At 39.3% G+C, this 72,089-nt stretch overlaps 1 long non-coding RNA gene across 2 annotated transcripts; it reads left to right on the forward strand.

Annotated features, from left to right (window-relative positions):
• The first annotated feature begins 38,708 nt into the window (after window positions 1–38,708).
• On the forward strand, window positions 38,709–44,913 carry LOC110361873 (uncharacterized). Of its 2 annotated transcripts, none has more exons than XR_010468821.1 (4): window positions 38,709–39,224; window positions 42,715–42,913; window positions 43,702–43,895; window positions 44,191–44,913. It is a non-coding gene; the product is annotated as an uncharacterized LOC110361873 (long non-coding RNA). The 2 variants fall into 2 exon arrangements; XR_010468822.1 differs by lacking the exon at window positions 38,709–39,224 and adding an exon at window positions 41,593–42,563.
• Window positions 44,914–72,089: the final 27,176 nt, after the last annotated feature.

Below are 72,089 nucleotides of genomic sequence, written 5' to 3' on the forward strand. Positions count from 1 at the left end.
CCTATTTACATTTTGCAATTGAAAAAATGTACTGACATGGTTGATAAACCATGTTTACTATCCTTATTGATTTGACATTTGTGCCTAACCTTTATGCTTTAATTATCTAATAGCATTTCTCGAACCTTTCTCTGCTACAGAAAGTATTTGATTTCCAAGCAATTAGACATATCTGACAATTAGCAGACAGTAAGAGTGTTCCCTTCAACAAATTAATCAGTTTGGGAAAGCAATGGTTCATCCCTGTACTGAATTTGCTGAAAAAGTTGTTTTATTGAATCTCATTTCAACCTGCTTCAATACCTTAGTGTAATCGGAGTGCAGTTCAACTCTGCTCATATTTCACTCACAGAATAGATTGCCTTTAGGGAGCTTTCTTTCCTGTATAATAATTCTGAAACCTAATGCAACAGAAAAGAATTTAAACTTAAGGTTAACAGCTGGCTGCATTGGTGGGGATCAGCAGAAGAAATGAGATAAAATATTTTCTAATACAGATAGAGTCAAGGAAAAGAAGAAAGCTGGTCACTGCAATATAAATTCATCTTGTATTTTGAATCTTTGATAAAGGAGATAGATTTTTTACTTCCTCTATTTCTGCCAAAAGTCTTCACATTGCAACATTAAAAGCCACTGTAGTCAACTTATGGAAAACACACTTGTTTCTTTAGTTTGGAGACATTTCTTCGTAAAGAAAATTTACCAGTGAAAATTTAGTAATTAAATTCTTGGCATGATTCACATTTATGAAAAAATGTAGAGCAATTCTGTTTTACCTGTGACATGAGATGGGTGATCTGAGATCAAATCTTGAAGCTCATATTTGTGTAATGTATCGTCTCGTCTTTTCATGTCCAAAGGACCGCATCATTGTGAAGGGGGCCTATGACACTATATTCAGCTGAGAGAAGTTTCTTCCAGAGAGGGTGTGGTGTGGAAGATCTGTACCTTCACAATCCCTCACCTGCCTTAATGCAAGAAGCAACATATGCTGGAGGAAGAAGCCATGTTTTGCTCTAGACTGCAGTCCAAACACTTTGAATTCCTGTTCATCATTGATAACCTTCAGTTAAGTGGACACCTGTCATAATTTAAATGGCTTCTCCCCTTCCCAACATTAGCCAACATCACTACAAAGAAAGGGTGTAACTCATGCTTCAGAAAGGGGTAGGAACAAGATGACAGAAATTCAGTGCAAAGCTTCTGCTTCACTTCGAATTTTACACTGTAAATCTAGACAGGGCAACCCAAATCTTCCAGTGCTACAAGGTTATACCATGCAGACCTAAAGACTTATACCATGTAAAAAATTTGTGCTTCTTAGGCATGCCCAAAATAAGATAATACAATTTAGGCAGTGTAAGAGTAGTCACACACTTCAAATGGTGTTATTGGCAGTAGTTTAGGTAGAGATTTTGTTACAAATAATTTATAAGCTAGAGCAGAAAAGAGAATTATTTCTCTCAGATGGAAGGGAAAGCCTAATCTATTTCCCTTCTTCACTTTTTTTGACATTGTGCAAGCAAGAAACAAAGGAAAACAAAACAGCAACCAACCAACCAATCAAATAAACCACCAGTCTTTTGATATAGTAAGCTGACCAAGAATCTAGAGCTAATATGTCAGAAATTAGTAACTGTTTTCTGAAAGTAGTCAAGGAGTGTGCCTGTTTTGTTTTGTTATTTCTCACTGAAATAGTACTTAGCCATCAATTCTCATCCAGAGAGCTATTGTTAAGCAGAATATATTTATTTCATCCAATAACATGATGCCCTTCTTTCAGCCTCAGCTTTTACTTTTTTATCACATCTTGCCTCACCTTTAAACTCTCTCACTCCTAAGGGAACTTTGTATTATATCAGGGCATGGGAGTCTGGACTCAATCCCACAGTCTATCTCTGGGCAAAATTCTCTTTGCCTATCAAACAATTTCATAAATTTCTATGATATTTTTTCATGAGCATACAATTACAAAGAATGGCACATATGCATATGTCCATCTTTAATTTTTTCACAGAATATTTTTTTTCTACATAGCATACAATATTGTGTGAAAAAAAAACATGTTCTTGGACAAGTTAGAAACAAACAAACAAACAAAGATGTTTTCTTCTCAGCTAACTCTTAAATGGAAGAATCTGAATATCCCTCTCTGACTTAGTGAAGTGATTCAAGCAGTGGAATACATTGCAGTGGGGCAGATCTTAGCTGCATTGCTCGATATTTATGCCGTCTTTGTATATCTAAAGGCTTAATATGGAAACCTATTGTTTGTGTTGGTACCTAGGAACAAGCTTATAATGTAGGTTTAAATTTTCCTCCATATTAATAATTTGAAGATGTCTTCTTTCCATATCCCATTGTTTTGCCAGAGGTACCATTCAGAATTGATTTTTGATAAATTCAGCCTGGTGCCTCTGTGACTGCTGCATAGGTACAGTGGCTTTAAATATTTATATTGTGCTGCTGGTGATAATTATTATTCCAAGTCAGTACAGTTTTAATACATTTAAATGTCAGTGTTTCTCAGTTTAATTCATCATGCATACGTTCAGATGCTTGTATACATATATTCAGTATGCATCTCCAAGGACCTAAAAAGACCTATTCATATTTTAGCAGCTGTGAGAAAGTGAGGACAGATTTCCTTTACATTCCAAACTGTAAACATTAATTAGGTACTTGACATTCATTAATGATTAAAAAACTCTTTGTAAAATAATCCATCATAATTCTTCTATCACTATGCCAACCCAAAGAGCTATTTAATTACACCATGGTATCTCTGACGGGAAAGTTAAAAACAATGTGTTAAAATAAAATCACTTTATTTACTCAGTTTGTTTCCATGGGAAAAAAGTGAGTTTGCTGTGATACCTAGTGCATTTCTAAATACAAGCATGTCATGCCTTATTATCTATTTGTATGCTTTTGTTGAAAATCCATTATGTAGTTGCCTGTACACTCAGCGTGTCTTCTCAGGCTTATCCATTGCAGCAGAACAGAATCTCAAGAACTTGAACATTTTCTCAAAAATATTAATGAAATATTGAGGCTTATCACAAAATTTAAAGAGAAATTCCTTTTTGCAGACATGACTGGAATGCATTTAACTTTGACTTTGTGAGTGGTACTATTTGTAATTGTTTGCTTAAGCAAAGCACAGAAGAAAGGAAAATTGCATTTCCAGGAGGCCTGACAAATTATTTCAAAGGCCAAGCATGTGCACAAAAGAAACAGCAGCTCCTCACTCTGCATCTGTTACAGCATCTCTCCTTATGCTACCTGTGACACTGCTTTTGTTTGGTCCCCTCCAAGGGTTACGAAGGCTGCCATGTGGAATGGGCCTGGTGTTGTCCAAAACACGAGACAGAAGCAGCCGCTTGCCAGTACACAGCCAACAGTTCAGAGAATCCCTCTATTGATTTTCTTGCTGCGACTCCACCCTGGCTGTTTTCTCAAACTAATGCTGCATCTCTAGAATGTGTAATAATAATTGACCAGAACAGCATGTCAGGACTAATTAATGTACTCTCGTTATTGGTGAGAGCACTGGTTTTCAAAGAATGTCCTAACTGTTATTTATGGCATTTAATTAAGGTACAATCTTATCTAAATAATTCCTGTGTTGTAAAACTGAATAGTCTAACTACATAACTGCAATAAGCCAAACATAACATGCACAACCAATTTGAATAGAACATTCAGACATTTTTTGTAAGTCATGAGAAATTTAGGAATTTAGTAGGGTTTTTTAGCTTTTACAAGGCATGTGAAAGCATTCTTTGCCTTCTAAATGGATTTACTCTAACTGCCTAATTCATTATGCTAAAACCATGAAGCAATTTCCTGTTCAAAGCCCAGCTCACAGGCTCTCTGTTGTCAAGTATTTGAATTTCAGATTAGAAATGTGTTCATTTGGATAGCATGAAAGGAAAGCTTTGTTGTCAGCTTTGCTTTATGTTCTGCCAGCAGCCAAATCCCTCTTCTTCAGCGGTCACCAGCAAAATACCAGACCTCCACTCTGTTCTCAGCTATCTTGAAACAAACACAAATGCTTTTGGCCTTTATAGCCTAAACACTGATTTGAGTTTTGCAGTTCTCCCCTCCCCCTTAATATTTTTTTAGGGATTATTTCTGACAGATGATATCAGCAAATGTTTAGATTACATGGAGTTTTTCTCATCCCTGCACGAAGGGGATGGGGAGGAGGGGGAGAGCGTTTCCACGGAGGAGAAGAGATAGGACATTTGGTCCTGTCAGAAGCTATATAGTTTGTTATGGAACAGCGAGCTGAAGTGGCTGCAGCCCTTTTACCCTCAGCATGTTTCCAGCTATCATCTACTCTGAATTTTAACTATGCTACTGCTTGCTTGTTAGCAGCTATTTCTTTGCCTGCTTGGAAAAAATACAGGCAGCTGACAAAAGTCAGGGGCTGCGTTTCATGCAGAGTAAAACAAAGTTACCTAATCCAGTCTGTAGCAAAAAAAACCCACCAAACAAACAAACAAACAAAAAAACAAACAAAACCACAAACAAACAAACAAAAAAAACCCACTTGTATCTTAGGCTAGTAGTGTAGAAGTCAAGAAATTCCGGCCACATTTCTCACAGGAGAGAGCTTTTCAGAACTCTTCCATTACTGTCAGCTATTTCTGCTAGGGTTAGGGTCTACACTGTGGAAGGACAAGCCCAGCACATCCTTCTGTTAATTAAAAGCAAACATTCACACAAGGAATGTTGTAACCTAAACATGAACTTTAATAGTTGTAAAATAGCTGGAAGCAAAAATAATTACTAGCAGTTGTAGAAGACATTGAGATATTTGTAATCCCTTTGCTTTTGAATACAATAACCCCTATGTAGTCGTAATAAGCTCTTCAGTATAGGAAATGGTAACAGAAGATCTCCCTCCTGATATTGAGGCTGTGCAAATAATTGATTTCTCAGCTGAAAAGATGAAGTGAAAGAAGGGGGAGAAAAAAAAAAAAAAAGGTTTGATCCAGGCTGAATTTATATTTTGAATTTATATTTTCTCTTTTTTATTTTGTTAATGAAAGAAAGCAGAGGCAGGAAGCATTTCATCCAGCCTGGAATGTTCTGCTGGACTCTGACTGAACAGTTCACCCTTAGCAGCAAAGAGGAAAAGCTGGAGTCACCCAAGGAATAGGCAGTGGCACAGGGACCCTTGCCCTCCCACCTGATGTGCCAGCTGGTGTCCTGCGCAGTCCTTGCACCTCAGTCCCAGCACCAAAAGAGGATGCTGCTACATCCAGCTACAGTGCACTTCACCAAAGCACATGTGTCCCTGGGGGGACAAACACCTGCCCCTCTTTCCTCTCCATAATTGTCCCTGTAAACTTCTGCCTGCCAAACCAGGCTATAGGAGCCCCAGGTCACCACTCCTTCTCCACTGGCTGAAAGACACCTGAGTCAACACTTTTCCCCTTGCATAAAGAATCACCCCAGCAGCTAAAGGTGAGTGTCCTAATCATTAGTTTAGAGACACCCTAGGGAGTCACTTTTCAGAGTCATTTAATGACTCTAGTCTCTATGCAAAGTGGCACAGACCCAAAGAAATGATTGAAAGAGCTCCACCTCACCAAGCTCAGAGACTGCTGGGGAGTTCATCCCCGTTCATCAAAGATGCAAACTCTCTGTTGAAATTCCTGTCCAAAACTGGGCACAAAGCAGGTTTCTGCTTCCATGTCTGGCTCTTGGGAGGGTGAGCACCAAGCATTTCACCCAGTTCTAAATAACACATTGTTCCAACATGTGTTTCCAAGTATTAAAAGTGAAGACAAATGAAGGCATGCCACTATGCCCATTTATAAGTTTCCTGGCACCCTATTTCATGGTTAGAAGAAATGAGTCCAAAAGCCTACAGAGTTTAAATTCTCTAATTCAAGAACTCTCTTGTACTTCAATTGTGTATGCTTTACAATATTTAAATGCAAATAATATTCAGCTCAGGTTTTTGACTGGCTGCTAAATACCCTCCAGTTCCCTCCAGTTTCCTCAGCTTCAGGTTATCCAAAGAGAATTAGAGAGCATTAGTATATATTATAAAAAAATTTAAATAAGAATGTTAAAAATTCTGGTCCAAACTATTTTAAGTTAACAATGACATAAAACTATTACTTTGCAAATATCACACTGAAGCTATTACTAATGCTTACACTTTTATTAGCCTGAAGCACAACAGTTTTACTCTACATATAAGACATTCTGCAGTGCTTTAGGTAAAACTCAGCTTCATAATCCTTAATAACTTTACCAAACTCCACCACTAGGCACATTCTGCAGCTGTCAGGGCAGTATGGTTGCCAGCAGGTATGACCCTAATGTAAGAACACAAGCTGTGGTTTAGAGGACCAAATCCTAAATTTTTTGTTAAGATTTCATGAAAAATAGGCAGGAATCAAGTTACCATGACTTTTGCTACATCTAGTAAGATGGTGCATTATTACATGCCCAGAGAGATGGAGAAGATTCCTGCCATAATAATACACAAAACATTTTTTCTGCTAGTTCGTCATCTATACTGAAAAATTGAGCAGGAACAGGCACATCGAACCCCTACCTCTTAAAATCCAGAAGCAAATAAGTGTGTAAAGTCTATTTTCACATGACAGTCTACAGAATATATGTGACTAGACAACCTAGTTAGATATCTAATTAAAAGACATCTAATATAGGGCCCAAAGCAGTCAAGCTAAAACTGTTCTCCTCTCCATTACCTGTTCAGAGGTTGAGCAGGTAAGAAGCGACTATCGTGCAAGCTCAATAGCCCAGCCTTGCCAAAACACTATCCTCTGCCAGTTCCAGGAGCAATCTCCAAGGAACTCGTGTCATGAAATTATGTTGGAAAGTATTTTTGCAGAAAAGGACCTGTGTGTCCTGATGAAGTCAGCAATGTACCCTTGCCACAAAAACATGAATGGTAACTAGGGCTGCTTTACACAAAGTATTGCCAGCAGGTAAAGGAAGGTTATCCTTCCCTCTGAACATCAAGAAGGACACATCAACACACAGTTTTTCACTGTGAGGGTGACCAAGCACTGTCACAGGTTGCCCAGAGCCTCCTGGTGGAGCCTCCATCCTTGGAGATGCTCAAAAGCTGTCTAGACATGGTCCTGGGAAACCAGCTCTAGTTGACCCACTTGAGGTTGGGGGTTGGACTAGATGATCTCCAGATGTCCCTTCATTCTGTGATTCTTTGTTGCCCATGTTATGCTTTGGTCTGTTTTTCAAATTGCATCATTCTCTAGGACCTAAGCACAGGCCTGAGCACTGCAGTTGTATGGCATGCTATGTTAAGTGAAAAAGAAATTATGTGTACATAGATCCATATATGCATATAGATATACATACTTTCATATTTTTATACTATACACACACAAATACTTGTTAATGTCATAAATATATAGAGAGTTTTTTAAGTACCAAGTATGTTGTGCAATTTCTTCTGATTTGTACTCTTGTACAAAGCTGATATGCAAGGTGACCATAACAGCAAAGACACATTTCCAACAGTATGTTGCCCATGGAGCTGCTAGAGTCCTGCTGCTCCAGATTTCTGACTCTAAGAGTACAAATGCTTCAACAAACTCCTAGCAAACCGTGTTCCATGGACACTTTTCCCAGCATCTCATACAGTGGTTAAAGTCAACTAGTACAGAGACCCATAAGCAGAAGTTCAGTGAGCAATTACTGCTATAGTAAGTATGATGCCTATTAAATTCCTCAGCCCTATTATCTGGTTAGGAACTCATTATTTTCTGTAGTACTGCTTTTAAAGTGCATTTACTGGCTGCATCAGCAATTTAATTAATGAATAAAAAATTGCATTCAAATGCTTTCTGATACAAAGTAACATTTTTAGCCTGACAGCAGACATAAACCCTCAAGCCTTGATCACTTAAGAGATGAGCAAGCTCTCCTGTAAAAGGAGTGCAACCTTTTCAACATTATACATGGGATGTGTTTTTGTCCTCTAATATTGCTCTGTTCCAAATAAAACGAGACATAATTATTTCTTTGTGTGATCTACCTTCTGATATCCTCTGCCATAAACCCCTTCTTTATGGATTCCCTGATCCTAATCTGTTTCTCCCTTTTACAAATCACGTTAACTAATCTGACTAGTGCCTTGTGTCTGTCTCAGCACAGTCTTTCTGAAAGATCAAAACCAGACTAGCTACACGGTCTCAGGAAGACAGGCACAGAGCTTGTCAAAGAAGTCTCAGTTCTCATGCAAAAAGACAGTTTAATCGCTTTACAGCAAATTGCCGCAAGATGCAACAAAGTAGAGAATGCATTTGAGAGACTCATCTTACCAGAATCAGAGGCAATATTTTACAGTACTACCCTACACTGGCCTTAGTAATGAAATGTGGTACAACAGAGCGATTTGGCTGTCCCGCCATGTATTGGATATTGTATTTCATTTAGATGCAACAAATGAGAGTCTGTTTCAACACCTGCAAAATCTGGGTCCTGACATTTGGCTCACCTGCTTACGTGCCCATTGTGCTTATACAGAAAAAAGTTTTTCCCATATGGCTTGCTGAAGAGCATTGTATGACACAGTAGTTTTACTGATAAAAATAAGTAAGCCACAGTACAATAGTGCCAGATGACAGAGTGCATGAAGACCTGAGTATAAAAATGTCAGACTGTTCTCTTTCTTAGTAAATGGAGAAAAAAAAAGTACTGTCTAGCTAGAGAAGTCCTATTCAGAACAAGCTGCTAACACAACTGTAAAAGCTATAGAATACAGGGAAAAGCCATAGGAAGGGGATTTTAAAAAATATTTCTGGAAGTGTACATTAAGCATACATTAAGAAATGCTTAGGTTTTGCAAATCTTGCTTGCATAGCAAAACGTGTCAGATGTACCACAAAAATATGATCAAAGCAACAATGATTTTTTTGAGTGAACTGGCAAAGTAAAATTTTGTGCCATAGGAAGGGCTTTTTAACTTAAGCACATAGTTTATATAAACAGAAAATACTCAACAAACTGTATTTGTGAGGAAACCTATTAACATGCCAAAGATATTTGTGCAACTGTGAGTTGCCCCAAACTAGTGAAACAGAGTCTTGTTGATTTCTTAATGAGATCTCTGTCAGCTTCAAAGGGAGCAAGCCTTGGCTTCAGGCTAGACTTCAGACACTTCCAAAAATCCACAGATTTGCGAGGCCTTTGTAGAAGCAGCTAAGTTTCTACAATGACCACAGCAGACCTTTCCTTCCAGTTCTCAAAAAAACCCCTGAGACCCAACAGGTAATCTGTGTTAAGTCAGGTGTCCACAGCTTTGTGCTCTGCTGTTTCTGTGGAGTGATAATGCATCCTGGGATGCATAAGGTAAAGCAAACCCTGATATGAGACAGCAGCAGAGCAAGGTGGACTGACAGAGAGCCAAGTCTCTCCCAGCTGAGTGTTGCCAAAATTGAGGGGGCTTTGGTTAGCTGGTAAAAGAGATCAGAAAAGGGGAGGCCTGCTGAGGAAAAAAATATGTATTAGGAAGAGATGTGAATGCAGGTCAGGAGAACAGAGGAAGGGTGGGGGACAACCCCTTTGGGTTACAACGCAAAAGTGAGACTTCAAGAAGTTTAAATAAACATCTGAACTTTGGAAGACTTATAATTACAGAGTCAGACTTGAAAACCCTTTGATGTTTGCTCCTCAGTACTTTCAGCCAGGTGAAGAAAGACCCAGAGGCTCAGGGAATGAGCAACTCCCTTCCCAGAACTCTCACAAGATAAGACCCTGCTTCGAACATCAGCAGAAGCACAAAACCTCCTCTTTCAGCAGGTGTTGTTGCCAGGCAACAGATCCACTCTGCAACACAGGCTCTGATCTGGCGGGACCCTGATTAACCCATTAGTTTCTCAACTAAAACACTAATTCGGAAGTCACACACAGGCAGGTTCCTGAATTTAGCAGAGTCCTTCCCTGTGCAGGTGTGAAAATCCCACCCAGGTGCAGGGACACACAGGCATCACTCAGGGCTGGCAAACCCTCTAGGGGGCTGGGAGATGAGGTTTTGTCTGCTAATTCTCCACTATGGCAGAGGGTGTGCCTCTGAAAATTGGCGAACAAAAGATGAGGCGAGGAATAGTAACTGTGATGAAGGAATGTGAATTATTCATAACAAATTAATGTGAGCCAGGAGGGGCTAGCAGGGAGAGAGTTTTGTTTTGTTCATAGGATGGGTAGCTGCTCAGCTGTTCTTTCATGGCATCTCATCTATACTGTTCACAAGATGACAATTTTACATCACAAGAGGTCCCCTGATGGCATGTATTAATTTATAATAGAGGCAAGAGGAAGGGAGTATTTTTGTGTATCATGCTAGTAAAACACACAAAATACTCCCTCAAGGCACATATATGCATACATTAAAACATTAGCAATGGCACTAGGGTTAATAAGAACTATGACATACAACACCACCATTCACACAATGCTTTACAGTAACCTAAAGGCTACACTTGGTACTCACAATACTCTTAAGACATGGACCCACACAGCTGAAATGCAAACAGGGAAGAATCAAATTACTGGATATCAGAAAAATCAAAATATTAGAGCCTGACACATGTTCGTGCAACAAAAAAGTGAACAATAAGACCATGTCCAACTAAGCATTCTTTGAGAAGGAAAAGATTTCATGTAAGAAGGACTGTGTATCTGTTAGTGTATTTGTCACCACATTCATGACTCCAGTCAACATGGATGAAATTATGTAAACATGGAGCACTGTAAAGGTGTATGGATTTAGCAAAGGCAAGCGTCTGGCTGAACACTAGTTGTATTTATTGCAAGAGCAGATTATTTCACTCCTCACTTACTTCCTATTAGATTAATTTCTGATTTTGTTAAACCTAATGCAAATAAGTATCTGAGTCTGGGTTCCCTCTAGCTCCCTTCTTCTCTTGCTGCACAAAATAGCAATAACAAATATTCGCGAAGTTGAAGATAGTAAAACACTTGGAACTACACTCTGACATTAATTATTTCAGGAATAATTTAAAATAGCCAGAACTTTTAGAGGCCTACCAATTGCTAACTTTTCTTGGGTAGTGCTGTGTTTCAGAAAACACCACAATGAATTCCTGCATTATCAATATAACAAGTAAATAAATGAAATAAACTTTTTAATTAAAAGCAAAGACAAAACCATGCATGAAAGAAAATTCTAAGCATTAGAACATTTGGACTCTTGTTTTACCCACTTGTGTGGTGGCTGGAAAATTCTAAAGTACTCATTGCTGCCTTTACATAGTTCAGTTGGTTTGCAGCTAGAAAAGAAAAAAAAGCAGAATACTGCTGTTTTGGAGCTAAAAGAAGATATTTGCTGTCACACAACTTTACAGATTGGAAATCTTTTGAGAAGTACTTTTAGACCATTTCTTTCTGTGATTCATTTGGAAATCTTTTGAGAAGTACTTTTAGACCATTTCTTTCTGTGATTCATCTAAATTTCAATTGGCTTTTTTTTTTTTTTTTCCCCTCCTGAAACTTGGTCACCTGTTCTTTTCATCTGAAGACAGTGTAGCTGGTTATTGTGAAGACAGAGACTCAGGCCATGAGACACAGCAGAAGATCGTCTCAGATACATAAGCTGAAATTTTGTGAGATTTCACCCCATGAGTCCCACTGGGATTTAAAAGCACTTCATTTCCATTTAACATACATTAAAATGAATACTTTTTTCTGAGAAGAAAGTATTTTATCTCCTCTTTTTTCCTGTGATATCATTATACCAAGGCAAATAGCAAGTAATATACCTATTAAATTATAGTTTAGCATAGAGAAACTAAAAGAGAATGAAACATTTTCATGTCCTCCACTTGGGAATACTCTTCTGTCTGCTCCATACAAGTTTGATTTTTGTTAGAGCCTGGAACAGTTGGAAGAGAACAACCCAGTTTTCTTCTATAAAGTTTTATTCAAGTTTTATTAGCTCTTCAGTCCATAGAGACCATTTCCATGGTCTAACATACAACCTTCGGAGAGCTGCAAAAATGAATCCTGCCTATTTATTGCCTTTTCCCTACATGACACACTCTTACATTTATTTAAGATTGAGTGCCAGAAGGAGTACACAGGACTTATATCTTTTGAAATTAACCCTAAGTGGTCATTTGCTGTAGTATCAGTGTGAAATAAAAGGCTAAATTGTAGATGCATAACAACATGATAACATGATTTGTATGGTAACAACATTTTACATATAGAAGGCACAGAACAGAAAATGTGGCAAGAGCTGGGATAGTTTGGTTGTTGTTGTTGTTATCTTTCAAATTTAATTACAGAGCAGGCTTGCAAAGGAAAATATCTTCCTGCAAACATGCTCAAACCATTTTTGATTGCCCAGCAATATTTCTGTCAAATCACTAAAAACTGCAAATGTTATAAAAGTCATAGCACACCATTGCTGAGAGGCTGAAATGCAGGTTTGCTGCAGAAATGTTTTCTGTGTTTTTGCATTTAAACACATCCATATTAGCAGCATAGAAACCTGACCATCGCTTCTTAATGCTTATAAATTTACTGCCTGAATGGCAGAAACATTTCTATTAATATTGAAGAAAGTTACTGGACAATGTTTCTTTCCTTAGCAAACTTTAGAATTCTCTGTCATAAATCCAAAAAGTATTTCTCATTACTTACAAATCATAAGATACTCCAGATTCAAATAATGAATAATTTTTTGCAGTGAAAAGGACATCCATAGGAACACTTGAGAAATATCTCCGTGCCTCTCCACAATTTATCTGGATAATTAAAAAGCAGAAAATTGACTATTTTTTCCTTTACTCTTCAGACATAAGCCAATAGAAGTCCAAAATAACTGAAGGAGCAGAACTCAAGAATATAAGAGGACTTTATGCATGTCAACTCCCTCTTACAAGAAGTCTATTAAGAAGTGATTCCTAAATAACTGAATGGATACAATGGGAGGTATTAATACAGGCACTGCAGAAGTAAAAGAAGGTGTACTTGTCAGCTAAGTACAGATGCTCAATCCTCATCAGTTGTATCCTTAAAATCAATATCATCTCCAATGAAGACTATTTGCTTCCTGATTTGAGTTTAAAAATAAGCACAGAATCTTCCAAAGAAAATAACCTTTGCACTGTTCAGTTGCCTTACCCTCTTACCTTCTTTTACTGAGTTTTTTTCTGAACAACCATTCAGTCATCCAGAATATCACTACTTCTTTTCTGCTCTGCCTTTCAGACTTCCCATTTTTTTCAACACAAAATGTCTATATGTGGTACTAAAATGACAAATATATTTAATGATGACATGCTTGACACACCAAATCATCTTTCTGTCAGATAGTGCAAGGCCCCTACAAATGACAGCTCCTCAGGTGCCCACAAATAAACGAACAAAAGCAAAACATATGGATCTGTCACTGCTGTTCAAATTTGCTAAAAGTGGACTCCAAATCTGTAGGTAGACTGGAAAAGACTTTTGTTCAATTTTAAAATGAAAAAGAGTTGCCAGCATAGGAGGACCCTACTATATGCTTAAACGTGAGGTACAAAAAAACTCCTCAGTTTAATTCAGTAATAAAGTGATTCCACTGTTTGTGAAAAAAATCTGTCTGCATGAAAAATTCTTCTGACATTGACCTACATCAGCTCCATCACCAATATATATTCAATGGTTATTACATACAAGAGTATTGAAGAGGAAAGGATGGATGAAATCAATTTAAGGTTGCAAAATTTTGTTCAGGAAGCTGACTGCTTTGAGGCTTAGTATCTGGCATTGACTAAAACAATACTTATTCAACTGTTAAGCAAACCTCCTTAGAAACTTATACTACTGATGCATTGTTTACAAACACTGATTATTTCTTGCAATTGAAAGTCAAACTGGTAACTTTTGGTGACCTAGTTTTGCAACTAGTCTGATAATTCACCACAAGGATTTTAAATTATGTATTTCTCAACTGAAACAATAAATCAGTTCATTTTCTGACAACCTTATTCGAGTGCCATGGAGACTGAAGACAGGTGTACACCATTTTGACCAGAACTGCTTAGATAATATCTGGGTGTAGCTCAGTGATGTATTTATTCTCCTTCTCTGTTTACCTGTAAAAAACCCTGATACTAATTTTGATTATCTTTTTTATTATATTTTTGAGGACTTTGAGAATTCTGCCAGCCAAATGGGTTGAATTTTTCTAACCAGAAATGGCAACTGAGTAAAACATCGAAAGTGAAACTGTGGATTATGGCAGAGAAAGGAAGAAAACTTCCATAAATAAAACAATTATAAATATAAGAAATAAGAAAAAAACGGAGCTGGGACAGACAGTTGGGATGGCAGGTGCTATCTAAATTGTGTGTGTGTGTGTCTCCGTATGTGTATCTTTGGCTTTAGACAGAAATGTAGATGTGTAGGTGCTTATGTATGTCTGATCCACCATTTTGCTACTGAACAATCAAGTAAATATGGTGATAATATTTTTATTTCAAAATTTCTTGAAGCTGAAATTTTGATTTCTGATATTGGCATCACATGATTGAATTTCCATTATTTTTTTGGAGAAGTTGTGGAAACAAAGAGATCAGACATAGCTAAAGAAAATCTTATCACAGTACTGCCATTGCACATGAAACTTGTTCAAGCCTGGCAATTCTGCAGTTTTTTTCTTTTTACCTTCATTCTTATAATGAGCTTGGTTTTTAGCTAGACACTCCAGGACTGATAGCAAAGCCCTAAAATATATTTTTGCCGTTAGTTGAATTACTAAGTTTTCACGGATTAATTAATTAATTAATTAATTACTACTGTGCAAATTTCATTCCTAAATCTTAATATTCTTTAAAATTGCAATTTAAAAAGTCAACCCATAAGTCTATTTTTATGGTTTCATTCCCAGAATAATATTTGTCAATGGTAGTCCATCACTAACAAGCTATTTCTTTCATTTTGAATGTATGTTCAAGAAGCAAAAGTTTAAACTTGTCACTATACACTTCCCATCATCATGTAGATACATATGTATGTATTATATGTGCACATGTGTAAACATCAAGAGCCCATAATGGCTAATTCACAGTACAGTCAAAATCCATGTAAACCATCTTTTCTCCCTTTCTGGCCTCATTTTGATTCACCAGCTATTTACACCAGTCCAGAGTAACACCCAAGCATTGGTATAACTAATATTACTTTTAGGTAACAGTGAATTTTCACACTCTAGGTATGAGCAGGTCATACACAGAGGAGCTAGATTGAAATGTATTAAAGAGATGGGATGGATAGAACTTTAACTTGCGCTTTCTAAGCTTCAAAGTTGGGACATGAATTTCTTCCACCCACTTACTGCTGTCTGTCTTCCATATCACCTCTGAATCTGTCCCAAAGTATGAGAGCAGAGCACTCACTAAGGAACCACAGACACACTATGCCTTTGAGGTTTCCACTGATCATTGAACTTCATTTGGCTCTGAATGTACCTTTTTTGAACACTAAACTCTCTTTTGTCTCCATTTTGTGTGGGTTAGGTTTTCATATTCAGCTCCCCCCTAAGCTCTTTTTTTCCCAGCTCTATAATCTCTCTCTTCAACCAAAAAGTCTTCTTTGTTCCCTTGTACTCTTGTGATAGCCATGGGTACTGTTTTTCTGCCTGATGGCCACAAAGTTTGTGACACTTACATACAGCTCTTGCAGTTCTTGTCATTTTATTCATCTGCCTAGCAAGTTAATGTATTTAGGACAGAGCCGATGCAATTTATTCTTGCTCCTCTCTGGCCTTCCAAAAATAAGCTGTTCTGCCTCTCACATAAAAATGTCCTATGGACCTAACATAATTTTTGAAGACTCTTCTCCAAGCACATAAAACTGTTCAGTTACAAAAGTCTGACTAGAAAAGGTATTAAAGAGAATCAGAAGCTTCTCTGAGTGTTGTAGTACTGCTTGTACACTGCCTCCTATTCAGTGACAAGACACACTGCTGAATACAACAAAAGCTAAGAATGACTGGGATTTTACATTACCTGCAACCTCTGGAATGCATGTTTATTCAGCTCATTTCTGTATTTATGTCAATTATCCTTAGCTCAACGTTGTAGCTGACAATTTGTACATGCGTAATATCTCAGAGTATCTGCAATACCCATTGCTTCCTAGACTATTTAAAAAAAAAAAATAATGTTATTTGGTTGGTTTTTATTTTGGAAGAACACAACCAGTTTAGTTACATTACACGTTTCTTCTTGTCTGGGTTGTTCTGTGCACAATGCTGTAGATTAATGGTGAAATGGCACTGAACTCCTAGTTACATTTTGAGTACTATGTCCTTCTTCTACTCCTAGCCTTGTCGTTATTCTTTTGTCCTTCCTTCCTTTCTTCTCAGAAACAGAGTTTTCCTGTGTTTTTTATTTCTCTAAAAAAAATTGTTTAAATCCTCTCTTTTCAAATCTGAAGCAAACCTATTTGAAACAATGCTAAAACCAGCAAACTGGCTGGAAGATATTTCCTCAGTCTATGATACTTGGACAGGAGCAGCCATTAAGGCATGTACTGTGAAATATCTCTCGTCATCTCCCATGACCACTTCCAAACTCAAAAAAAAGCCAGAACTTCCCTGGCACACAGAACAAATACAGTGGGATCAGTGTAAAAGTAAACAGCATACATTTCTTAGTCTTATTTGATTTGGTTATCAAAGGAAATTATTATGCAAAAGCTGAGTTGGTTGACCTAGACTAGTATTTTTAGCCTCAGGAAAGGGTAAGTTTTTCAAAAGGCTAGTGAGTCTTTGGATGGTAAATAAATAAATTAATGAAACAACTAATAGGCTTGGCCACTGGCATCCTAAAGTCAGAGAAATAAAACAAAAGAGCAAAGATCTGTAGAATAATATCCTTTTTCTAAAAGTCCAGTTTGCAAATAAACCCTTTAATCATGTAAGAGTTATGTTCAGCCACTTAAAACATGAGTAGCACACCCTGAGAAGTCCTCTGGATCCTTTTTCAGTGACCTAAGCTGAAATCACAGAGACTAAATAGCAGCAACATGAATAATTGAAAAGTATCAAAGGGGAAAAGGAGGACATGCAGAAACTCATACTTTCAGTACCAAAAGGTGTATTCACAAATTGCTGCTGCTTTGCAAGTGTGGTTCAAACCCAGACCAAATCAGGTTGCCAGCACCTGATCCACATTTGCATTAACCTGTGCTTACCCAACCTTTTTAGTTTGTTTTCATTACAGACTGCTCTTTAGGGAAAACAAACCAGATGGTCTGCTCTTTCCTTTGATTTTGACTGTCACAAGCATAATTTGCACACTTATCAGGCCGTTCAACCTGTACCTGTGCTTCTTACACTCCTGTAATCTAATCACCTATATCCTTTTTCTCTCTTAACGGCTTGCACAGTGAAGACCTAATATTTCTTTAGCTTTCCTGACATCTCTTTCCTTGCTAAAACTTGACTTTTCTCCTTCTTTCTGAAAAGCACAAGTAGGAGACAGTTGTTCCTCTCCACATCCCCAGTCTAGTTATTTCTTTCGTCCTGACGTAAAGCTCATTAGCCTGCAGCCTGTGCCCACTTTCCACATCGGCTGGCTATCAGAGAAGGAAATGGTTAGGTGCTCCCAAAGAGCAGATACTCCTCATCCTTTGTCTTTTTAAAAACTGTAAACTTATTCACTTTCATACAATCATTCAAAATATTCTTGTAAGGCTTAGACTCACTCTCAGTGACACTAACAGTGACGATTAAGCCAATATTAGCATAATTAATAATGATTTGCATTTTATGACTGTTGTGATATTTTTAAAACACTGTAGAAATCATTTTTTTATTTTAAGTTAGGCACATGCTGTGGATAAAAACTTCAAATCTTTGGATATATTGCATCCTCACTGGTAAAGTTAAACCCCATACTTCAAGGTCAAATTGCAGCAGAACAAGGACTATACATCAAACAGCCTATGTTCCACAAAGCTTGACCCAGAAGCATCTTCAGATAAGGCACCTATTGAAAAACACTGCTTGAGGTGATCTAGTTCTGTATGCTTATCACTTGGGATGACAGAAAAAAACTTGTAAAGACCTTCATTTTGGAATCTCTAGGTTGCCATATCTTGTAAGCTGCTATATGTAGCTTGGTAAATACTTTCAGCCAGTATTTCCCCAGTCAGATATTAGCTTTGTCCATCTGACACATACATCTATGCATCTATGTAAGCGACATTTAGGCAGTAGACGCTCGTACACTCAGAATGAGGAAGACAAATTTGAAACAAAATGTGCAAGAGAGAAGAGAAGTATGCCTGGTAATAAGGTTAAATTTGGTAAACATAAACACATGATGTCCTTAAGCCCCGGGAGACGCCAGAAAAAACAAAACCACACAGAGCAGAGAAAAGAATCGTAAGGTCATATAAGTCATATGTTTGTAGTATTATTTTCATGTAATTGCCCAAATACTTTTTCACATAACTAACCAAGTTACTACAATAAACTTACTGGATCTGTTAGGAAATAATGTGTAGGAGACCTTTTTAGTAGTGGAAATATTTTTTTCCATGTTTACTATTGGAAATAACAATAAACACTCGATTTAACCCAATATCCACTGAAAATGTGGTAGATAAATTTGCATAAAAGTTCAATGATTACCATTACACCAGTGTTATTAGTCTATTCAGATAAATCTGCATATATTAAATGGTCAGAGGTGTCAAACTCATTTTCATCAGGGGCCACGTCAGCCTGGTGGTTGCCTTCAAAGAGTTGAATGTAATTTTAGGAACTCTCCCTCTCCCTTCCTTTGATATGGAAGGTGCACACACATCTTCCCCCCCACCTCCTGCAATGGGGTTAACAGCTTCCTCTGTTTGACCCCAGGGCCAGTTGGCCAGGGTCGTTAAAAGAGAGGAAGAGGAGGCACAGAGGTGCCAAGGAGCCGCTGGGAACCCACAGCCAGGGTGGGGGTGCTTAGAACCTTCAGGGCACCCCACAGCCAGAGTGGGGGTGCAGAGAAGCTTCTGGAGTGCCCACAGTTCGATCTGACAAAGCTACATAAACGGGACCACCAACAAGGTTTAGCTGCTGGTTGTGTGGGCCTCTTGGAGCGCGGGCCAAAGTCTGCAGCCAAGAGCCCTTCCCCTTATGCAGGATGGCTGCCTAAGGTAATCTCCTGGGACCGGGATTCCCCCACCAAGCCATGTGGGTGAGTGATAAAATTTTCTTTAGTAAATCCTCTCAGGATCATGGGTGCTTATTCCGTGCTTAAATATAAGCACGTGTATTTTCTTTAATAATTCCTTAGCAGGTTCAGGCAAGTATATACTTTTCCCGGAGTCAGGGACAGCTCTGGTATTGTTTTTGTTGAGCCACGTGTATGCACACCATGGATCTCCATTGTTATTATTTGCTGCACCTTTAATAATTACCTTGACTTATACTCGAACATGTATATATGTCACTATTGGAGAGCTAAAACCCCGTCTTCCACTGGTTAATCTGCTGCACTTTCTTTACTGAATAAAAGTTTGTTTTGGACCCTGTTGTCTGTCTAAACTAAGTTCAGGGTGCCTCCGTGACAAGAGGGTTGGAAGCGAGTTCCAGTTTAGTGTCACGGGTAACCCCCTTTCCTATTTGCTCTGCTCCCCCTGGTGCACTTGTATAATAGGTTTGGGGCCCTGGATTTGAAGAGGTGAGGATGTGGTACAAGGCCTGCCTACAAGGTCACACAGGAAGAGGCAGTAGACTCCACATCTCAAGACTGCCTCTGATGAGAAAGAAAGAAAGAAGGGTAATTGTAGTAGATGATTCCCTTCTGAGAGAGACAGAGGACCCAGTATGCAGAGTTGACCCTCATCATAGGGAAGTATGTAGTTTACCTGGTGCCCGGATCAGGGACAACACCAGGGCACTTCCCAACCTGGTGCACCTAACAGACTACTACCCGCTACTGATCTTCCAGACAGGTGGGGAGGAAACTGCATCCCGCAGTCTGAGGGGAATGAAGAAAGATTTCAAGGCCTTGAGATGTTTGGTGAAAGACTCTGGAGCACAAGTTATTTTCTCTTCCTTCCTTATATTTTCAGGTCACAACATGGGATGGCATAGAAGAATTCAGTCCATAAATGATTGGCTACAAGTCTGGTGCTACCAGCAGGGCCTTGGGTTCTTCAATAAGAGCTGGTTTTATAAGAGACCAGTCCAGACAGTGATACAGGGGAAAGGTTTATCTAACAGGGGCAAAAGGATGCTTGGACAGGAATTAGAAGGGCTCATTTGGAGAGCTTTAAACTAGATTCAAAGGGGGATGGGGTTGTAGCTGGGCTTGCACCAGTGGGACCGCACTCTAGAACTGATGAAGACTGGGAAGCCTCCCATCCCTAGTGTGAAATCGGTGTCCTCAGCTCCCTCCCTGAAATGCCTGTACACCAATGCACCCAGCATGGGGAATAAGCAGCAGCTCATGGGTAGAAAGTGGTTCTTGGTGTTTTGAAGATGAGTTTGTGTTCATGTGTTCACGTGTCCTTGTGCATACGGATACAGCATGTTCAGCTTTTCACTTTTAGGTGTATTTGGAAGCGATTATGTGTTAAATTCTGATTGAAAGTGAGACATTCATTTTTTATTTGTCAGATGAGTATTTGCTTGCAAGATGTAGATTGAGATTTGAGCTAGGACACTTGAGGCCTTTTTAGATGGAAAGAGATTATATAGTAGAATAAGACTCACCAATTCTGGCAAATGTACTTGTTGAGTACGGTGAGATAAACCAGGCCTCAAGGAATTTCTGTATGTCTTGAGGAGCTCTGTAGCTGCAATACCTCTCCTACATTATGTGCCTTGGAGCAGACTTGGACTCTAAAGGTCTCTGTGAGAGACGCAGTCTTCTAAAGACTCTTTTTAGTCTCAGCACCAAGAATCGTAGGATTTATGACTAATTTTTAACATAGTCCTTCTAAACAGTTTTCTGTTCAATTACCATTGTGCTTTTAGCTAACGCTATGAACTTAGGTTTAAAAGAAATTTTAGGTTTAGAAATTTTAGGTTTAAAAGAAATGGAGCAATATGGGTAACAGTCCTTTGAGTACTAAGCTGTATTCATTCATCAGTGAATTTGAACAGAGATCCTCATTTATTCCACATTTTTAAACATAATAAGTAATTTAAAAATACAACAAACCTTTGTATTAAAAAAAAAAAAAAATATAAAAAACCCCAGCACTGTCAGGTATCTGGCAGTATTACCAGGAATTGGTGACTGTGTTGTTTGTGTATGCATTCAGTATCAGACACTGTGGCTTCAGCTGACTTTTTTGGCCAGGTCAGGAGCATGCATGTTCTTTAATTTCTTGCGCTTGTTTTCCAGACTAGAAAGCACAACTGTAGAAAGATGTCGGCTTTAGGTCATATCCTGTCCACATTGCAAAACCACACCAGGGCACAGATGACTTTATTTAGGCCAGGTACACATTCGTCTCAGCTCTTCTGGAACTGTTGTAATGACAGGTGCTGAGCAGCACAAACTGCAGAAGAAGCAATTTCTTCCATTTTCTCTTTTTTTTTTTTTTATTTTTTTTCATTAGGTAATTTGATGTAGAAAAATAACTTCAAAGTACAATTTTTACACATATTGTTTTATGGGCTTGAAATGAATCCTGTTTTTCTTTTCTGTTTCTTTTATATACATTTTTGGAAGTGCAGTTTTTCTTCCAATCTGCTATTTAATATAATGGCCTGATCTTACTCCAAAGACAGAGAATTTAGAGTGGATCAGTGTGGCACTTTGTGAGAAGAAGCTTCAGCAAGAGAAAAGAACTCTGAATCTGTTCTTTGTCTGTTTGTTGAGATGCTACCATTGTAGCTTACATGGTTTCTAGGTGCAGTGTGAAAGGCATGATTTTACATGCTGGCATTTGTTTAGCTTGGGCAAGCACCTGCATGTTGGGGTTTACCTAGGACTGTCAAAAATGTGGTGAATCATTTCGGAGAGGACGGAATAAAAAAGCTTTCATCATGCCATTTCCTTTAAGTTTTAGTTCAGTGATGTATTTCCTTATTCCACAGTTTGTGTTACCTGCTTATATTAAAATCTAATGTAAAAATATAGTTTCTCACCATAAAATCATTTCCTTCCTAATGCATCAGAAGCTGCTGACAATAAAATGGAAAAACATACACTTCTGTCTCCTTATCTAAGAATTGTTTTGTCATTATCTCTGATTTGCCTAATTTTTCTGGTAACAGAGTCTTGTTTTATACTTTTAACAGGTTGACATAGGAAGTATAAGTAACTGTATACAACATAGGCCTAGAGGACCTTTCTGTTATAATGATAAATTACGTTGAGATTTTTGAAGCTTGGTGGCCCAGCCTAGTATTTTCCTGTATGTTGCTATTATTGTGGGAGTTTCAGAATTCTGAAATTTTTTTATTTGGATGAGTGTACTGATGCATTTTCTCATGCTCTGGTAAATATAAATCTTGCAAGTCTTATTGCTTAAATTACATCTGTCAAATTAGAAATCACACAAGCCTAGACACAGTGCAATTTATGCATATTCAATCGACAGCCTGCCAGCCAGTTATGAGCTTTTAACACTGTAGCATACTTTTATGCAGAACAAAAAGTTAATACATAGAGCCTAACATTTCTTACAACTTATTGCATCTGACACATTTTGTTTTTATTTATAATACGTATGTACTTTTTACCTTCCTGAAGGAATTAGGATTTAAAAGATTGCTTTGCCACATGTTACAGGAAAACGCATAATTCTTGTGTGAGGAAACCTTTTGTGTTCAAAGTCTTTATTAATCACAGATATCTCTCAGCAGTTTGAAAATTGAAAGATTTATGGGAGTCATTCTGTAGGAATGCTTGGAAATGATTACTGCATGTTTATCCCAAATAACCTGGTATTTCCCTGCTTTTGTTTACTTACAAGCTTAATTGACTTGCTTGTACAAAGTCTCTGGATCTACTGTGCCTAAAATATGGCTCTAATCTCGCAGCCGTTGTTTCTGTGAAAAATTCTTGTTGAGGTGATTAGGCTCTGTGAAATAATAACCATTTGTGGGAGCAGAGGTTGCCACATCATGTTCAGATCTGATCTGGGCTGCAGCACTTTTTTTTCCTTTCAGCTATGTATTTTGTTGGAAGATCAACGAAGCCATGCAAATGACAGTAACATACTGTAAAGAAGAGTATGTCTCACTATTTCTATCATCTTGTATCATGTGCCAGAGAGACAGCTGTTTTCTCCCCTACTATGAAGACATAGATGCATATTAAACTGTTGTTTCTGGCTGCCTTTCAGAACAATAAGAAACTACACACCTGTCAGCTCTTGGCAAGCAGGAATAGCAAAATTACTAACTTTGTTTCCACAGCATTCTCTCACTGACAAACACACCATTGGCTTCATTTTTCTCTCCATCACTTCTCAAAAGGTTTAGATTTCTCCCTAGAGGCACAGAAGAATTAAGCAGTTTTACTACTGCTTCTCATAAACGGCCTATTTTTTAGAAAGGGTACATTTTAATGCTAGGCTTGCTTTATTACTACTTTTCTTATGGAACATTTTTTCTGCCAATCAGTGTTTTGCATCTGTAAGCCTTTGTGCTATATAGTATCCTGCTTTCCTAAGGCAATCCAAAAAAACTGCAAGCTAATGGCTCATTTAGTGATCAGTTTGTCACATAATATTCACAGATGTTTTTCTGGTGGTACAATGCTGGTAATACCCATGTGAATGATTCCTTCTCATGTGTGGCTAGGTACAAGATTTGTTTTGTAAAGTGTAGTGCTGAGTTCTCCAGCAGCCAAGTTTCTCTCTTGCCTGTCAAGCTTTTAATCCTGGCATTCAGTTTTCAAAATTAAATGTGAATAAGCATAGAAGAAAATTTCTGTCCTCAAGGAGTTGCCATAGATGACTAGGATAGATTTAAGAGCTGATTTTTAGTTTTGGCTCTGCGTCTCATGCTTTTGTGATCTTAGGTAAATCATTAAAGTTATAAGAAAGCTGGTTTTGGGTTTGGTTTGGGTTTTGGTTTTTTGTTTTGTTTTGGGTTTTTTTGTCATTTTTGTTTGTTTATTTTTTTGGTTTTTTATTTGGTATACTAACAATAAAACCAAACTGAAAACAAAGCTGGTTCAAGACACTTTACAAAATTATTAAACACTTCTCCATGTTGTTTCTGCCCCCACTTCTCCCCTCTTTCCAGTTCTCACAGCTCCCTCCCACTGCCCCCCCAGGCTAAAAGCACAAACCAGGAATTCCTCAGAAAGTCTTTTACAAAGAATGTTGAAAACTTTGAAGACATTAATCTGAAATGATCTGTCAAAGATCCAGAAGAATGGAATCTAACTGAACTTTAACTACTTTATCCTACTTAAGCCGGAACAGAACTGCTGAGCCGAGCAATTTAAGATTCCCACAGCTGCACTAGCTATGTTTTCGTTCATGGTACTCAATTGTTTCCATTAGCCTGAAAAGGGTTATAAAACCTACAATCAATTTAGTTACTGGGGCATTGTGTTTTGAATACCATTTAATAGGGTGTGACAAAAACACATAATTTCTCCACATGTTCTTACATTGCAAGCAGATTTTGCTTGGTACAAGGCAGTGCACCAAATGTTCTGGACAGAGAAATGTTCAGCAGAGAAAGCACTGGAATACAGGAATAATATCAAACAGCTAGAATGCCCAGGGCATGACAAGAATCTTAAGTACAAGAGATGAGCACAAAGGAATAATAGGAATCTTTATCATTCATTTGCTCATCAGCTCCACATTTGCTATGGATAGAAATCATTAGATTTGTTTAATGTAGGGGAAAAGAATAGATTCAAAAACTGGAAACATGAGTGAACCCAATTGGACAAGAATATATTTAATACTAATAATAATAATCAGAGATTGCTGAATATGATGAACAGCTGTGGGCAGAAGGAGGAGGATTCTTCCTTTCTTACAATGAACTCAGTGACTTGGATTACTTTCTCAGCCTAATGCACCCACAGCATTTTTGTTACATGAATAACCACATTTATTTTAATAAGACTTCTTGATAGGGGAGGACAGATTGATTTACTCACCTTTACTAATGCTCGTAATCTGTTTATATACCATACCTCTTTACAGTGCAGGCACTTTAGCTTGTGTTTTGTATTCACAGTGTACCTTAAATCAGTATTGCATGGGAAAATGAGACTGTTTAATAAGGAATTGTGAGTAAACATGTTCAAACAAGTTGTAAGATAACATGTTCCTAAGTGGTGATGTGGAAAACAAAACATTGACCCATGACAGCATGTGCCTAACTGTGTTTTGGTGGCTCTGTATTTTGTGCTGAGATATGCTGTAAAACATATGAATTATGACCATCAGAAAGGAAGTAAATTTGGTTTCTGACACTGTATGAGTTTAATTTTCTTTCCTAGATGTTTTATTGTTTCTTAATTTAAACTTAACACTTTTAAAGAGGAACTAAAAAAAAAAAAAAACTGACAAATTTCACTTTGAATCTAGAAATGCATTATAATGTTAACAAGCCAGCTCCTTGTTAACCAGTGCTGTAAGGTAAGGAATGAAGCAATGATCAGGGTGAAATTGGATTGTGTTGGTTGTAGTGCACTGATTTCAAGGTGGGCTTTTTAAATCTGATTTGTTCTTGCTAGTATTTTTAATATCCCCTTTTAGAAATCTTAAAAATTAGATGCGAATGGCTCCACATTGAATTTTTAAGCAGAGAACATTAGATGCTGCTAAAGGAACATGTCATAGACATTTCTAAGCTTCTCTTTAGCATGCATTGTGGTTATTTAAGTACTACATGGCAATAGATGATATCACTAGTATTTTGTAAGATGATGATAATAAAAGCCTCATTTGCTTTACTTGATGCATAAAAGTAGCAAGAATTAAACCTGTTTGAGAATTGCTGCATAATCTTTTTATGCAACAATATTTAAGATGCGAAAATGTTGGTTCCAAAGTGCAGTTTGTTGGCCTAACTGAAGCTAGCTGTTGTAAAGCAGAGAAAAATCACACAAAAACAGAGCTCAAGGGGTATTAGAGAGACTATATAAACCATCCTGTCTTCCCAAAGCTGAACAAAGTGTCCATTCCACCCAAGGGTGTAACCTTGATCTGTTCTTACACATTTTAATAGAGGAAACTTAGCAGCTTTCTACATCTATTCCAGTCCTTCTCTGGACTTTCTATTGCAGAAGTTTGCTTTATACCTAACCTGATCTCCCTTACCCAAACTTAACTCTATACCTTTTCTCAAACTTGACTTTCATTTGTTTGTACTTGGGTTTTACAGAAGAGAGTTATATTGCATCTCTTCTGTTCTCTCCTATCACCATAACACTCATCACCATTTCTTGATTTCCTCTCGTCCTATTGCTTGTTACTTGGGAGAAGAGACCAACACCCTCCCTGTTACAACCTCCTTTCAGGTAGTTATTCTGCTGGCCCCACAAATTCTGATACAAGCCAGGATGCTGTTGGCCTTCTTGACCACCTGGTCACACTGCTGGTTCCTGTTCAGCCAGCTGTTGACCAACAACCCCAGGTCCTTTTCCACCAGGCAGCTTTCCAGCCACGTTTCTCCAAGCCTGTAGCCTTGCAATGGGGTTGTTGTGACCCAAGCGTAGGACCTGGCACTTGGTCTTCTTCCACCTCATACAAGTGGCCTCAGCCCATCAATCCAACCTGTTCAGATCCCTCTGTAGAGCCTTCCTACCCTCAAGCAGATCAACACTCCTGCTCAACTTGCCGTCATCACTTGGTATCTACCTAGTCACTTCAATGCTCTTGTTTCAGTTGAGCACATTATACAGGCCAACAGGATCTTCTAGGGCTTTCTACAGGGTGAAGGAATTCCTCTGTTTGTTTGTTGCATCCCAGAGTCCAGTGCTGATGAATTACCTTCTGTTTGTGGTTTCTCCTTATCCCCAGAGCCAGTTACCACCTGGCCAGTATGATATATCTGCTATATGGCTATCCAGAAGCAAAAGCAGAATTTTATTTCTATTTTTATTAAACTAAAAATTCTTTTTCTTCTTTGCCATGTGTCAAATCCATGCAATCCTTACAATTTCAAATTGTACTTTCTAGTATGAATGAAAATTTTATACCTGAATCAGTACACAGCAATTTTAAATTTTCAGATATCATTTTTTTTTTGTGATAATCATTATTGAAAACCTCACAGATAACTGATTTGTATTTTACTGTCCTTTTTTGCCTATCCTTTCTATGCCACGCTGTAGCTTGCTTTTTACCTGTAATGTACTTTTTTATTAAGGAACTGCTAAATCTGTGAAGTATTTTCCTCTTAGCTTCGTATACACAGGGTGCAATCTACTGCTTATCTGAAGTTTCCTTTACAAAAATGAGTTGTCACTATTTTGTTAGTTTTCTCACATAAAAATGTCTGGTTACAGATAACATTGTTCAGTACATGTAGTAACTATTTGATTTGAAGTGCTAAAATACTTCTGAAAAAACAATAATTGTCATGGCTAACTTTGTTTTTTAGGCTTGGTTTCTGTGAAAGGGTTTTTAGAGCAAAATAGCTCATCTGTTTTTGCAGAAAGGCTTTCAGGGTTTAGCAACCCATTAACTATTTTTTTATCTTTCTAGTGTTGGGATCCACATGCAAAAGCAAATAGGGACATGGATGTGTAGATGTAGTGTGATCACTTGTGTCATACAGAAAGGGTAAATAGCAGCATTTTGACTCTATCATACCTGTGTAATATGTTAATAGAATTTTTTGAGCAAATTATACAACAACTGGTAATAGAGATGAAGATCCTGTAAATGAGTATAACTTTGGAAATGCAAGGAAATCAAAGAGGTTACCGTAGCTTGGGTCTATTCAGTATCTAGAAGGGATTTTTTAAAGAAATAATATTTTTATAGTTTCAAAAATATCTGTAATTTGGAAAAAAAAACAGTTAATAGCATGATTGAGAATGGACTTTTTTATGGAGAAATGTTAAGAAGGAGTATAATTGCTGTTGAAATGCTGAGGGCAAAAAAAAAGATTACTTCACTGAAGTGTGTTGGGTAACGTTGCTTCTTAACTGCTATACAGTTCAGTTCCTACTAAACTAGTATAGAAATAAAGGGAAATGTTTGGAAATTTTACATAAACTTCTACTCCTAAAACACTTAATGATTGTAGAAAACTTTCCATTTTTACTGAAATACAAAAGAACATTGAAGTATGAGTACGTAAGTGTTAATTTTATCAATATTTCCAGGTAAGAAGCATTTTGAATAAGAGTAAAGGACTTTTTGACTCCATAGTAATGAAATAATCTAAACTAAATAAGGTCTGAGACTGATTTGATCCTAGCCAATACTGCTGCATTTGTTATAATGTTTTCTACAGATGTTTGGGAGCTGTAATAGTTTGATGTAATCTCTGATGTGTCAAGATGGAGACAATGCATGTAAAGACTCTACTTCTGTCATGGGAAAGAGTGCTAGAGAGCAAGTGACCGTTGTCTCAAATACAAACTATGTGGGAATCCAAATAAACTGAAACATGAAGATTTTGCAGGGGAATGTAATAAGTGGAACTGACAGTGTAATAGCAACAAGGCAATGTACAACACTCTTGACAAGTTATGGAGCACACAAATTTTTAAATGCTGAAGCAGCTCAGTCCAATGGACTTTAAATATTTTGAATAGCCTAACTATGGAGTACAATTACTAGAGCAGGTGGGGAAGAGAAGATGGGAAGGAGGAAGTGTTAACACTTGTTACTCAAAAGATGTAAAATTTCACAAACTCCAACAAATATAACAGCAGTAGTTTAATCTTTAAAAAATGCCCTTTTGTTAAACATAATCCTTGGCCATTGGAATAAGGGACTCACACTTAAACTCTTGACGAGGAAGGGTTTGTGCTGATGTGCTCAGTTTTGTGGTGGAGTGACTGATGTATCAGCCTACTTAACATATTTGATATGGAAAGAGAGCAAGACCCATGGCAAAAAGGCATTAGTGCACACGGTATGATTCCATCAGTATCTAGGTTGTCCTGGATGTTTGCTAGATGAAAATGAGATAAAACATTACCAAATACATTTTAAACTCTATGCAGTTTCACACAATTGTTGAAGAAAGTTGACTAAAGGTGGCACGAATAGCTTATGAAGACACAGCATTGTGAAATTTGATTGTGATTTGTGCTGGTCATCTATACGCATGTGGCTCTGAAAATGCGGTTCTCAGCTGACTGATACATGCCTACCATACTGATGAACTAGCACCTAGTTGTGTCCATGAAAGGGTCCTTCTAGAGAAATTTTACAGTTATAAATATTAAATCAGTTCTACATTAACTGAAACAACTGCGTTTTGGTTGGGTGTTTTTGTTTTTTCCTCTGTGTGTGTGTTTTTTGTTTTTGTTTTTGTTTCTTTCCCCAGGAAGGGAGTGCTTGTGTGAGTTTTTCAAGATTTTCAAGACTTAAGTTGTTTTCAGTTGTCATCTTCCCCCATCTTTTTACTAATGCTTTTTTTTTTCTTTAGGTTAGTGAGAAAAAATAGAGAGTATACACCCAAATTATTCCAATTAATTAGTCGACTTCAAGTGCGCTTTCTTAAAATACAGTTGTCTACTATAATTGTTTGTCATATCTCCCAGCTGGTTAAACTGCACATGACAAATCATAGTAAATCTGAGTTTTTGTGTTTGAAAACCAAATTTCTGTAAATGATGCAGTCACTACCTGTGAAATACCCTTGTTTAATAAGGACCTGTAGAAGCCATGCTCTGAGTATGACTATATTAAACTGCAGATGGTTTGCAGATTATGTTATTGATCATCTTTTGCAAGGTCCTGAGACAAAATTTTGCAGATGAGATTATATCTGAATCCTTAAATATGCTGCAAGAGACATCTCACATTCCAGACTTCATTGTGGTTCTGCTCCTCATTCTTTTGGTACATCACTTGCTATTACTGAACTGAGAGCAATTATAATTTCACACCATTGTTGGTTTCCAATCTTTTGGTAAACAAGATGCATCTGAGAGAATGGAGACCCTGCTACCATACTTGTTCAAGGACAACACAGGGTCTCCAGGCCACATATATGTGTAGCAATGCTTTTAGCATGTTGGACACCACTCATTTGGCATCCTGATAGGGCAGTGAGAGGCAGTGAAAGCTTCTGGCTCGTGTTTCTGTCTCCTCGCTTGCTTTGCAGCATCAGAACGATTCCACTGCTTGAAATATTGTTTTTCATGAGTATATAGTATGGGAAGGAGGGGTCAAGAAGCTCAGAGGAGTGGGAAATATATATAATGGACAAATCAGAGTTTTTAGTGGCTCATCTTCTTTTTTTGAATTACATGTCTCTCTACTAGTCATTGGATAAAATATATAATCAGGTTTAAAAAGACAATAGTGAATAAAGGGATGCAGTTTTATGTTCTCGGACACTGAGGAAGTGCTGGACAAAGCTTCTGCTGACCATGTCGTCTTGCTCTCAGACATGAGGAGGAGAAGGAGAAGAGGTCATAAATTTCATGATGGAGGTAAAAACATTCTCCATGGAAAGTTCTCCAAGAAGTACAAATTCATGAGAGTGAGTCTCGTGGACTTTATTACAGTATTATGTCAACCCCACAGAACAATTTTTAAAAATAAGTATTCTATAAAGACACCTTTCAGTTTTAACTAACTTTAAGTTAAATGCATTTACATTTGTTAAATACTTTTACCCAACTAGAATTAGTTAATTTTATTGTTGTTGAATGCGATGTTCTGTGATTTAAATGAGAGTTTGCTAGTTGATAGATTTCACTGAACAATATTGACTTTCATCCTTCTTATGGAGATATAAAAATTTAGCAGAACAAAAGTTAATTGAAATATCTGCTGAAACTTTACTCAATAATATAAATAAAGTTTATAGCTATTTTTTTCTAAATTAAATGAAAAATGTGCAAGATGTTTATTCACAGTCAGAGTACTATTACTTTGAGAATTCATTTCAGACTAGATATAGTGGAAGGAGATTAGAAAAAACAGAACTTTAAAGCAAATAAAACAGATTTTGAAAATACTTTAGAAAGATGGTTAAAGTTTTCTGAGAATCCAAATACCAGATATCACATAGCTTGAAAGTTCTTGAAGCTATTGCCTTCTTTCAGAAATGTTAGGTATGAAGTTTATTATCACATATGTGACTTGGTTATAATGCAGTGTACTTTATTAATATCCTGATCGGGGTTATGTTAATGGATCTACTGCCTTCTTCATCCTTGAAACTACAGATACCTTTGGCTGAGTTTTATAAAACGTGCTCCCAAAGCATTATTATAAAACCAAGCATGCTCATTGTATGCAGAAAAGTAAGAAGCTGTATTCACAAGGCTTGTGATTATGTACAACCACATAGTTATGTCTACATTTTGGAAATAAAGTGAGCTGTTTGGACTTGTAGATCCTTACCTGGTCTAACTTCTATGCATACAATAGATCTCTTGCTTTGCAAAACTAGCTTCATATTTCTAACAGAATGAGAAACAGATTCAGTAAAGTGTTTGACCTGTGAAGATATGTAACTAATGTAATTTTATGGCATTATGTAAACAATAGAAATTTGGAAAGCTGAATGAGAGTATATTAGCTACCAAGATGGTACCAATCATCTTAAGAAGTTTTTTGACTGTAAAAATTGTTAGTTATGAGGAAATAATTAATTTAGCTCATATCTCTGTAATGAAAATAATATCCTTTACAGAAGAAAGCTCTCACTCTGCACTTTCCTTAAAAAACCTATTTTATTCAAAGAGCCTGTTTACTTTCTGTTGGTGCTAGCTGTAGAGATGTCAAGCAGACACCACAATAGATAAAGTATCTGTTTAAAATAAAAAATCTGCTGCTGTAAGAACTTTGTTGTTGCTGTTGTTGTTGTTGTTGTTGTTGTTGTTGTTGTTGTTGTTGTTGTTGTTGTTGTTGTTGTTGTTGTTGTTGTTACACAGATCCTGGACCACCATGGCACAGAATGTGAGTAACCTGTGTTTTCTTGCAGCCTTCTATTTAACAAGCTTATTGAAATTGCTGTAGCCTTGCCCACTTTCAATCAGTACCCTCATTTTTTCAACAACATCTGGATTAAGCTGAATCTTGCCATTTTCCATACTTTATATGATGGCCTCTGATCCTCAGACTTTGTAATCTATATTCTCTCAATCACTGTGAATCTTATAAGTACCTGCTTCAATGAAGAAACTGGTTACTTAGTTCAGTTGTATGGTGATGTTGATTCCGTCTTGCAATATGAGCAGCATTCTGTTTGTCTTGTACCCAGTGTAATTTAATTTGTTATGGTTTATTTGGCGCATTATAATTTTAAACATATTGAATTCATTTATTTGTTTTTATATGTGTATAATGGAATTTAATCTTTTCTGTGCATTGAGTTACTTGTGCAAGCTGGTTTTGAAATGTTGGTACTAAGGTGTTTACTGGATCAAACTATGTTGTTTAAAACTGTATCTCAGTTTTTGGCAGTTTGGATGACATAAGAATAGCACACCACAAAGGTAATGGAAAACAAAAAACTAAAGGGAAGAAAAAAAAATCAAATTGCAACAAATGAGAATTATTCCAATTTCTGCAGTTATTAATGGCATGTGTTAGAAATAAGGCTGATTTTAGAATTTATGCAGAGCTTTCTTTTTAATGAAATAAATAACTTACGCTTTTTCTATGGATAAACAACATTTAATCCAATTTCTTTTATTCCTTAAACACGTGTTCATTAGAGCATAAGCAAAACAGCGCTGGGTGTGCGGGGGATTCACTCCGCCCAACATGCACACTTTTAACAATAAGAAGTGTGCTTAAATACAGTATGGTATTACATATTCATAATGAACCAGGAACGCCTCTACATATTCATGACTTTCCCCGCTTTTTATTAAAATTAGTCTCAGATAACCATTTACATATTCCCCTCCTTGACCCTCCCCTGTTGCGCCTGCGCAATGTCACTTGGCAAATTTGAGGAAGGGTCTTTAGGGGTCTTTGGATGAAGGCTCCTTCAGCTTCGTCACAGTGGACTTTTTACCTTTGGCTCATTAGAAGGAACTGGCTGGAATCCAAGCTACCAAACCGACTGGAACCAGACTGGTGCCTCCTTTTTGCTGTAAATCTTGGCTATCTTGTCTCCTCAAGGTTGCAGCTGGTGCTGTAAAACTTCTTATCTCGGCATTTAATGAAGTCCTGCTTTGGTTTTTTTTACCACAATTAGTTACATACAACTCTAAACTAGATATTAATTATGTGGTTTAAAATGTTAGCTTGTTAGTAGGCCCTTATTATATAGTTGCTTAACCCTTAAAATGTTAGTTCGCTCTATCAATATAACTTCCTAAACAAGTTTCATAACTTTTTACATAGAACTTAACCACCTTTCCCTTTTCCAAGTTCAGAGTCCGTGCCTCGTTTGGTTATACCTGTAAACATTAAACATCTTAGCACGAATCACAACTGCATTTTTCACATTAACATGAAAAATTCATATTAATTATCTTAAAATATTGGAAAGAATCACTTTCCCAAAATTACAAACTCTCCTTCTAGAAATGAGGCTATTAAATTATTTGCTCTAAGGTAGCTGTTGCTTCCAGGGCTGCAGTTGAAACCTCACTGTATATTTTCTCCAATGGTTTTGTGCTTTTCTCTGGAACACGAGAGCCAAGTTTTTCTGCTGTTCTCTATGGTGTAACCAAATATTTTAGGCTGTTGTTTTGTTTTGTTTTGTTTTTTTAAAGGGATGTACTGAAGAGCAACTGATCTGTTTCCATTCATAAATCTCAAAGGCTATTCGCTCCAATGCTTTAGCAAAAAGACTTCTAATTGCATCAGAAGTATAAAAAGTTAAATTCACAAGTGTTTGTTTGCTTTAATTACTCTGACCTTCATTTCAAAATTTGTATCTGTTGAATCAGGGGAATTTTCTCCTCCAACTAGTTTTCTTAAGCCTGTAGACATTTGGAGTTTCTTTTCCTTTGCATGTATGTTCTTCCTGACCGTAATCTCTGAGTTTGCTCAGAAAATTGTTCTCCATAAGCACTTCGAGGAAACCTGCAACCTTTAAACTATTCAGGTCAAGTACCACCAGAAGGCCCTGTTATATCCTGGTACAAAATGTATAAAAGGTGGGGAACATAAGCACAAACTGTCCTGTCACTGTGCTTTACCTCACATGAGGGAACCAAAAGAACACTCTTTGCAATACCATCATGCCTCTTGTGGGGTCCAGAAGGCCAATACTGAAACTGCTGGCATTTTTTTTCCAATATTGCATTGAGTCTTGTTACTGGACTCCTGCTTGTCCAGCCAAGTCCTTGTTGGCAAATGTCCCTTCAGCCTCTACGAAAGGGACGATGTTAGCAAGCTTTCTGTTGTAGTTCATTCACCAATCCATTCTTTCTTCTTCTCTTCATTTTATAACTGAGTTAAACATTCATTTAGAAGGGATTCTTTTGGTCCCTTCATGACTGAACCAACTCAGCTAGGAAGGTAAATGTGAAAGCTACTACGCTTTTCTGTCGAGCACCTCAGTTAGTCACTTGCTCATATCGGATTTCATTGAAATGGTCTCCTCTATTCTCTACCACATGCTTGTACTTTTCCCCCACGCAAGCCTTAAGATTTGTGGCATTTTTTATAGTAATTATCAATAGGGGAAATATATTATGCCAGAAGTCAAACGAGAATGTAGACAGTGAACCAGCTGTGTAATAGCTGGTTGTAGTTCAGGAGGGCTGTAAATAATCACTGAGAGTACCCTGAAGCACAATTCATTTTGACAGTGATGGACTCATTGGTTAGAAGTTTTAAGATGACCTTTATCCAGTGGTAGGTTATGGATACCCTTCTAAAGCTGCAACGCGGGGATGTCATAATTTGGCGTAATTCTCTTTAGACTGTTAAAGCTAATAATAATCACAACTAACAGCAACGTGTTGGTTCTTCACTGACAAGGTGACAAAGTCTTTGAAAATCTCCCATTGCTGACAACACAGAATAAATGCATGCTGAAGTATTGTGATTGTGTTATAGCTGTGTTTGTCTAAAACTGTAAGTGAGGAGAAGTTTGGTGATTTGTTAAGCCAAGTAATACAGTTGGAAAAACAGAAAATCCATAATGTATTGAAACAAGAGTGGATTCTCCAAACTTCAGAAAAACACTGAAAGTTCTTCTAGGATGTTTAGGGAACACATATGTTCATTTACAATGACACATTTTTTCTTTAAACATTGCTGCATGTATTTCTTTGTGAATAAACCAAAATTGTTTAAATGAGATTGTTAGGATTTCTTTCTCTGTGTTTCAGAATGTCTACATTTACACAAATGAACATTGTACTTTCCGGAAAAAGACATAGCATACAAATTTGCTGGATGAAGAAGGATAATCCAACTAATTTATTTTCTGAGTATGTAGCACACTGGCTGATTAACCCTACTAGCATCTTCCTTCCACTTCCAGGGTGTAGGTCTGGGAAGGGATTTAGTGAGAGACAAATCCTTTGTTTTTGAGAAAATGTTCATTCTGATTTTTCCATTGGAAAACAGTGATAAGTAGTACAATCCCATGTGTAAGGGTGAATGTGAGTGGCCTATCTATGTACATATGCTTGATATCTAAAATCTTTAGCAGTGATGTTGTGGGAAAGGCAGAGGTAGAAGGAATAACGAGTTTCCAACACGAACATGTTGGAGACTTCTGGTAAAGACAGTTATTTCAACTACGGACAGCAGCATTTTTGGGGCATAGACCACACAACCGGGATTTGTATGTGTGGTTTAAAAACCGAGCAGAATGGGAAGGAGTAGAGAAAGATGTGAGCAATGATGAGTCTCAGTAGCTTGTATGGTTTTTCCATATTTTATGAAACAAATAGCTGTTGAAATCTGAGTACACAGAGCATGTAGTAGATTTAGTAACGACAAGCAGTGTCAGCACACCATAATTAACAGAGTGGTATAATTTGTAAGGAATGTACTATGCAGTTTAACGCCAACGCAGAAAGAAGGGAAGGAGAGGAAGAATTGTTAGTCTGCAAAATCAGAAGTGTCTCTTATGCTTAGATGTAAATATTTTATTTTTCAAATGCTTATTACATTTTTTGTCACTAACAGAAGGCCTCTGTCATTTTGAGTCAACGCAGTGGCAAGCAAGAGTGAGCCATGAAGATGACCTCTGTCCTTATGCCTCCATATTAATCTGAAAGGAAAAGTCTCAGCAGACCGTTTTTACTGTATGTAATTAAGCAATTCTGAATGCTCAGTGAAACTTGAATGATATGGCACAGAGCCTGATAATATGACAGTTAATGAGATGAGACTTATTCTTATTCTGCCTCTGTAATAAGTGAAAGCTTTTGCCTTCAGATTGAGGGCAGACAGATACTGAAGTAGCCATTAAAAATGCTGAAACCAACAACAAGAACACTGTTCTGTGTCTCTCTGTTTTATGACTCTCTCCAAGGAAGGAGAAAGTAGATGAAATTAATACTTAATTATACTTATTCAATATCTCTAATAAGCTATGACATTTGCATTCATGGTGGTGCAGACTAAAAAGGAGGCATTCAGGAAACTGCTAACAACACAGGGAGTGATTTATGATGCTGTATCTTTCAGAGTCCAAAATATTCAGACTGGCTGAAGCTACAGAGTTAATTTCACTCTGTGTCTGTAATCAGAAGATAATATTGTCTTGAAAATACTTTTTTCCTTTTTCTCTACTGCTTTTCTACACTCATATACTAAACAATTTTGCTTTGTGTAAGTTTTCTCCTTGCATTGGTGCTTGAATATTTGCAGTGTGGTGTTCTTTGCAGCTATGTGTAACACATACTTAGAGAGGGGGCTTTCCAAGAAGCCACGCAGATTATATGATATCGAGAAATTGTATTATCTGGATTTTTTAAATTGCCTAGATTAATGTTGGTACACACAACTGCATTTAAATTCTGTATTTTCAACAACTTTTTCCAAAAATAATATCACCAAAAAAGTGTTGTGAATGATTTTCTGAATGTTCATTTATGTAGTATTAATACCAAAAATTTCAGTAATTACCTAGGGTTAGCTAGCTTGGTCATGTCTATTTGACCGCAATCATAGAACTCTAGATACCTCCCTAGAGAAGAACAGTGACAAGACCATGTCTATATCTGAAAATGCAATCAAGGCTGGAGCCCTAAGCTTTAACCCAGGAAGCCTACTGAGACACCGCTGTTGTGTTCAAATTAGGGCTTTAGTCTGAGATTGAAGGAGGCAGCTGGGGCACATTCTTCTTCACACTGCTCTGTTTCCCTGGTGACTTGAGCTAACCTCTTTGATTTCTCTTTTAACCTGTTTACACCTCATGAGCATTCAGAGTCTCTCTTGCCCAGCTTTGCTGGCCCCCCTCCAGCTGCAGTGATTCTGAGATGCTACCTGGAGACCATCCTGCCCCAGGGTCATGGTGTAACTACTGGAAAAGGCTGTGGGTGAAGTTGTAAACCCAGACTTATACACAAGCATACATTTGTTACAGGGGTACTGTGTTGTTCAGTAATTCAGAATGAGCTTACTGTGGTTTTGTTTTGTTTTGTTTTGTTTTTAACAAAGATGACAGTAAAAGCCAAACTATTTCAAACATTTTGAGCTCTAGAAAAATACTAGTTAATGGATGTCTTTAAAGTTACATAGAAATTAGTCTTTTCTAGATGGACTCCTCTCATGATCAGCAGTTCATACAAAACTGCTTTGTCATTTGTTCCAAAAGGAGATATATTAATAGTTGAACTTCTGATCCACAGAGAATTGATCTGTTCCATGTATTTCCTAAAGAGAAGGTTGGTTTTGCAATAAGATCAGGAACTGCATGTGCCTAAGAAGTACTTTTGTATTTTGCAATGACTTTTGGAATTATCTCATTTCAGAATTTAGTTCCACAGTTGAATTTATAACAAAAAAAAACAAACACTAAAACATTAAGATATACTGTAGCATCAGCAGAGGGACTTAACAGTTCAGATGTGATGTATTTTGGAGTACTTAGAGACATTTGAGCCTTGAATCTAGAAAAGTGAAACTTTAGGTCTCCCGATGATAACCATGTAAGCCTTGCCTGAGGAAGGGTTGCAGGACTAGGGGTGTTACGGTATTTGTTTTTCATTGCCCTTTCCCATTGAATTTTATTCCCCTTGATTATTATAAATGCTGCAAATAGCAAGTGAATTTGTGGAGGAGGGGAATCAAGAACATTTTGTAATTCTTGAAAGGTTAATTGCACTATTTATAGACCTAACTGCAAAGGGAAAAAACTCTCAGCGTGACCCAGCAAGGTCAGTGTAGTAATAGCAACCTAAATGGAGCTCTGACCAGTCATGAATTACTGTCTGTGATACTGGAATGCTGACAGTTCAATCACAGCACTGTTTCAATAGAGAACTCCATATATTTAAAGCGCTGATACTGTTTTCCCTCTAAATGACAGCCTTGACAGATGGGCCGAAAGCACTGCAGACGTTTGAACAAGGAAATAGAGAGGGAGCCTGCTGGAAGCAGGGCTTCACGCAGCCAGCCATGGATGATGAATAGAGTGTGATTGTGTCTGGCAGGTAGTAATATAGCTATTCATTCACCACAGAACACCTGGAGCACACTATATTAAATGGTACAAGATGGAGAGATTCTGTGACAGGAATGGGAAGTGTGAATCCCATGCTGAGTTTAGGTACTGCAATATAAAAGGTCAGGGGTCATGCAATATAAACTGCCTAAGAGAGGGCTGTAATTAAATTATTTGCTTACTAAAGCCTTTCTAATGTTTTGCTAACATGTTGCTAGGATCATTATTTCAACATGTCTGCATAGCTGAAATGAAAATAGCAACCGTTGCTTTGCTGACTACCATGCTCCCATTTTGTGTTTAGAGGCTCGCTAATGAAAGTGCAAACTGTATTGTGCACAGCTGCATTGGAGAGCGGGGTAAAGAGGGGCAGAGATGCCTGATGGTGTTCTGAGTCCTAAAAGCTATATGCTGTATTTTATCTCACATTCTGAAACTTGTACCTGACTTTATTCTAAGATGTTGGGAGCCAAAAAGCTGCTATCTAAGACAAGCCCCTGGAGAATCAAAAGATACTGCACTTGTGAGTAATGTGGGATATGGAGCTATGTACCAATTTTGTTTTGGGTACTTTAGCTTTAAGTTCCTAAAATGCTGGTCTGAGCTGACAGAAGATGCTATGTTTGTCTCATGATGAGACAACTGTATTCAAAGCCAGAGAAAATTCATTTTGCTATTTTATGTTTTGTTCTGTTTCTTTACTGAGTTGCAGATCATGCTGAAGTCTAGAATTGTTCTTTATATATATAGAAAACTATGAGCTGAGATCAGATCTGATGTCTGTATGAGCTGGAACTGAACAGCAATAAATTGGCTTATTATATTACCAAATGTTTTCCAGACGGGAGCTACTGAAAACTTCCAGAACACTTTTAAATATTTTTTTGAGTACACCTGGGATAATCAGAAAGTTTTTGGAAGATTTCAGTGTCTATTATCATGTGAGAATATGAGTTTCCATTAAATAACATCAAAAAGGAAATCTTCATAGTAGTCACGTTCAAGTGAAGATTTTTACTGCAGTTCACATCTTACTGAGCAGGAACGTTAACCAATTGCCTTTTAGTTTACTTTAATCTATCTGACCGTTGACAACTCTTAAAATGTAATCACAAAAATACAGTGTTCTTGTAAAAATATAGATAGCTAATGTACATATATTTCCTTCTTTTCTATGCACAAATGTGTGCTTTCCTTTTGCAAGCATAGATGAGACAGCAAATAAAAAAACAAGAAGGCTTAATTTTTTTTTTTTTTTTTTTACTTATTATTTTACTTACAGGGAATATTGTGTAATTAGAAATATTACTGTGGAGGTGGTCATGCATGATATCACTGTCCTTCAAGCTCAGATTATTAGAAAGTGTTAAATAGAACGGTTTACATTGAAAACTTATTCCTTTTGTCCAAATTTCAATGTCTAACGAATTTATTGATTTTTTTAAACTAAAAACGTTCAGAAAGGATGACTACCTAAAACCACTCTGGTTTTTGCTAGTTGAAACATGTAATTTTATGCTAGCTACTCAATAGAAATATTTTAATTTAATCCCCCACATTTCATGCATTATTTGACGTTACACAAATAAATTATATCATTTTAAAAACATATATTTTCCAGGTAACACAGTGTATAGTATCAATTATTTATTTATTGAGTTTTGATCTTGTATATACTAAAATTGAAAGTACTTTTTAATACTGTCTTGAAATAAAAATCAGAATTACATTCTGCCTTAGAATGGACATTCCAGTTTCCTTTTTAATGTAAAATCAGGAGAACAATGAACTTTTTTTCAGTGTAGTCAAACTCTTTGACCTCTGAATCCACTCCATGTCGTTTTTTTTGCTTCTACCTTGCCTCAGCATTTTATTATAGCAATTATGACATATTTCAAATTGTTTTGAAGTTTTCCTGCAAAATGTTGATTCTGATTGGTATTGTCAAACACTGTGGTTGAGTAATTTTATTTAGCGTTACGCGTATTTACACAATCACATCAGATATCTCATGCAACATAATCATGAGAACCATACTTCTAAATATACACAGTTGACATGACTTGACTTGTCTGGGAAAGTCCTTGTGAAATGAAATATTTGGTTGTTGATTTTCCATAACAAGATGTTCAGCAGCTTTAATCTCAAATTAGTTTTGCTTGTCACTTTCTTTATTTGCTGAATTCTCTGGCTAGGTCAGTTGTTGTCTAAGTGCTTACTCAGTGACCTTTCATGAAAGCAGAAGGCATAGCAGACACTCTCTCTTTCTCCTTGCATTTCTAAATCTGGCAATATAAGTAGTAGTTAAAGTGTAACAATAAAAAGGAAAACAAGAAAAGAGAAGGAAAGAGAGGAGAGGAGAGGAGAGGAGAGGAGAGGAGAGGAGAGGAGAGGAGAGGAGAGGAGAGGAGAGGAGAGGAGAGGAGAGGAGAGGAGAGGAGAGGAGAGGAGAGGAGAGGAGAGGAGAGGAGAGGAGAGGAGAGGAGAGGAGAGGAGAGGAGAGGAGAGGAGAGGAGAGGAGAGGAGAGGAGAGGAGAGGAGAGGAGAGGAGAGGAGAGGAGAGGAGAGGAGAGGAGAGGAGAGGAGAGGAGAGGAGAGGAGAGGAGAGGAGAGGAGAGGAGAGGAGAGGAGAGGAGAGGAGAGGAGAGAGGAAAAGGAGGGAAGGGAAGGGAAGGGAAGGGAAGGGAAGGGAAGGGAAGGGAAGGGAAGGGAAGGGAAGGGAAGGGAAGGGAAGGGAAGGGAAGGGAAGGGAAGGGAAGGGAAGGGAAGGGAAGGGAAGGGAAGGGAAGGGAAGGGAAGGGAAGGGAAGGGAAGGGAAGGGAAGGGAAGGGAAGGGAAGGGAAGGGAAGGGAAGGGAAGGGAAGGGAAGGGAAGGGAAGGGAAGGAAGGGAAGGAAGAAGAAGGGAAAAGGGCCCTACATTTGTAACACTGTTGTTGTTGTTGTTGTTATTGTTTTACTGATTCAGTATCCCTTTTTCATTAAATATTGAGAGTATTGTTCTACATGCCCAGGAAACTGAACTTTCTGATGAGGAAGTTTGTTAGACTTGTTATACTTGGCCTTTGCCACGGAGTGACCAAAGGCATTGTAGCTGTTACGACATCTCTGTTTCACCAGAAAGATTTATCAGGGTTGAAGCTGCATTGGACTCTTTTCTTAAAATTTGCACCACCAGATATTCTGGTGCTTATTCGTTTTCTCGTCTGTCTTAGACCTCGTTGCAGCCTAGATTTTCATTCTGTTGTATCATTAGAAATGGATAAGAAAGTGAAAACTTTGACACACAGCATACTTGGGGTTATTTTTGTTTGTTTGTTTGTTTGTTTGTTTGTTTAGGGGGGCAGTGTTTGTTTTATTTTAAACAAAATGAGCAGTATTCCAGATCTGCAAGTGAAAAGAGTCTATGCCTCATTTCTTTGTCTGCCTTCCATCTGCAAATATTCACTCAGTGTGTCTGTAACTCTACACTGAGGCTACACAAGAAATTGCCTGCATTTTTAGTTACATTTTTTACTTATTTTATTTTAACAAACCTTTTATCACAGTTCATTGTGTAAATTACTAGAAATATCTGCCGGTTACATTAATTTGCTTGCTTTCCTTAATAAAGAAAGGGACATCGGATTATTTGGTGTATAATGAACAATGGTAATGTACAAACCAGTATCATTGAGTGTGAGAGACCTGCAAAGGTTTCTGCTGAGGGAATTGAGGGCAATTGCAACCTTGCATTAGCAGAAACTTAATTACAACATCACTTTGTTTTGACAGGAGCAAAGATTTTTTTTCTCCCTCTGAATGTTTGACGGCTCCTTTCAGTATTAAATGAGGTTGCAGGTATAGCTGAAGGAAATATACCCGGTAAATTCACAAACTTTTCTAGATATTTTAAAACTCTACATTGGAAAAAAAATTCCTCAAAGGGGTGATGTCATTGTTGTTTTTTTTTTTTAATATGATGAGAAAAATTCATCTTCTTTACTGAGGAGCTTACATTGATTTTGCTTTTCAGTGTCTCTAAAAAGTTACATGGTAATGGTTACCAAAACAAGGACTTTATGGGCAGTTTACAAAGACTGCTGTGGCTGTAGAAGAGCAAAGAGTAAGCTCTAATATGAGTCTGTCCTCCTCATCTACAAGAGAGTTTCCCCCAGGAAGAAAGACGTACTCGACTTCCATTCCAGTCAGTTCTTCCCTGAAGAGTGGATACAGTTAAGTCAACTTTCTGCTTTTCCTATAGCAGTTCCATACTGCACAAACAAAAATTTTGCTTTTGTTTTGTTTGTGAGTCTGTCAACATCACCATGTGTCCACATCAAAGGACCTTTTTAGCACTATTTTGATACTTACCTACAAAAATATGAGAAGAGACAACAGAAAAGTCCAACACCAAAATCTCTTGTATATATCTCTTGTATATAAAGTACAGCAATTATTCCAAGTAATTTCCTGTTTTTTTCTCATTTTAACAGTCTGATGAGATAGCCTGGTGAAGTTGTCACAGTGACATTCAATAAAGATACTTGAAAGTTGAATACCTGTGTTTTTTAGATCTCCCATATGTACAGAGCTTCTTTGTATTTCTTCATGTTTGCTATTAAATTGGATGGTAGATGCATGTGGCATGGACTCAACATTTTAGGACAGTGAGAGTATTAACACCTACTAAATAGATTAGGAGATGGGGATTCAGGAGACCTGAAATTTCCCTTAGCCTACCAGTTGCCCACAAGAGTCAGTGGACCATATCCTCTCTTCATATCAATGTCTAAAGCTGTGATTGAGGAACTTTTTTGACAGTGAAAGTTTGTTCTTCAGGTGCATGTGCTAACAGAGCAGTTTAACAAAGCAGTTTTACAAAGTTCATCTTGTCATGGTCAGAACCACATGAATAAAAGTATGTTTGTTCAGCACTTGTCAGATTATGCAGTTGTTCTTTCATTTGCAATTTCTGTGAGTCCTTACTACAACAAATGTCTCACTTCACTCATTATTTCAGGACAGAATCTGGCTCCCCAAGTACACATGTTTCTTGTTTGCTTCTGGATCTCTTCAGAGAAGGGAGAAGAGCAGAAGGAAGGGGTGTGATGTGGTGTAACTTGATGCTCAGCTTTACACGGTAGCCTACTACTGATCAAAATATGGAAACAGTCACTGCTGGAAAAAAAAAGAAACCAAGATTTGACTCTTCTGGTGAGTGCAGTAACAATAGAATACAAAAATACCCTATTATTTTTTGCTTAGTTTGTAGTGACTACAGGACTGCTTCCTTTCTCTGAGGAAGAGTCATCTTGCTAGTTAGGGTATTCTCCTCGTAGTTAAGAGCTGTGAATTTGAACTTGGACTGAATTTCAGTCTCCTGATGTCAGGTGAATGCCTCTATCAACTGCTTATCATGCTCTTTTTTGTTTGTTTATTTTCATAAAAATGCAAATCTTGTACTTCCAATGCTATGGAAGTAGTCTTTTATTTCTTTTGTCACTGACAGGTAAGACAACTCAGCTATTGGATGCAATCCAAGTGGCATGTGCAGGCCATGATCTGAGTGACAGAACAAGAATGTTCTTTACCAAAGGGAATTCGGAGGATCCTTCAAAACCAGAAAAAGTATGCTCTAGTTTCAGCCATGTTCTTCAGATTTTCTCTCCCAGTGGAACCATCCCAGTTTAAAAATAAATGCGTCAGAAGGAATTACATTAGTTAATAATAGTTGTGTCTCCTCCTTCTCTCTCCTCTGCCCAGAACCAATGACTAGCAAAGACAGTTTCCTAGGCTGACACCAAAGACTCCTTTATGAATGTTCGGTCATATAGTACCTTGGGGAGGAACTTTCTTAAGGAAGAAGTGTGAAACAGTTAATCTCTAACATTTCCTGTAACCATTTCTGTTAGTGTCCTCTGCAAATGCTACTGGTATATTTTCCTCCCACCCTCCTCACAAGCATATCTTTTTGATGAGATCATGTGTCTGACACACTTCCGACCCAATATTGAGTACTTTTTTCCTCCATCACTTTGGCAAATCATTTCTTTGGTAATTTATTATTTAACCAGATGTTTTAAGTTCGTATATCCACCAAAGGACGAATTTTATCAAGTTATCTACTAATATTTGTGGTACTCCTTTCTGTGCTAAGATTGCTGATTTTGGCAACATTCTACCTTTTTGTATCATTGCCTCCTTTAAGATGAATAAATGTCCTGCTTCTTTACATGTAGAATATGCAGATATGAGTTCTACTTTTTATTCATATGAGAATTTCGTCACACTGAGCTGGGTTCTTGCTTTTTTTTTTTTTTTTTAATTACATGTATCTCTGTAGCTTACAGTTTTTTGCTAACCAATTTAATCTATTGCAGTTCTTGAATCTCTTTTCCAATCTCCAGGTTTACTTTGGCCCATGTTTATCGCTTATCTATGATATAACAGTTTTATCAGGCCCATGTGCTTTTCTTACTTTGATCCTAATATCCACATGCTTTTCTTCCTCAAATGTCATTTCTTGTAACATGGCTTTTATTTTCTGAGCCATGGCTTTGGAGCAATCCACACTTTTTGAAGCTTCTGTATGGACCTGGTGACTTGCTGTACCACTTCTCACTGCTTATACAACAGGCCGACTCTGGTTCTTCTGATGGCTTTGACTTGTTCCAAATCTCACTCATTATTTGATTTCGTATGTCAATTTTGTATTTTCAACTTTATGTGAGTTAGAAAAGATTGTACTTTTCTATGGTTCAAAATCACTTTTGTTTCCTACAGAAAGGTATTCTGAACCAGCCTTCTTTCTGTGTGGAACTCAGCACTGAAATTTATATTAAACAGTTTCATAATTATTTTCATCTATGTAATTAACAGAAGAGTATTTAATGTATTCAAGAACTGGCAGTTAGAAATATAGCTGCCTCTACTCCATATTCCTCTCTTCCTGACGTCCACTAATTGCAAGTGTACAGTTGTGCTCTAATAAGCCTTATTTATGTAACATAGCAATATTCCAAATTTCTGTGAATTTCATCTCTGAGGCAGATTTTAACTGGTTCCTCCTTCTAGTTATGGCTTTCAGAATTCATTTATTTGGAGTCCAGAAATCACCCCAAACCTAAGTTTTGGCTATTTGCTTTATTATCAGACATGAGCTTTTTTATAGACAACAACCTGTTCCAGTTGGTTTATGTCAAAACTTCTTCAGGCACTGAGAATGAAAGTGAAAGAACCAGAAATCTAGAAGTGGCTTCAAAGGTATGGGAAACTAAAGTTGTTGGCACAAATCCAAAAATCAATTGGATTATGAAAAAAAAAAAATAAAATGAAAGAGCAAGCTGTTTTATTTTGTGAAAAGCTTTGTATCTTATCACGTCTTGAGAACAGAAACCATGAGCTAGTGACACAAATTATTCGTTCTAGTCAGGGCCTTTGTGGCTTAGCACAGCTTTATAGAAGGACGACCTGTTCTTTGGTGCATTTCTCAAGTGCCTAGAAGGTCTACTGGCCAGAAAGCCTGCTGGAGTCTTAGTTATGTCAAAGGGAACTACAGATACTTTGGAAAAATCAAACCAAACAAAAAACCCTCAAGCAACAACAACGACAACAACAAAACAGGAAACAATTATTATTTGAGCTTATTGTTTGAGCTGAAAGGGCAAAGGAACTGCTGAAAACTCAAGACCTTTGTTTTATGCAGGTTTTTTTTGGTACTCCAAACCTTTAACTGCTATGGTTAAAGGTCTGGCCATGGTGTAGAACTTGATTGCTCTTCTCTTGGCAGAGGCCTGTGGCTACTGACTTATAGAAGTAAAGAGGCACACTACTACTTGGCCCTGACAAGTTGAAAGAATCGTCTATCCCCGAAAGCCTGAAAAGACTCAAATGTGCATCTAATATGCAATATACTGTGGTGCTGGGACCTCTTATATTATGTAATTGAGCTCGCATTGTAATGGGAGACAGAACAGCGGTAGTGCTGTATTAGTGTTGTGCAGACACAGTAGTTGTTTGGATGTATATCCACGGTTCTTTGCTATGTATGCAGGACTATCATTTATCTCACTTCTTAGCCTATCATTTTTATTGGTCAAAAATTTCAAATCTTTCAATATACTCTGCGTTAAAGTAGGTGATAAGAAAATATTTGCTTGTTAGTGTAGCTTAAAGGGCTGCAGTCTTGCTTGTTGTTTTCATCTTGTGCTTTGCTCTGAAGGAAATGCTCTGGTTAGTAGACAATTACACATGTTTAAGTACAGAATCACACATTTTTGTATGTCAAAGAATAGGTTGAGTAATGTATTGGTTAAATAGTTAAGGACTGAACTTGTATCACATAATGTTACAGACTCTTTGGTATTCAGTAGTGTCTCATGTTTATTGATTGAAAGAAGTGCTGAAAAACAAATATCTTCTTAACATGCTTTGTGGTGAATATTTTAACTGAGGAAGATTTCAGCTTCTCTGAAATATCATTTTTATTGTTTATAGCTGCTTTTCCTCTTCAGGAGTCTGCAAAATGTATCATCATCTGGACTTCTTTCTTCTAACACATTTCTCTCAAAGGTTTTGGTTTTTGCTTTTTGTGGGTTTTTGTTGTTGTTGTTTTTGTTTGTTTGTTTGTTTGTTTGTTTGTGTGTTTGTTTTTTACCCTGTACTGTTTTCCATGTTACTAATTTAAACTTTTTATGTATTCTTAAGCTTTCATGTTAGTCTTGTGTAACTCTTTCTGCTGAATGTTTTTACAGTATTGCCACTCTATTGCTTTTGCAGTTTTGTCTAAGAAAATGTATCTCTTCTGTGATTTCACGCTGCATATGGTTAAGCAGCTTCATCTCATTTCGGAGAGTTTCAGTCACCTCATTTTTTGTCTGAAGTTTAGGTCAATAGTTCTTGGTCTCATCTTAATAGGAAGATTAATTTAAGCGGGATGTGGTCAGCATTACTCAAGGGAATGATCTGCAGATACTTCCTGTACTTGGTCTGGATATTTAATAATAACAAGCCCTTTGGTACACTCCAGAACTAGGTATTCTGAACCGATAAATACTGACCTGGATTCTGAAAAGAAGTTTTGTAATACAAGAAATAATGTTCTCTCGAGCCAGATTTGCAGGGACTGTGTGAGCAGAGTAAAGGCTTATGTATTCAATTACTCTCTTACCCTGTGGCATGGGACACAGGGATGTACTGAATGTTTTTAACGTACAGAGAAACGTTTTGTTACTGAAGTATAAAGTCACATTGGAAAAGATATCCAGTCAACTTGTCTGAAGTAAATGTCTTTTGCATGGGTACCTCCAGTTTTGGGGCCTAGACTAAATGGTCTATTTCAGTTACATGGACCTTATCTGAAGGTGCAATTTGACCAGTTCTGAGCACTGAAACAGGCTGCCCAGAGAGGCTGTGGAGTCTCCATCTCTGGAGACATTCAAAACCAGCCTGGACGCATTCTTGTGTAATCTGCTCTAGGCAAACCTGCTTTAAAAGGTGGGTTGGACTACATGATCCCTAGAGATCCTTTCCAACCCTAATTATTCTGTGATTCTGCGGTAATATAGTGTTTATTTGTCACTGTTTTGACCATGCTTACAGCTCTGTTCTGCAGGTTTTTCATGACCTGGAGATTACCAGTGACACCTCAGGTAATTGCAACATCTTTGAGACTTTGTCATCTTTTTATTCAGAAAAAGATATGATTAGCTATCACTGTGATATCAATTATATAATAATCACGATGCTTCAATGAACAATTCTATTGTCATTCAACTGTCTATATTGGCAACATAGCATCACTGAAATGTTGTTAATTATCCTTTATGTTTCTGTATTTGATGGCTATGGATACTGTAATTTGTGTGTTTTACAAGTGAATGTATTCTATCCCTTTTCCTTTCTACACTGTGTGCATTGTTCAGCCAGTATGACTGAGACAGGAATTTATGTTCATGGGCTGTAAGCATGAGGCATCACTACAATCCATAACCAGGCCATTTGCATGCTGCTCGTGCAAGCCAGTGTAGCTACAATTTTCAGTGGCCTAATGTAAAAGGTAATCATAAATTAGTATTTGCTTTGAAACAATACCAGGTTATGCAGTCTGCATGCTTAAGGAGAATGACTCAGTAGGTAGTGCAGTTTTGTAATGAAGTAGGAGCTCATTAAACAGATGCTATCTACTTCAATGATCTACATAAGCAGGAAACAAACCAAATGGAAATGTTTCAACAGAACACTGCAGTCAACCAGAACAAGTTCAGGTTCATTTACTGTGGCAGCATCGACAGGAATTAGTCACAGTAATAATGGAATAGTTGCTTGCTAATTCATCTTTTTACATTTGTTATTGAATTTGCATAATGTGTTGATTTTTTCCATCTTTGGTTACATTAAAATGCCTTCATCTGTGTATACAGAACCAGAAGACAGTGGGTAATTTTAAGATTCATCAAACTGGAAGTGTTCAATGTTCAGTGGTTGGTCTGTGGTTTTTAAAATGGTTTCTTTTTCAAGGTTTGTGTGCATCTTTGCAACATGCAGGCTTGCAATCAGTATTTAGGAAAGCCGAAATGTTTATTTCTTTATGAATCATAGGTGGAGGCATGCAGATAAGAAAAGTGACTAAGCATCCAGTATTTCTAGGAGTAATGCATAACAAATGGAAATGGATGTTTTTTCAATAGGAAGAAAAACCAGAAATAACACTCCTTCACAACTAAACTCCATGCATAGTTTCAAAGGTCAGTATTAGTTTTATAGTGTATTACCTGAAGGACATTCTGCTGATTACAGGGGCTTTGCAGCTGCCAGGGACCAACAGTACTGTATAACACTGTTATGTAATGTTGTTTGAGATTAAAGAGATGGAAAAAGGCTAATGACTAGAATTTCAAGAATAGAAATAGGTTTTATCAAAGCTTCAAAAATCTCTGACAGGCGGAGAGTAGTGGTCAATGGGGCAGAGTCTAGTTGGAGGCCTGTATCTAGTGGAGTGCCTCAAGCACCAGTACTGGGACCAGTACAGTTCAATATATTGATCAATGACTTGGATGAGGGAAGAGAGTGCACTGTCAGCAAGTTTGCTCATGATATCAAGCTGGGAGGAGTGGCTGACACGCCAGAAGGCTGTGCTGCCATCCAGCGAGACCTGGACAGGCTGGAGAGTTGGGTGGGGAAAAAATCAACGAAATGTAACAAGGGCAAGTGTGGAGTCTTGCATCTGGGCAAGAACAACCCCAGGTTCCAGTGTAAGTTGGGGAACAACCTGTTCGAGAGCAGTATAGGGGAAAGGGACCTGGGGATCCTGGTGGACAGCAGGGTGACCATGAGCCAGCACTGTGCCCTTGTGGCCAGGAAGGCCAACGGCATCCTGGGTGAATTAGAAGGGGGGTGGTTAGTAGGTCGAGGGAGGTTCTCCTCCCCCTCTACTCTGCCCTGGTGAGGCCACATCTGGAATATTGTGTCCGGTTCTGGGCCCCTCGGTTCCAGAAGGACAGGAAACTTCTGGAGAGAGTCCAGCACAGAGACATGAAGATGATGAAGGGAGTGGAGCATCCCCCTTATGAGGAAAGGCTGAGGGATCTGGGTCTCTTTAGCTTGGAGAAGAGGAGACTGAGGGGTGACCTCATTAACGTTTATAAATATGTAAAGGGTGAGCGTCACGAGGATGGAGCCAGGCTCTTCTCAGTGACAGCCAATGATAAGACAAGGGGCAATGGGTACAAATTGGAACACAGGAGGTTCCACTTAAACATGAGAAGAAACTCCTTCACGGCGAGGCTGACAGAACACTGGAACAGGCTGCCCAAGGAGATTGTGACTCCTCCTTCTCTGGAAGGAGAACATTCAAAGCCCACCTGGACAAATTTCTGTGTAACCTCATCTAGGCATTCCTGCTCAGGCAGGGGGATTGGACTAGATGATCTTTTGAGGTCCCTTCCAATCCCTAACATTCTGTGATTCTGTGCTTTTGTGCACAGCATTACCCCTTCAACGAAATAAACGTAAGTAAATGCTCAATATTTCCATGACCAAGGCCTGTATTTCTTTCAGTGCCGTGTGTCTGATGGTTGAATTAAGGCAATCTGTTAACCTCTCTTTCTTGTGTCTCTGTTTCCTTAACTGTGCTAGCAGCTGAGCAGGTGAGGCAGGCAGGCAGAGACCTGGCTTGCAGCAGGCAGGGTGGCTGTGCCCAGTGCCCAGCAGATGAGACTGGGCCTGGCCGCGGGGGGGCTGCAGGGACCGGCACCCAGGGCAAGACCCTCTCCCTGCACCCCAACAAACCTGCCCGAGCACATGGAGGTGTAGATCAAAAAGGCTTTATTGGGGGGAGCGGTCAAAAGGGCAGCGGCCCCTCGCTGACCACAGTGAGGATCCTTCCCACTGCATATGCCACGTTGTAGTAGGTCTCCTCACGCAGCATGTGCAACAGGAGGCGGTAGAGGAGCTCGGTGTCACAGCAGGAGGCGTAGAGCACTGCAGCCGCCAGAAAGGACAACCAGCTCTGGGATGATGAAGAGCACGCAGAGCATCCTGTGGGGCAGAAGAGACATGGGAGACCGGGCAGGGTGGATGTCTTGCAAGCCCTTCTAGGTATGGGATAGAGGGAGCCCTTCTAGGAGCTCCACAGGCCACCTCCATGGCCATTTCTCCTTGCTTCCTTGGGCAAGCTGGGACACAAGACTCCACAAGCCTGGGAAAACATTCCGGCCCAGGGAAAAGTGACCCTGAGCACTTCTCAGCTGCAAAGGCAGCAGCCAGCCAGCAGCTTGCCAGCAGCCTGGCTTGTGAGCCCCACCGTTTGGAGCAGGCGTCTAGCCCATCATGCCAGCCTCTGCCCAGGAGCGGGCCCCAGGACACAGGGGACCCAGTGGGGACACTCACTGCAGCCAGTAAAGGAAACCGCGTCTCCTCGCCAGCAAGTCCCTCTCCTGCAGGTCAACACAGAGCAAGGACACTTGTCAAGCACTGCCGCACGGTCGGGACAGACGGAGTTACACGGTGCCCCCGACCTTCGCCTTGAGCAGGAGCGTAGCCCATGGTGGCTGTGACCTCCATGGACCCCTCTCCCCAGGGACACCCACGCTGGCCAGGGGGCAGGGGCTGCCACAAGCTCTCCCGCTTACCATCTGTTCTTCCACCACCTCTGGCAGCGCAGTCTCTGGTGTCTCAGCCTCCTTCATCTTCTGCAGATAGCTGGGGACAACAGGGATTGGTTTAATGACTCACAGACCTCCATGGCCACACAGGGTTTCCCCTTCCAAACATACGCCACCCCAGCCAGGGATTGGGCTCTCCTGTCACACCCCCACTCCATTGCACCAATGCACCAGCATTGGCAGCCCCATCCCTGCGGGTGCTGCAGAGACACCCTGGAGACCCGTATGGGGTGAGGGGCCCAACTCACCAGGCCTCTTCCTCCTCCACCTCCTCTTCAAAATTACGTATTTCCCGACGCAGCACCTGGGAGTCAGAAGAGTTGCGAGTGCCTGAGCCCGCTGTGGCCCCCCGCCAGATCCCCCACCCCAGGGCCTGTGGGCACCCACCCGTTTTCCCCCAGCCCTTTCGGCTTTACCTCGGTCTCCTTAATAGCCTGGTGCAGCAACTCCACAGTCTTTGCATAGCGCCTTTCCTCCTGCTAAACAACAGGCACCTCATGCGGGCGGCTGGGCTGGGACATGGACACCCCCGGCCCTCTCCTGCCCCACGTCCGTGCCCACTTGGTCCTCCTTGTCCCCTCTACCTGCTGCGTCTCTTCTTCTCTCGCGCCTCCCTCCAGACATGCCTCCTCACACTGCTCCTGCGGGAGAGGAGGGCATGAGGAGCAGCCATCAATCGGGGCACGGGGACAGCCCCACCAGTGCACTCCCCTTGCCATTATCACCTCTCCCAGCTCCCAAGTTCTTCCAGGATGAAAGTAGTAGGTGCCATTTATTTCTACGAGTACATTTTTATGCAGTTTGACCAATCGATGTGTCTGTTCACTATTGGTGACGAGTTACAGCAGTAACATCTCATTGGCTTATTTTGCTATCATCAGTGTTACTCTTCTACTCTTCTACAGGCTGCCCAAGATGTTGTAGCTTCTCCTTCTCTGGAGACATTCAAAGCCCACCTGGACACATTCCTGTGTAGCCTCATCTAGGTGCTCCTGCTCTGGCTGGGCAAATGGACTAGATGATTTTTTGAGGTCTCTTTCAATCCCTAGCATTTTGTGCTTCTGTGATTCTGTGCTTCTGTGAATGTTAGTGTCTTATTTTCCACTGCAGACTTGTTAAACAAAACTTCAGAAAGCCTGAGAAATATATGATTCCAGCGGCAATCTCTAATCCAAAATCAGCTTTAAGGATTAAGTCTTTTTCTTTTTAATATATAATTTTGAGCTCAGTTAAGCCAATTGTGTACTAGTGTTCTGCCACAAAGGAACAGAAATGATTGACATACTAATATTTTAAATCTTGGCTTGCGAGCTGAAAAGAATAGCTCAACAAAATGCATAACCCTGGAGAATAAGAATGCAGTCCTGAAGGTGAGGAACCTCCAGGGCAACAGAAGTAAGACATTTTTTGTCACACAAGTGCCAACAGAAAACTGCATTTTTTGTGCCCACAAATCTCAGTTACAAATTCGGCAGTGTGGATGAGGTCCTTAGTAATCATAGAAGATCGTGAGTTGGAAGGAACCCATGAGGATCCTTGAGTCCAGCTCCTGACTCTACACAGGGCAACCTTAAAGTTAAACCATATATTTAAAAGCATTTTTTAAACTGCTTCTTGAACAGCAACGGGCTTGGGGACGCTTCTCTGGAGAGCTTGTTCCAGTGCTCGACCACTCTCTCAGGAAGAACTTTTTCCTGATATCCAGTCTGAACTTCCCATGTTGCTTTAATCTGTTCCTTCACAATCTATCACTGGACACCAGAGCAAAAAGATCAGCAACTCCCTTTCCACTCCATCTCATGAGGAAGCTGACATTATACATCTCCTCCAACCTGGACAAACATAGTCTCCTCAGCTGCTCCTCTTAAGTCATGCTTTTTAGTCCTTCCACTACCTTTGTTGTCTTCCTTTGGATATGTTCTAGTATTTTTATATCCTTCTTATATTGTGAAGACCAAACCTACAAGTAGCACAGGTGATACTGCACCAATGTAGAATATAGTGGAACAATAACTTCTTTTGATTGGTTAGCTGTACTGTGCTTAATGCACCTCAGGATATGTTTGGCCCTTTTGGCCTCCAGGACACAGAGTTTACTCACGCTGGGATAAACATCAACCAAGACCCCCAGATTCCTATCTACAAGACTGTAGCCTCTTATCCTGCAGACTATATGTACATTCAGGATTACACCACCCCAGGTGCCAGATCTGGCGTTTGTCCTTGTGAAATTTCACAGCTGGTGATGGCCTAGCACTATCAAAATCTCTCTGTAAGGCCTTTCTACCATCAAGGGAATCAAGTGATTCCTCCTAGTTTAGTATTGTTTGCAAACTTACGTAGTGTGCATTCAACTCCTGTGTCCAGGTCTTTAATAAGAACATCAAAGAGAACTCACCCTAAAATTGAGCCGTGGGGAACTCCAGGACTAGATAGTAGCTAGATGTTACCCTAAATACTACAACTCTGTGAGCCCCATCCTTCAGCCAGCTCTTTACTGATCATACACGGATCACTGTGTACATGTCCAGCTGTATATTGGACATTTTGTCTGGAAAGTTACTGTGACAGACAGTATCAAAAGCTTTGCTAATTATTTAAAAAAAAAAAAAAAACAAAAACAAAAACACAAAATATTCACTACCTTTCCTTTGTCTACTCTGCACGTAACCTTGTCATCAAAGGATAGTAAGTTATTATAGTTAGGCTTGAACCTATGTTGTCTCTGACTGATGACTGCCTTGTCTTTCAGGAGATTTTCAGTAACTCACAGAATAGTCTTCTCCATAATTATACCAGGCACTGAAGTAAGACTGATAGGCTTATAGTTACCATGGTCTTATTTCTGGCCATTCCTGAAAATTGGAATGATATTTGCTAGCTGGCAGCTGACTGAGGCCTCTCTAGATTTCTAAGACAATTGATAACTAAGAGACATCTTGCAATAACATCAGCCAAATATTTCAGGATAATCAGGTCCCATAGACTTATGTACACGCAGTCGCAGCAGCAAATCCCATACAAATTCAAAGACAACTGGGAGTCTTATCACTCCCCTAGCTGTGGTCATTCAGCCCAGGGCTACAGATGTTCCAGGGTGCACCACTGCTCTTAAAGACAGAGGCAAAGACAGCATGAAATGTCTGTTATATTTTCATCCCTATTTGTGAGGTGGCAACCAACATCATCAAGTAATGGACCAATGTTTTATTTAGTCCGTCTTTTTCCTGTTAACATTCTTTAAAAAGCCTTTTTTGTTATCCACTGCAGTACTGGTGTGCTCCAGCCACAAGCTTTGGCCAAAGAAATTCTCCTTGCAGTGGAGGACAGCATCACTACAGTTCTTCTGTGTTGCTTTACCCTGCTTTCAAAGTCCATACGTTTTTTGCCAAAGAATCCAGAAGAAGATCCCTATTCAGCCAAACCAGCCTTCTGCCCTACCTCCTTGACTTCTGAAAAGTTGGAATTGCTGTCTCCTGTGCTCTTTTAAAAGGTGGATTTTAAAAAGTGACCAGCATTCATGGACCCAAATACTCTCTCAAGCAGATTCCATTGGGATCTTACTGACCAGTTCCTTGAGCAGCCTAAATCCTGTTCTTCTGAAATCCAGAGTAGCACCTCTGCCAACAGTTTTTCTCATATTTACAAAGAATTTAAGCTCAAAAATTTCATCATCATTGTGGCCAGGATAGTCACTGATCGTCACTTCACCCACAACACCATCTCTATTTACAAACAACAGATCTAGGAGGGAATCTTTTCCACTCAGCTCTCTGAGCACATTTATCAAAACATGATTTTCAAGGTGCTTCAGCACCTTGATGGGCTTGAAGAGTGGGCCCATGCAAACTTCATGAAGTTATAAAATGACAAGATCAACATCCTGCACTTGCATAGGGGCAATCCCTAGTATTGGTACAGACTGAGGAATGAAGGGATTGAGAGCAGAAAAGGAGAAGAACTTTGGGATCCTTGTGAATGAGAAATTTGACATAAGCCAGCAACATATGCTTGAAGCCCAGAAAGCCAGTCATATTCTGGACTGCATCAAAAGACATATGGCCAGCAGGTTGAGGGACATGATTGTCCCACAACTCTGCTCTTATGAGACCCTTGCCTATATTCAGCTCTGGGATCTTCAGTACAGGAAAGACATGGATCTTTTAGAGAGAGTCCAGAGGAGGCAACAGAAATGATCAGAGGAACGGAACACCTCTGCTATGAAGAAAGGTTGAGAGAGCTGGGGTTGTTCAGCCTAGAGAAGTGAAGGCTCTGGTGAAACCAGAGGAAACCTCAGTAGGAGGGCCTATAAGAAAGATGGAGGGAAACTTCTCACCATAGCCTCTAGTGACAGAACAAGGGACAACAGTTTTAAACTGAAGGAGGGTAGATTTAGATTGGATGTACGGAAAACAGTTGTTGTTTTTTTTGACATGGCAATGGTAAGACTCTAGAATAGGCTGCCCAGAGAAACTGTGGATGTCCCATCCCTGGAAGTGTTCAAAGTCAGATTGAACGGGGCTTTAAGCAACCTGATCTAGTGAAAAATTTCCATGCCCATGTCAGGGGTGTTGAACAAGATGTTATTTAAAAGTCCCTTCCAATCGAAAACATCCTGTGGTGCTATGAATTTGCTAGAACTCTTCAGATTTGCTGTATGACACTTCCAGTCAACATCTGGAAAGGTGAAGTTGTTCATATGGTCAAGGGCAAATGATGTTGAGCACTGGGTTAAATCCTTATGGACTAATACATCAATGTCCTTCCTGCCTGGGTGATGTATAGTGGAGTTCCACGGCAATATCTGCTTTATTAGATTTTCCCCTAATGTTTACCCAGACGTGCTCAACCATTTCACCGCCGCTGCAAACACTGTACAGTCCAACCACTCCTTTACACACAGCACTACCTTGCCTGCCCTGCCTCTCTCTCCCGAAGAGCCTGTAACCCTCCATCACAGCCCTCCAGTCACAGGACTCTCTCAACCAAGCTTCACTTAGGCCAAAGCTGCAGCAGCTCTGGGATTGAGCCAAAGCTTCCAGTTCCTCATGTTTACTCCTCAATCTGCAGGCATTCATGTACAAACATGTAAAATGTGCTCCATTGTATTGGGTGCATCATGGAGCAGAGTGAAAGTCCTCACTAGCACACTGTCACTCAAACCTTGTCATGTTGTCCCAGAGCTCATCACCAGTAACCCTGTTCTGCCTCACACCCCTGCAACGTCACCTTCGCAAGTCACGGCCTGGGCATCTGCAGGAGAGAGCAGCCAGTGCCTCTGGCGAATGAAGGGCTGCTACACTGCAGTGCAGTGCTTCAAGCCACAGACCACAGGACATGCCACTGCATTGAATCTTCATGCTGTGGACCTAGCTAAGACCTTGGTCCTTGGGAAGAAAAGCCAGCCTGAGAAGGCAGACAAATTTCTTTGCTACTGCCACCTTGCACCAAGTGGCAAAGATGAGGTCAGGCTCGTGTTTGTGAGGGCTCCTCCTTGTTCTCATTACACAAGCACCATATCGAGTTCTCCGAAATGGAGAAGTGGTGGGGATACCTCCTCCTTGTTTCCCTCTCCACTCCCCTGCAAGCTGTAAGTAGTACAAGGAAAGGAGCATCTCAGGGCAGAGCTGGGAACGCAATGCAGAAAGGGGGGTGAGTACGTGATGTGAAGTCAGACTTTGCCCACCCTCCTGGTATAGTACGCAAGTGCCTGAGCAAACCTGGATGGGAAGAAATTCAGGTGTGTGGAACACCAGGTGTTGGAGACAGTTCTTAGTTCATCCCTGAGCCTGGGCTGGAGTGGCCAGGAGGCATCAGCTGAGCCTGTCTGGCACTGTGGCTGTTGATATACCTTGACCCAGGCTGGGCTTGGGCAACCAACCAACCATCCCTCCTGGCTCTGTCAGGGCATTTTGTCCTATCAAAATGGGCCTTGCTAAAGAAAGTCTGTCCCCATCTTTCTTATAGACCACTTTAAATACTGAAAGGCTGCTATAAGATCTCCATGGAGTCATCTCTTCCCCAGGCAGAAAAATCTAAATGCTCTCAGCTGTTACTCATAAGAAAGGTGTTCCAGCCTTCTGATCATTTTTGTGGCCCTTCTCTGCACCATCTCCAACAGGTTCATGTCTTTTCTGTACTGAGGCCTCCAGAGCTACATGCAGGACTCCAGGTTGGTTCTCACCAGAGCAGAGCAGAGGAGCAGAATCACCTCCCTCCACCTGCTGACCATGCATTTTTGATGCAGCCCAAGATACAGTTGGCCTTCTGGGCTGCAAGTGCACATTGCTAGCTCATGTCCAGTCTTTCATCCACCAGTAGCCCCAAGATCTTCTTCACAGGGCGGCTCTCAACCCCTTCATCCCACAGCCTGTATTGACTCTGAGTGTTGCCCTGACCCAGGTGCAGGACCTTGCCCTTGGCCTTGTTGAACCTCAAGTGGTTCACATGAGCACACTTTTCAAACTTGTCCAAGTCAGACAAGTCAACTGCACCAGTCAGCTTGATGTCATCCAAAAATTTGCTGAGGGCGCACCCAATCCCACAGCCTATAACATTGATAAAGACATTAAATAGTACTGGACACAATACGGATCCCTGAGGGACACCACTTGTTACCAGTGTCCATCTGGACATTGAGCCATTGACCACTGCTCTCTGGATGTGACCATCCAGACAGATTCGCATCCACCAAACAGTCCACCCAACAAATCCAAACCTCTCCAATTTTGAGAGGAAAATGTTGTATGGGACCATGTCAAAAGCTTTACAGAAGTCCAGACAGAAGACATCCCTAGCCCTTCCTTAGTCCACTGGCATAGTTACTCCACCTTAGAAGGCCACTAGCTTGGTCAGGATGAACTTGACCTTGGTGGAGCCATGCTGGCTGTCTTGAATCACCTCCCTGTCCTCCATGTGCCTCAGCACAGCTTCTAGGAGGATCTATTCCATGATCTTCCAAGGCACAGAGGTGAGGCTGACAGGTCTGTAATTCCCAGGGTCCTGCTTTCTACCCTTTTTAAAAATGGCTGGGATGTTTCTCTTTTTCCAGTCACCAGGGACTTCACCTGACTGCCAGGACTTCTCAAATCTCATAACGAGTGTCTTGGCAACTACATCAGCCAATTCCCTCAGGACTCTGAGATGCATCTCATCAGGTTCCATAGACTTCTGTATGTTCAGGTTCCTCAAGTGTTCAGGAACCTGATCCTTGCTTACAGTCAGAGTGACTTTGCTCCCCCAGTCCCTGCCCTGCCCAGTTCAGCCACTTGAGAGGTGTAGGAAGAGAGCTTGCCCATGAAGACTGAGGCAACGAAGCTGCTGAGTACCTCAGCCTTCTCCTTGTCCGTTGTTACCTGTTTGCCAGCCTTGCTCATCACGGCGGGTACACTTTCTGTGACCTTCCTTTTCTGGTTGACATACCTGTAGAAGCCTTTCTTGTTTTCTTTGCATCTCTTGTCAAGTTCAGCTCCAGATGTACCTTTGCCTTCCTGACCCCATCTCTGCACAACCAGGGAGTGTCCCTGTGCTCTTCCCAGGATCCCTGTCCCTGCTGCCACCGCCTGTGCTTTTCCTTCTTGCCCTTTGGTTTGACCAGCCTGTCTCAATGCAACCATGCCGGCCTCTTGCCCTCCTTACCCCATTTCTACACCCGTGGATTGTGAGCTCTTGTGCTCTATGGGAAGCATCCTTAAAAGTCTGCCAGCTCTGTTCTGCTCCCTTGTCCCTGAGGGCAGTTTCCCAGGGGATCCTGTTGACTAAGTCCTTGAAGAGCTGAGAGTTGGCTTTCCTAAACTTCTGGGTTCTGACTTTACTCTTCACCAGTTCCACCTCTCTCAGGACTGTGAACTCCAGTCTTGATGTCAATTATTAGCTCACTTGTATTGGTGACCATCAGGTCCAGTATTGTATTCACCCCTGGTAGTGTCACTGCCACTGGCTCCATGGGGCATGAGGACATCGATCTCTGCAGTGTTCCTCAAGCACCAAGAATGCATTCCCCTGGGCTTGTTAGACCACCTAAACCAACCTTTGTCACTGTCATCCAGCTGAAAGGGCCTGACAGCCATGGGCACCTCCAGGTGTGTGTGGTGCTTCCTGTCTTCCCAGAAGTCTGTCTCTATTCTTTAAAAGACAGATGAAGCAGGATTTCCATCCAGCAGATGCAGCTTTGAACGTGGCCCTGCCAGGACCTGGGATTATAGCAGAGAACCTCCTGCAGTCTCATCCAGATGCATCTTCCCCCTACAGCCCCTCCAGTTAATTCCATTGGACCCTCCAAGATGTCCACTCCCTTTGCATGTCTTGTCTTCTTTAAATAAGTTCCAGTTTTCTTAAAAATAAATAAATAAATTAATAAATTAATAAATAATGTTGTTTCTGTAAAAGTAACTGGAAAACTCTCTAAAGGGCCTAAGTGAGAGTCTCCCAATGGGCACATTTGTTTTCATAAAGTACTTCGCACTCAGAAAGTTGGATGATGTAATGACTATTCCATGTCCTTAGTGCGTTATGTAGGGAAACATAAATAATTTCCTCCATTATTTATAAAAAGATAGAATGATCTGTGAATTCATATGCATACAGTGAAGTAAACTCAGAACTCAGTATTCAGCAACTACTACCATCTGGTACATTTTAACTTGCGCCTTTTGGGCTACTGCTGAACACATCACCATTCCAAAGAGCTTGCTTTGTTTAAAGTGCTGGCTTGCAGGATTCCCAGTTTTATGCTGGGAAGGGAAAATATAAATACACTCCATTCCCTCATCTTTCTATGGCCTGCTCAGACTTTCATTCGTGACTGTACTTAATGTTCCTGAAAAGAGGGCATAACAGTTAGCTGACAAATAAATGTCTGAACTGAAGTCAGATGATTCTTCATGATAAAAGAGCGGGAACTTATCCTGGGTAGTCAGATGCTTTACTAAAATAGATATTAAAGGCATTTTTACACTCAAATCTAGGCAAAAGAATTATGAAAAAGTTGATCAGTTTTGGATGTCAGTGATGGCTGTTCAGTGATTTCATTTAGATAATAATTTACTTGCTCCTTTTCTGAATACGAGCATTCACTTTACACATAAGAATCAGAAAAAAAACAGCTGGCAGCGAATGTATAAGGTACTAGAAAACAGGGACTGCAACAAATGCCACAGTGGCTCTGGCTTCTGTGGCAATAGAATTTGACATATGCAGAGGGAGCAATGGGGCTGAGGACTAAGCACTGGCTCATACTTATAGCTTTCAGAAGGGAATCTCCATACAAAAAGCTTCTGGATGGATTATACAGATTAGGCCAAAACTGTTTGGGGGAATTCATTGGAGCACCACAGCAAAGAGATATGCAACACTGATAGTGCTGGGGTCCAGAGTTTACTGGCTAGCTGAAAGAGCTATCATCCCTTAAGGCAATGGTCTGCTATTGTGTTGTTGCCCTAAGGGTTTTCTAGCATTGACCACAGTACAGGAAATCAAAAATATGAATTGAGGCTGCCATGGAAAGTACAATAACTCCCACTATGTTATTGGCCATAGGTGTTTTTTTCCCATGTCAGCCTGATTGGTGACTAGTGCTGTGTCATTTCTCTTCTACTGTTGCAAAGAAAAAGTCACTGCCAAGACAATGTATTTACCATTTTACCATTATTGTTTCTGGTCATTTTACTTTCTATAGTACTTGCTTTCTCAAATACAAATATAAAGAATTATAAATATAGATACCTATATCTGTATTTCACCTCTGTATGTTTGCTGATCAGAAAACATGGCATCCCAGGCTGCCAGTCCACAGAGATGAGTTAACTTTCCACTCCCCTTTACCTTTTTCGGGGAAAAAATGCAACCAGATTGCACTGTGGTCTTTCACTGAAGGAGCCTCAGTGGAAATGAGCATTCCAGTCTGGACCCCATGGCAGATGAGCACAGATTCACTTCCAGGCCCATGGCAGAAAGTGGACTGTCTCAGCCAAACATATTTCAGTGTCTGGTGACTGAACAGAAAATCAGTAACTGAATATGATTAAGAGTTCAGAGGGGTAGGTACCAGATATTAATTGCCTTTGTGAATACTAGAAAGAAATCTCACTGCGTAAGAATAACAACGACAACTATAGCATTCAGATAACTGACAACAAATTGCTGAATTGGTATTTTTTCTTCTTTTCTCCCATTTTCTTAAAGGAGAAAGAGTTATTAAGCAAGTATACATGAGGGTAACCACTGTCAACACTAACACCTTTTCTTTCCATTTAGTATAATGGGGAATTTATAACATTTTCTGTCTGGGATACTGCTGTAATGCTAGTGGAAGTATCAGAGTTACAAAGATTGTAATTTAGCTATACATTTGTGCTTTTGTTAAACCTGTAATCCCAGCTTCAAGTAGATTTGTTAGGAGCAGCCAGTTACACCCTTGCAAGGATAAATCACCAGTTGCTTGTTACATGTTTTCACTATTTTTTCACAGATACTTTCCCTAAATACATTACTCAAAGCAATAGCAAAGTTACTTAAGGCAGCAGGAGCCCCAGACTAGAAAAAGAACTCCAAAAGTACAACTGCATTTGTCATAGACCTGTGAATCCCTAAGATCCCTCTCACCCAAATTCGTTGCCAGTCTCATACCTGACAACAGTATTAGCTCTATTGTAACCCTGGAAATCAAACTAACATAACTTGGGTCTTTATCATATCATTTGTTCAAGGTCATTTGTTGTCATGATCTGGTTTAAAATATGAATCACAGTAACAGATAAAAATAACTTCTCTTTCACTAACTTGGAAACTGAGGTATGCAGCTCTGTTCTTGGGGTATGTGAAATGTGTTCACAGCGTTAAAGGACTAGACAGCTTTCCAGATATCATTTAGAAAACCTCCCTAGCCAAGGGACAATGATCAATTTTGTGTTAAAACTCAGCTGGACAGTGCAGTGCAGAAACACTGAAGGCCATGTCAAATACAAACACTGAATGCTTGTCTCTATAAACTGACAGACCCCTGGGTTATGTGAAGTAAGTAGAGAATTGACACCATTATACTGTAGCCTTCCTAAATTCTAGAATGAATATATAACACAACAGTGTAATAGTTACAAACAACAGGTAGATGAAAAAGCAAAAACTGATTTCAGATGGACTGCCAGACATACAAGAACAATACAGGAAAATACAAGCAATTTCTAACCGGTGTGGAGCAACTTCTGTTTTCCACCTGTCTACCCCACGAAAAGTACTATGACTTCAAAGTTACATCAGACACATCTGTAAAAATAGCTTAACAGGAAGACCAGCTAGAATATACAAAAACTTTTATTAAGCAAAAAAGTTGTATTTTCATTGTGCATCATTGTGCTTTATAATACCTAGAAATGCATATATATGTGTACACATGCATTCACTCACACAGCTAGGTTAATTTGTGCTGGAACTTCATCTTCTGGTGCTGCCCAAAGGAGAAACTGAAACATCTTTCCCCATCAGAATGAGCGCCTAGCTGTTTTGCAAACTGCCTAAGCTCCTGTTCACTGAAAACTTCCTGCAATTAAACATACCAGACGTGACACATTTTGAAGTTCTTCCTTAGCCTAAAATGAAGTAAAAAGAAATTGACTGAATTGCGGGTCAGCAGTCAGCTGACTGAACTCAAACACAAATTCAGACCGTCTTAAGTCATCATTTCCCATTCACATTCTTTTGTTCTCCACTAAGTGAATACAAGATCATTATAATAAGCTTTATGTAATCCACCTTCATACACAAAGAGAAAAGATCTACTTTGAATTGCAGTCAGCCAGAATTTGAGTTGAAAGCACAAGTGGAGAGAAAAAAAGACTAAACAACTTCTAAATCAACTTTCATAAAACTGAATAAAAGATAATTTTCCATTCCTGCACGATCAGGGTTATTTAAATGTCAACATAGCATATTAATGACACAAAGTTACAAAGCAATGGTACAACTGAGTACTTTATAAAAATAAAAAAACAATTTATTAACTCTTCAGCTGAGGTATCTCATGCCATGACTTTTTGTAGTGCTGCCCTTCAAACAAATCTGTAGCTCAAGATAATCTTGACACTGAAAATGGCATACAGTGCAATAGGTGACTTACATAGCAGTGTTTTCTGCTGAAAGCATATTGTGCTATCTTGGACCTACAATTACTGTCAGTGAGTTTACAGGTGAATTTCAATTAGGCCTGTGTTCTGGAACTCTATAATTCTATAGAAGAGTAGTTAGGACAACTTCATGTGGTTTTTTTTGTTTTTATAAAATTCTGTTGATTAATGTCTTCACAAAGATACTTCAGGTCTGGTGTCCTCACAAAAGCCAACTTGTATGTTTCAAATCCCATTCTTCATTCTTTTATCAAGGATAAAATAGGATAGCTCAACAAAGTGTAGCACTGATGTACTTGGCAGCTGATAAAGCCATCACTTAATAGAATTAGAAAAGAACTATGGTGGCAAAAAATAAAATCATTATAAACCCTGTCTTATGAGTTCAGTGTTGTTTACCGTTACATGAAGAACCTAATACCATGTGTTAAAACTACAAATAATAAAAAAGCTCTTCTAAAATACTCTTTGAAAAAAACAGGAAAGTTGCATGCTCACTAAGGATGCGCATACAGAATATAATAACTGCATGCGATTAGTTCATATGACATTATAAGAACTTTCAAAGCACACAATCAGAAACACATTTTGTATGGAAATCAAATTTCTACATTCAAGAATTGTTGCCTGTATGAAAAAATTTCTTCTGTAACAAAAAACATTTATACTTACAACCTTTCCCCTCTCCTCCTCCCACAAATAAAGACACCACCTGAAATAACTTGTTCATCACTAAAAAAAAGGGAATGAGTCACATACCAGGTTTCAGTTTAATGCATTTTTAAATGGCTGAGGTATAAAGCCCTTGAAATCAAGTTTTATAATTAAATGTTGATAGACCCTTAACTTTAATGGATCTTCCAAGTGCTTCTAGAGTAGGTGTTACTTACAATGTTGTAAAGTGATTTTTAAAACTAAAGAATTTCAGCAAGGCAGATAAACAGGTGTTTGAAAGGGCGTCACTATTTAAACCTCACTGTTTTGTGGGACAAGCTGCAAGAAAAGCCAATAATCTTTATGGAAGCTCACAGCAGAAACTGCGGACTTCAGTAGACACAGTGCCACCATTGTCAAAGATCACCAATACATATTCATTTCCATGTTGTAACATTTCAGCTCCTGCATTTTGTACATGTTACCAGTAGTGAAATATACACCTCACCTCACAGGATAGGGCTTTCTTTTACTGGTGTAGTTTTCATAGGGTATTGCATGTAATAAAATCCATTGCTCAGCTGTTTCATTATACACAGCAGTGAGTTACCTGTCACATAGTTCTTTTATTAGTCTAGCAACACCATTTCTTTTCAAAGAGTTAGGAACTGAGTGACTTCCCTCAGACTTCTTTGTGTAGAATTAAAAGCAGAAGATATGTCAGAATTTACCTGCAATATTACCCAGTGGTCAGAATCATCTTCCTGGAAATCATTCCACTATTGGAAAAGCAACCAATAAGCCATCAGACCACTTTATGTCATTGATTAGCATTTTCTGCTTGTTAACACACACACACACAAATCAATATTCTTATGGCTATGAGACCCAGCCTTAATGATTTAGTGAGACTGTAATTTACTCCAGGCAAAAACAACAACAACAACAACGAGTCTAAGTCTATCGCAAAAACTCTGCTTATGACCTTTGTTTTGCTTGATGATGTTGTCACCAAATTATGCTTTGGCAAAAGGGAAGTTCAGCACTAGCAAAAGCACAATAAATCTAAGGTTTCCTGATTACTATTTTTTTTCATCAGCACATAAATTAAAAACAAAAAAGGAGTCTTCAGAATAATTATAATTTATTATATTGGGGTGGATCTTTTTCCCTTATACTCGATCTCCTTCCTTGTCTAACACATCAGTTTGGTGGCCATAAGAAAAATTCCTGATTAGGGTTAAATTCTCCTATTTCCCAGGTACCATCTGCTGCACCTTAAGATTATGTAGATAAATGTTTATACCTTCTGTGCAAGGACAAACCCTAAGATTACAATAGATGTGAAAGAGAAGTAAATTAGCAAGAGTTAAGAAGTGAGACAGTGCTTTAGTGTTGTTCTTCTTCGTGACCCATTGTAGGGATTATTAATGTGAAAACAGTCTTTTTTTTTTTTACAAATTAAAAGAATGACAAGTCCATACTTGGGGTCTAAAGGAAGTTATATTAACAAATACCGTATTTGATACACTTTACTGTAAAGAATAGTTTCAGATTAGTTTTTTGTAATGCTATAAAGAAGCCCATGTTTTTTATTTTGTCTATGCCAATGTAGTTGGAAAGACTGTAAACCTACTCAGACCTCTTGTCACAGGTAATCTGATCTCTACCTGTAACATAATGGCAAAGAAGCAACCTTTGAGCAGTTTTAGATTTCACTGTGGTTGTTTTTTGCTGATTTATTTTCTTCTCAACTTCTCACTACTTTTTTCCCTTTTAGAGCTTTGCTCTCATTACCATCAGTCCTGAAAAACTACATTGCCTTTAGATAAAGTGAAGCCTAAAGAGGGCAGAAGCAAGGACAGAAGACCTCTTCCACTGACCTAGACAAAGGGTCACAATAATGTTAAAATTACAGATCCTTTAAAAGGTGATCAAACAAACCATACAGAGCACAGAGATTTGATACCATCATGCTATATTGTACTGCTACTCTGCTCTTCTCTTCCACTCTATTCTTTATGTCCGCAGGAAGCAGAATTCACAAGATTGTAGCTCTCTGAACACATCAGTAAGTTATAGTATTGTCCTTTTCAGTCTCCTGCTGGTTCATACGACAGGAACCAGTGGAAAAGATAGTTCACAGATCTTATGAAAGACTGCAACAAATGTAGAATCCTTGAGGTGGTTGCTGGGTCCCCTGCACCAACAAGATTAACACAGTCACAGTCTCCTTCAGGTTTTTCACATTCTCAACAGAATTTAAGAAGAAATATTCTTTATTTTCCTTCTGAGTGGTCAAGTGAAGACTGAGGGAAGAGGAAACTTTAAAGTGGTTACCCACACTTAGGGAGTATGAACTCATCTTTGTTATCTGGTCCTCCTACTCCCTCCTGCCAACTTGGCACTTTAGGGTTTAGACAAATCATAAAGTAGTTTCCATACTCTAACAAAAATATGTTTATCTGCTTTATTCCATGTGTTTTTGATACAACGATGCATTGTTCTGTCAACAAAGCATAGGTCCTTCTGGCATTTCTCCATGTTTTTTAATTCTTCACTCTTATATATGCTAAATATGAATAATGAATCTACACATTTATTTGTATTTTCTCTCCGAGAATTAAAGTTCGTAACTCAACCTTTCAGCTGCAGTATGTTGCTTATTTCAATTATGGTTACAAAATATTGTAAGGGTAGGAGAGTTGAATAGTACCTCAAAGAGGTTGCCTTAAGAATTAATTGGATTTTCATGCCAGTTTTATCTAGCAAATGTCCAACTGTTCTGCCAGTTTTCACAGCAGATCAGCATAAAGCTCTTTAGCACAGGTGTTTCTGGGACTGGGATTTGTTAGGAAAAATTTCTTTTTAACAGCTTATGGCCGTTTTAAAGACAAAAATGATTCTAACATTTTTCAAGATCCTATTGGAAATACCTATGCACTTCTTGTAGAGACACCTTGCCACAGATCTGATGATCTAAAAACCAATGTAAGTAATATTATGTAATATTTCCACCTCTAACGAGTACTTTATTTGTCGAATCTCATTTATTGCATTCATATATAACTGACAGTCAGTTAGCATAATCTTTAATCACACTTTTCATAATCAAATGATGAATGGGGTAAAGCTGGGCCACTGTGATGGGGACTAATTCATTTGAAGGCATGAGTCTAGCAGTCTTTAGTTCATTTTAACACACCACTTCCACTGACTTTTTGCCAGATCTAAAAGTTACTGCAGCACTGCTTAATAACAGTGTGTGGTTTCTGACATTTATTTATAGTGTACTAAAACCAAAATCAGGCTGGGTGGTAAGAGTTTTAGACCACCTGAGATGTCTTTAAATTCTCAGCATATGGTCAAGTGCAGCAAGAACAGCAATAATCCCAAATATGCGGTCATCACACTATTGGCTGATTCACCCTTTAAAGTTACAGATTCATTTTAGGGAACTGTTTTTCCCAAGTGTCCTTTTGAAAAATGGCTTGTTGGAAATCTTTTTATCAGTTAAGTGATGCAGAAATACTTGGAGAGACAGCAGTGATTTTAAAATTTTATTTTAAAGTGAGGTCATGTGTGCACAGAAAATTGATGGATTTTCTGGAATTAATTTACTTTTTTTTCTTTCACCCTCTTCTTTGCCTTTAGTGTGAGGCAGCACCAGTTGTTTGTTTAGTTTTATGACTGTGTAGCTGTCAGTTTAAGGTGTTTTTTATGTAGTAACTGCTTTAGAAAAACTACATTTTCTTTCAAACTTTTATTTTAAAAAGTCTTTCCTAAGTGTCTGAAGGGTATTTCATGTGGGTAACAAGGTGACAGTGTAAGGCAATGCCATTTTTAGTGACCAGGAGACTAATCAGTCCCCTTCTCCTCCATCTGTATTGTCATTTGATGTGAAGGACACACATTGTCCCCTGTCTAGCAAACCATTTAAGCACTTGTAGTCTCCTTGACTTCAATAGTATTATTCATGGGCCCAAAGTGAAATATGTGCTGAAGTGCTTTGGTGTATTGGATTGTTGCTGAGCAAGGGTAGCAAAGCAGAATCTAGTACAGAGCCCCTAGTGCAGGAAACACTGCAGTAGCAATAGCAATCTTTTTCAGGAACAATGGCTTTTGAATTTTCAACAACAAATCTGGATGCAAAGAAAATTATGAAATACGTAATTTTGGGGTTTTTTTAAAGACTAATTAAAATAAAATGAAACTTAGAATCTTAGAATGTCCTGAGTTTGACAGGACTCACAAGGATCAAGTACAACTCCTGTCCCTGCATAGGACAATCCCCAAATTCACACCATATGTTTGAGGATGTTGTCCAATCATTTCTTGAATACCATCAGGCTTGGCACCATGACTACCTCCCTGGGGAGTCTGTTCCAGTGCTCCACCAACCTCTGGGTGAAAAATCTTTTCCTAATGTCCAACCCTGGCACATCTTCCTGCCACTCCCTCAGGTTCTGTCATTGATCACTAAAGAGAATATATAGGCACCTGTCCCTCCTCCTCCCCTTGTGAGGATGCTCTAGTGCTCCAGGTGAGGCTGCATCAGCGTAGAGCAGAGCGAGACAGTTACCTCCTTCGCCTGGCTGGCAATGCTGTGCTTGATGCACCCCAGGACATGGTTGGCCTTCTTGGCTGCCAGGGCACACCACTGGCTCATGTTCAACTTGCCATCGACCAGAACTCCCAGGTCCCTTTCCACAGAGCTGTTCTCCAGCATCTCATACCCCAGTCTGTATGTACAGACAGGTTTGACACGTCCCAGGTACAAAATTCAACACTTGCCTTTGTTGAACTTCATGTGGTTTGGTTGGTGATTGCCCAGTTCTCCAATTTGTCCAGATGCCTCTGCAGGGCCTCTCTGCCCTCAAGAGTGTCAACAGCTCCTCCCAATTTTGTGTCATCAGCAAACTTAGTTACTATTCCCTCACGTCCTGCATCCAAGTCATTTATGAAGTCGTTGAAGAGAGCTGGCCCTAAGATGGATCCCTGCAGAACGGCGCTAGTGGCTGGTCACCAGTCCGACATAACCCCATTTACTAGAACCTTTTGAGCCCAGCCCATCAGCCAGTTGCTCACCCATTTCCATTGTGTATTTATCCAGCTGTATGCTGGACATCTTGTCCAGGAGAATACTGTGAGAGAGAGTATCAAATGCTGAGATCCAAAAGGATGACATCAACACCTTGGTCAACTAGGTGGTTAACCTTGTCATAGAAAGAAATTAAGTTGGTCACACAAGACTTTCCCCTCCTGAACCTGTGCTGGCTGGGACCAATGACTGCATTGTCATTCAGATGTTTTCCAATAACTCCCAGAATAATTTTCTCCATAATTTTGCCAGACACAGAAGTGAGGCTGGCAGGCCTGTAGTTGCTGAGGTCTTTGCTGTTGCCCTTCTTGAATACTTGGTCATTTGCCAGCTTCCAAAGTGAAGGAGAGAAGCTGATTTTAAAAAGCAACAAAATCAGCCTTGATTCGACACACAACGCTATCTGAGCCAGAGGCATCCTTCGTGTGAATTGGGATAGGTTCAGAATACTGGAAATTTCCTGACAGGTGCTGAGCCTCCAATTTCCACTAGTTTCATACTATTGTTAAATGTTTCCAATATAACTTATATTGACCCCCAATTTCAATTGCTTTTCTACTCTGCCAATAAACAAAAGTACTATGGAAAATTAATAAATTCTTCATGAGCCAAACATATATACCAAAATGTAGTTGATAGTTTGTATATCAAACTTTCTTACCTATAGCCTTTAAACTAATGGACAAAATAGTTCAACCATTTGGAATTATGTTTTCTGCAAGAGACTGTCAAACAAGCTCCCATCCCACAGACTCAGTCTAGCTGAGATTTTCAAGTAACAAGAGTTTCTTTTTGTGTACACTATGGGAGTCTGAGAAGGACATAGACTGTTGGGATTGTGCTCTGGCCTCTTTGAGACAAGAAAGGCCACCATTAAAAAAAAAAAAAAAAAGAAAAAGAATAAGGGAGTCCTGTATCCTTCCCCTGCCAGACTAAAGACAGTAGGTCAAGGGAAAGGAGTGAATGGAGGCAATTCCATGCTTGGGGTGGCAGGCAAAACCTCCCTTTGCCTCCTTGCTTTCCCAGGTGCCTCTGTACAACAGGTACAAGGCTCTGGATGTAGAAGCCCAGTCAATAAACGAGGAAAATGGAAGTCCATCTACACCATAGGTGTTGACAGGATCAGAGAGGCCTACCCCATGTATCACAACTGCCTTGTCAAGGAAGAAAAGCAGGGTTATAATTGTAGGTGACTGCCTTCTGGGGTGTACAGAGGGTCTAACATGCCAGACAGACTCTCTTCTTAGAGAATTCTGCTGCCTTCCTGGGGCACAGTTATGGCCTTCGGACTACTACCTGTTGTGGGTCCATGTGGGTGGTGATGATGTTGCAACCCATAATCAAAGACTATGGTAATCCAAGACTTTAAGGCCTTGGAACAGTTGGGGAGGGAATCAGGAGCAAAGGTGATTTTCTCCTCTCTCATTCCAGTTGTGGGCAGTGACATTAGATGAAACAGAGGGACACAGATGGAGAGATGCAGGTGGACGGACAGATGTAGCCTGTTAATACATTGCTTTGTGGCTGGTGTCACCACCACAATTTCATTTTTTTTTATAATGGAATGACCTACATGACACCAGATTTGCTGGCATCAAATGGAGTTCACCTTTCTCAAAGGGGAAAGAGAGTCTTTGGACATGAGTAACCAGGCTCATCAACAGAGCTTTCAACTAAACATGATGGGAGAGGGGAATTATGACAAGGGGCCTGTGATGGGACAAGCTGTGAAATGGGACACTGAGGACAGAGGAGTGGGGTGCTAGCAAGGACCTTCAGCCAGTGGCCCTGAGATGTGCTGGCTTCACTGGAGTCCACCTGAAGTCTTATGGAGACAAGCCAGGGGCTCCTGAGGTAATACTGGCCAGCAGAAAAATACTAGTCAAATACTTCAGAGGAATTAAGGGGTGTTCCTCTAAGAAGGTGGCACAGCCAACAGCCCTGCTGAAGTGGGTCTACCACAATGCTCACGACATGGGCCACAAACAGGAGGAGTTGGAAGCCACTGTGCTGCTAGAAGTGTATGACCTAGTGGCCATTACTGAAAATTGGTGGGATTGGTCCCATAACTGGAATGTGGCTATTGGTGGCTACAGGCTGTTCAGAAGGGCCAGGCAAGGAAGGAAGGGTGGAGAGGTTTCCCTCTACATCAAGAGATGGAAAGAGTGTGAAGAGCTGTCTCTGAAGAACAGCCATGAGCAGGTTGAAAGCTTATGGGTAAAAATTAGAGACTGAGGCAATAAAGGAAACCTTGTGGCTGGTGTTGACTATGGGCTGCCCAATCAGTGGGAGACAGTTGATGAAGCCTTCTTACTCCAGCTACTGGAAGTGTTGTGCCCACAGGCTCTTGTCCTGCTGAGGGACTTCAACC

This window comes from Columba livia, chromosome Z (genome assembly GCF_036013475.1).
Source record: "Columba livia isolate bColLiv1 breed racing homer chromosome Z, bColLiv1.pat.W.v2, whole genome shotgun sequence".
In the NCBI taxonomy this organism is placed as follows: domain Eukaryota; kingdom Metazoa; phylum Chordata; class Aves; order Columbiformes; family Columbidae; genus Columba; species Columba livia.